Here is a 72089-nt window from a genome sequence, read left to right on the forward strand (position 1 = left end):
GGATAGAATTGAGTAGATATTCAATATCAATTTAATAAAAGTGATAAAATAATTGATTTATCTTTTGGAATATCCATCTATAACGTCAAATAGATGACGTTGATTTGCACTAAATTGTATTGAATACAATATTAGCCGGACACAATTAGTGATTCTCTTTAAAAGTTTAATTCATTTCGTCTATTGATTATAGTAAGATAACGTAGATACTAGAATAAAGCAAATCAAAAGTTAATCTAGTTAATGTAGTAATAACAGATTTTTATTTATACAGTAGTATACAAGGAGTTACTGATAGACATGCCATCTGTTTCTTGTTTCATTGAGAATAATAAATACAGTAAACATGTTTATCACCATTTCGGCAGCTATATTATTCAAAACTTTTATTGCTTAAAGTGCAGAGAATTTTCTAAAATTCTTTGACAAACAAGGAATAATGATTGATTGATTTAGGCTGCATTATTGTACGGTATTATTTATTTGAATCTACTTTACCATAAAATCATTTCATGAATAGGCACGTTACTCAATGGATTTCTCGGATTTAGGCTGTTTCTTAGAAAACATTGCACTATTGATGTGTGAGGTAGCTTTACACTCAGATTCCCACTTAGCCGAGGACGATAAACGGGATTAATAGTATTATTATCCTGTCAGCAGCTATACTAGTCGTTGGGCAATTGATTAGCATCGCGGAAGCTTATTTCTTTTTAATTATCTTCGAAATACATGGAGTCACTGATGAGATAGAGAATGAGGTCGTCAAGTTATAGTTTGGTCAAAAATATCCTTATTAATAAGTAAAAACTATATGTATTTAAGGCTTCGTACTAATTTAAGAGAGAGGTATTGCAGTAATCTAGTTTGGATTTTGCATCAAGATAGAAAATGGGACCAGCGGTATCAATGATAGCAGGTCAGCAGCTATTTACAATGCCTTCAGAATATATAAGATCTTAGCAGGCTGATGAGTATAATATAGCATAATTCAGAAACTAGCTAATTACTAACTAGTTAGACAACAAATTTATTTAGTTCATATTTGAAGATGGTAATTTAGGAGGAGTTACATAATCATCGAGACTCTGGTATTCGTCTATTTATTACCAGTTGCCAGAGATAGCCGCTATCAACAATATATTGAACCCTAGAAGTATATATATATATATTAAAATAAAGCCATCGATTAGAGCAGACACTATGCAAAAAAATGGATGTAATTTTGTAGTTTCCTTCAAATATACGCATTGATTCTTATTTCAGTCAATCAATAATGTCCTATCTATTTCTTGAAAACGTGATTATTGATCGAGATAATACTATTCATCCATGGTTATGGCAATCAAACGAACACAATTTACAATTTTATTAAATTAATCATATTATTAAATCGACATAATTGAGTTCTTATAAAGCACTCTTCGCCAATACTGCACGAAAGGATAGGCTTGCAATTGTAATATATTATAATAAAATGTTAAAATATTTTTTTCCTTCGAAATTTCATTTAGCTGCATCCAAAGCCTATACAACTTCATCATGCTATTCGATCAAGTCATTTAAATTTTTTAATTGGATAAAGATATACACTAATAAATGACTTTACAAATCTTTATTAGAATTAAATATTTTAAGTTTATGAAATAAAATTTCTTTCCTTCATTACTATATATCCGTTGTCTATCTTCTGGATATAAACAGTGGAAAGGAGTCGACAGTCAAAACTTAATGATATTTATATTTGTAGCCAGTATCAATATCTTGGAATCAAATTATTATATTAATCGTAGACTGGATAAACTTGATCAGCAAATAAGATATTATCGTTAAATCTACTATAGAGATACTTACTTGCTTCCATGGCATAAAAAATCATGTACGTATATAAATTCATAAGTCGGTTTAGCATAAAATAGCTTTCAGTCTACATAAATAACTTTGCAATAACGATAATACAATTGGATAATGTATCTAAGAAATTTGATAAGATAATACATATTTTCTCTATCTACATATAAAAATCTCAGCAAATGAATTACTCATGTTGAATTGGGGAGGGGATGGGGTAGGAGTTTTTTAGCTAATTTTAGTAGAACACCGAGGAATCCTTTTAATACTTAGCTACAAGAAATTTTTATAAAGTAAATCGATTGTTGCATAGTTGTTTATGTTTTGTAAATAAAGTTTATATGACTAGATGATGGAAAGTAGTCAATCATTTACTTTAGCTCGTGAAATATCTTGAACGAGAATTTATTCAGCTTTTATCCTGTTATAGCCTTGTCAATATTAATGTTCCCACTGTAGAACTAAAAATACTATTTGGGCAGTGCAATTAAAGATGAGGTAATTAATGTACCTAATGCTATGCATTCACTCAATTTATACTGTAGTTAGTGCACGAGAAGGGAAAAGTAGAGAGGCTTAAATTTTGCGAATGAAGCTGATCTAACTTGTCTTTGCCAATGAATTTCTTTATCATTCTTGGATAGTAAAATCTCACTTGATAGAGTTCTAACAAATAAAGGCACCATAATAATCAAAGCAAATTTATTCTGATCTACAAAAATAAATTCTCTAAATATTGACCAAAATGAGCGAGCTACCCCCGATTTGAAGCTATTTATCGCCTGTCAACACTGCCACTGCAGGGTATGCTATTATTATTGGCTTAATCGCTGAAAAGGAAATAAACTTATCTCAGTGCTGCACTAATAATTGGGTCAATCGCCGATGCTTTAAACTATTCTCGTTGCTATTTATGTATGTAGTTGCGTGTATATCCAATATGATCAAGTTGATTGCTTGGGGCAAGAACCAATGGCGTTCCAATTAAAAGTCAATATGTACTGTACGTGTATAGTAAATAGGCTTGCAGCTATATGCTGTAATGTCTGTGACGTATTTTCTTACCTCTAGGCTATCTCAAGTCTTATTTTGATAAAATAGAATGGGCTTGCAAGATTCATTTTATCATTTGCGTAATAGGAGTAATCTCGTAGAACAGCGGGATAACACAGTAAAGTGCTATAAGAAGATTCGATCAATAAGTAAATTGCTCTAGAGTCACCAATTCCCAGGATGGGCTAAGGAATCTATCATATGGCCTCCGATCATATCCTAATAACATTACCAAAATTGTGATTTTTAACAATGATTCCCTTTACGGCGCGTTTACTAAATAGCCGTATTGCATGTAAAGTACCGAATTAATCGATCCTATTACGAAATCAACCACGAGTACTCGTAATAACTGTTGTAATACCTATGGCTGGCAAAGATTTAGCTATCTGATTTATTTTGAAATGGATAAAAATGATCTTCAAATTCCTTTCATAAATTTCTTATAATTATTGATGTATATATATATAATTTACGCGTTATGTTGATGGCTCATTAAATGGAAATAGGCTAGCTAGCCGTTTGTTCGTCTGATGATAGTGGCTAATTTCCCTAATTTAAAATTTGAATCATTATCTTCCAGTTATGATTTGTGATATGTATTCAGTTGAGAGAGATCAATTAATCTGCAGCGATAAATTTTATGAAGTTATGCTGTTTTTAAAATTAGCATAAATGAGTAGGATATAATACTACAAAAATGCTATCATGGGCATGAAATAGCTTTATCATGGATTCTGTTATCCTAGATAATCAATTTTATAGTGTAAAATACTGTACAATATAGGGGCAACGATATCTACAGATTTTAGCAGTTACTGGTAGATATGAGCAAAAAGATATTTGTATAAATTTATCCCAGTAACTTAATTCTCTATCTAATTAGTTTAAGGTTGAATATGAGAATAGTTTTAAATAAAGAAGAAATCTATGACACCGTACTCAATCAGATAGAGGAGGACACATTGGAGGTGTTGTTCAATTGATTTCGTCAATGTATTTTACTGTATTTGGCCAACAGTATTTATTATTATGTTATCTCGAAACAGAATATTCAGCGATGGTGGTTGTATCAAAGAAGGAAACTTTGACTAAGAATAATAGATATATTGACACTAGATACGATCAGACATTTAAATTGCTTTTATTTCTGCACGATTTGTTTCTAATTGGATCGAATGGGATTTCTATTGATTTAGCTAATTTAATTATCGGTAGCGTATATTGAATTTGGCCTATTTTATAAACAGTATTTTCAAAAACTCTAAATAAAGCAATTACGTCACAGTATTTTAAAAGCTTTTTGCTATTTCTTCCTTAATACTCGTATATATGGTATGACATACTGTATATATATTTGTATATAAAATTTTATCTTCTTATATACAATTATGTAGCATTGTAAGACTGGAGTTAAAATAGATTTTAATACTTTGTAGGTAGCTTATAATTCAACGATTTAATTATTTCAATATTGATGGAAATCGGTCGCCTGCTAGTTGAATATTTTATATGATACATCATAGTAGCAAAGAATCCTTAATTAGCTCATTTATAGTTACAGTGAAATTGTTACCGATATAATTCACTTCTTGTTGCTATTATTGTTCAACTGTGAAGCCGATGCCATTCTGGGGCTTTTCTTTTAATTTCATTCATGAAAACTTAAATGTTAATAAAATTGACATTGCACACGGTAATTTACAGGCAAATAAGAATCGATCAATATTTGCTTAGTTTACCATCTCGAATGACAGAAACGTTATAGTAAGACACTAACTATATAATTTAAAGTTTACTTTCCTCAGATTGCCAATACTATTTAGAAAAAAATTGTAACTTTCCATCTAGAAAAAGTGAAATTGATTCCTCTTGTAGAAGATGTCTACCCTATTTTATCACATCTTATTCATGTAATTCTTTACCAACCTGTCTTATTTGTATCCTTAACCACCCTCAAAATTAATCTACTATAATTTAATATAGTAAAATATCCGTATTACTGTACTCATAGTCCTGTGTAAATTTTTCAAGTGCTACATCCTTATTGTAAAGCATTTTTTATTCCGGTAACGAGTGAATGATCAATCTCTCATTATAGGCCATATTCATGGCGGTCTAGAAATTTCCTATATCTTTTAGCAGGTTTCAGCTAATTACAGGTTTTACTAACAAGCTGATAGTTATGACCAACAAAAATTTATTTTAATATTTTGTAGAAAAACAACGGTAACACTTAGGATCCAGAGTAGACTTGAAGGATCCTTACTTGTATTACAAAGGACATTTCCATTTTAAATTAAAAAAACTCAGAACGATGGTTAACATACAGTCTTACAGAGAGCTATCGACATTAATTATAGAATATCATAGGAATGCCTGATATTGAGTAATAGAAAACTTTGGTAGGGAATATATTCTAATCATCTTCAGTGAATGGTGGCATCAAGCTGCAAAGGCCGTTTAAGTTTCCATCGTGTATAAATCGCTTATGTCACACCGCCAATACTTTTTCTTATCAGTCGTGCCTTCGGGTTATCCCAAATTAGTCCAGAACTCTATTTAAGATTAATCTAGCGTTATGACTACATAGTGTTTTGAATTTTCTGCTACCCTTATTACTGAAGTATTGCGTTAAGACGCTTATTTCCTGAAAATTTGAACTCTTAGGCCCAGAGTTTACTAGAACTGCGGATGTTATACTTGTGCACTCATTTATTATTCTAAGTGCAAGAGATTATGAATATAGCTTGATAAACAACTTTTTCTCTCATCTTCTGGGAATTTCTTGACTCTTTTCAAGTGAGCCAGAACTGCACGTACTATTCTGACATTAGAGGCGTCTCCCAAATTCTTTACGGTTTGGAGCATTCTCGGCTTGCTTTGTTTTTATTAATCTCCTAAACGATTATTTATTTATAACTAGTTCTATGAACATGTACAGTCATAAAAAAAAATAGTAAAATACAATACAACGGCAAATTCAGCTGTCAGCCGGCATCCGGTATCAGAATCGCCATGTAAACTATTATAAATTACTCAAAATCTAGGTGATTATAAATTCATGTTCTTCCATGTCATTCTAACCCTCTCTGTACACAAAACGTGCATTATTAATACCTTATTTTTATTTTATAGGAAAATATGTGGTAAGACGATTGCATCGGTGAAAATTTTCTCCAGCACTTTTACAGATTATTTCAGTACATTAGCGATCTGAGAATCTAAAGAAATTAATGTTAGCAGGAGTAAAATATTTCTAATTTGATTTCCAGGAAACATAGTCTACGGCGACCTTATTACCGTAATTCTTTCCAGTTTGCTATAGCCTAAAGTATTGGCTCGAAAAATGCATAAATATACTTCATTAGTATGTGCATCATTAAAATTTTCATATTGATTTTATAGAAAAAATTAGGCTATAGCAATTATGTTGTGTCTAGCACGTTATCGACCAGTTCCTATCTGAGACTGCATGAAGATAAATTGGTATAATTAATTCAGTGATTGACAGCATTACATGTAGTCGAATATCATGGCTATTTGATTCTAAAATTAAATTAACAAAAAGTCTATTTTACCTCCTCGATGCTACCATCAATTGTAAAATTTTTCTTATAGAATTTTAAAGGAAAACGTATAAGCAATGGTGATTACACCTTCATAATTTTGCCAAGCTCTTTATCCGCTATTCCTGATTTAAGACTACAAAGAAAGATATCATAAGAAGGTAAACTGGTTTGGATTAAAATTGGTGTTGGTTCTTACTTGCGATACTCTTGATAAGATGCACTAACGCTAATGTGATCTTTCTCGCTGGATTTACTAGAAAATAAGGACTAGGATGAATGAATGATGATCATTTCGGTTAGCACTTTCGTTCCAGTAAAAACTCTACATGTATTATTGGATTTTGCTGGATAACCTAAGCTACAGCTATTACCATTACTATGATTTCCTTCTTAGTTCTTTAACCATAAAACTCATACTAGACTCGTTGATTAGTAAAATGGTTGTCGATTACATTTAGAATTTACAAAATACCGCACTAGTTTTCGTGTAAAGGCGCTAGGGAATTTTTAAAAGCTCTTGTTAGGCGTCAAAGTTAGAGGAATGCTCGAAGATCATATCGTGCTTTACATACTCTAATTACTATTCATTTCGTGTTAGCTGCTTGCTCTAATATACCTTAAAGTGTAGCTTGAACTATTTATATTTCAATCTAAGAAAAAGGCTAAGACCACTTATGTTCGTTATGTTAGCGCTCCATTCCATGTTTGTTTCATACTGTGGTAGTTCGGGAAGAAAAATTATAACGCCTAGATAGCAGGGCAATTTATACAGTAAAAAGATAAGAGCTTTACTTTTTCCATTTCTGTCGTATAGGTGGATTGGGAGCAGTTCCATGTTACTTGAGTTCATACATCATCTTTCTAGGCTATGTACAGTATATTACTTACTTTCGAAGCCGACGTTAATCTCTAGTATATGATACAGTATAGAGGATACATAAGGGTAAGGTAAGCAAAAATTGCCATCATCTCCGCTAGTTCGTTCTATGCAAATTACTAGTGAGGGTACATAGAAAGCAGCATCCATGAATAAGCAAGATTTAGATTTAAAGCTAATAAAACTCTTCCTGCTTGATTTATACAGTCAATAATTTTGACCTATTGCCATCATTGAGCATAAATGACAGCTTTTGTAGTGTGCTTTCTCTACTCTAATTCAGACAACAGAAATATTACATCTACGAGGCCTTACAACCACTACCGTACAAAGTATTGGATTTATACATGTAAAGTCCATGACAAAATACATGTATGCCTCCAATGTTCTAGTCTGTCGACAGAACTTATGGAGCCTTACAGCTAAGTTATACGGCTAGCTGTAAACTGTGGATTAACTATTCCGTCATCGGCCTTATGTGAACGTTCATTTCTAGCGCAACAATATGTGAAAATCTTTTCCTCTACGGGTATGAATAATAAATAAGTCCACCATTACGATTGATTGTTGGGCTTGTTATTGCCATGACATTGTCTAAACAGGATATGCGAATACAATGTCAGTCGAATCAACTTGTAGATGAGAGAAGGAATCTTGACGTTGGCAATACAGTAAGACAAGAAATCATTGATCAAGATTGATTGACATACTGCAAATTAATTACTTATTGTCCTTGATTGGTTTGTAAATTATTGTTATCGAAATCGATTGTCTATCAAAAAACAACATCGTTGATTCAATGTTGAGAGTAAACATTATTCAACAGAGTTTTGTTTCTAGTCAGCACGCGTGCCTTTAAAATTCAAAGAGAACCTAGTGGGTATTTGCTGTTCGCAATAAGTGCCTTCAATTGTCCTTGTCGCCAAGATCGGCAAGAGCTATTTGATTCGGCCTAAAATGTTGTATCGGTGGAATCAAATTAATGAATTGATTATTGTGGGTACCGACAGAGAAAACTGTCCATACTCGTGTCTATACTCACTTCAAGTGATTCTTAATTGGACTCATACTGTTTAGATTTCACAATTAGTATCCGTTTCGTAATGCAGTCCCAAACCTTGCTAAGACTAAGAGTTTAAAATTGTCGGAGAAGAAACCTAATTGAGCTTTATAATCGAATATCCGTCAAATTATTCTCGTATAATTTTATAATCCTAATCTTAGCTAGGTTTGGGGCTATATTACCCATGTGTACAGTACAAACTCGTATATTATTGTTAAAATTGTTATAGGTATAACTGTTCTCTATCAGCTCGTATTTAGTAGTGCTTTCAAGAATCAAGGTATCAAGGCATCAATCATATCATGCTTTGCCCATTCGCAGTAAGATGATATTTTTACCGGTGGATTTATGAGCGCACCTAAGGTGTACAGCGACGATCTTTAGCTCACTTTCTTAATTACTTTTGGCATCCAAGTTGAGACGAAGAGGATTTGAATATGCCATTTGGTTAAAAGAGACAATCAGCAAAGGGGTGGGGTAAAAGCGTCAAGTTGAATCATTTATAACTAGAATAATTGTAGCATTTATCATTTACCATCACGACATTAGGTTAAATTACGTTAATTAAATCAAGTCAAATACAGTACTGTCTTGTGTATCCTACTGTTTACGTCGGCAGCCAAAATAGCCGATTACATAACCGATGGAAGTATAATCATTATTATTCAAGGAGACAATGCCACAGGCTAGTCTGGATCCGTTTAATCAACTCCCCTTTAAATAGATTGTCAATTTGTCGACGAGTCTGCAATGTGCTGTACATTAAGCCATATTCAAAGAAACAGTTTGATACTTGTTTAATTTCATCAGCATAATGATTCTGAAACGACTATCATACCCGCATACAACAGTGAGTGCAACTGCAATGGTATATTAATTGTCCAACTGCTGCCACTTGTGCGCTTTTATTTGAGGACGTCATTACTTTCGCATATTAAAACCGTTGATTAAAATCGATTACTCTTTCAGAATCTATAAATTATCTGTAACAACAGCAACAAGGATAAAAAAAAAAATTGAATTATTGCCCTTTACTACTGCCTAGTCTACGTTACGATTGGATCGATACTCTAGGAACGAAGTCTTGACTGATCGTTTATTCGGCTAGCCCAATCCGATTGTGTGGGACGGTCCAATTTTTCAAATTATTTACTGGCTCATTGATATTTCGTCAACATCTTGGTTATAATTAATTCAGTCAATTTCAACTCAGACAGATTCAGCTTTGCTTGTTTCGTGAACTTATCTGGTGTTGACTGTTGGATTTTAGCGCATTTGGGTGTTTATGAGTCAAGGTAAGTTCGTTATTTATTTAACCATCTACGTTGATGAGGATAAAATTTTAAAATTTTCTGACTAAATCCCCGGTTTATCAAGCCTACATCCTCAGTAATAGGCAACTGATCAACTTCATACCATCACCGGCCGTACTGATTACTACTGAACCGGTTAATCTACAATTGATAAAAAAAAAAAAAACAAGGTACTGGACATCTAGTTCGCTATAGAAAATATTGCAGTTACAGTAAATTGTGCCAGGATAAGATGATTTAGAAACGATTCAGCCAGCCATTGACCATTATTATTGGCGAAGCCGTGGCTGGTGATACTTTGCGTGCTGTACTTGTACTTTTTACTAGGCATTTAATAATAGATAGACGGCAAGGAAATCATTCACGAGAATGTCAATATCCGACCGACGTTAGACTCGATACTGGCCGTCGTATGTAGATTGGTATTAATATCGATGATATTGGTAGAGATTGGACTTGATTGAATTCAGTGTAGAGTTTAATTTTGGCACGGCGATTTATCAATGACAGTCCGAGTAAGGTCTCTAGTGAATCGAAAAATGGCTGCGGGCCAAGATGTAAAAGTAGGACATCCTGTGTTCAAATGGACAAATTGTCGTCACTACCGTATCCATGGAAAACTACAATCTAGTATGATACCGTTCGTTATAGTCAGCATGGTTTGGCCATATGCAATAGACAACTACATAATCCGTAGCTATGCTAATTTGTTTACTATCCACGTCCAACTTAACACGCACAGTTGTACACATGTTATCCCTGAGTTTGTTTATTAGCTCTTTAGCTTAATGTCATTGATTAATGCATTAATTAATTAATTTGAGCTACAGCAGCCATTACCGACTTGGTATGTTTAGACAATCAAGGCCGGAATCCAATTTTTTACCGATAGAACGCAGGCAGTGATAAATAGTCGCCGCATGTTGTCTGCCGTGACTCCACAGCGAGAAAAGTAGAGAGATATCCACAGTCAAAATTTCATTTTTTTTTTTTTTATCTTGTCGACATTATACAGTACAGTACTGTACAATCACTGGATAATTTTTTTATAGTTCATTTGAATTCAGTGTTTACTTATAGTATTCCATATTGATTGATTTATTATACAGTCTATGACAGTGGCATCAACAGATAAAAAAACAATTTTTTGCTGTGGCCATCCAGATAAAAAAAGGTATTAAGGGGTTTATTATCTCTCTCTCAGGCAGCATTCCATCTTGAATGTATGTTACTGGTTCGCCATGATAACCACCAGTATAATGAGAATTGGATGCCTGAAGGCTATTTACTCTGACTTTGTTTGTCCATTTCCAGTACGAATATTATATACAGCAATGCAATACCAGGCGGGCAAGAAAGTCGATCACGCAGTTTATTATACAGAGCAATTTTCCATTTTTTCCAGCTTGTATCTCCTATTTGTAGTATCTATTGACAGTGTACAGGTTATCCTACTTAGAAAGCCGAGTAAGCATGGACTCCAATTATCGTTCTTGCTTCAAAAGAAAAACCGACTTGAAGTGAACTAGCATCCTGTCGTCCATTGGGATACCTGGCCGGATGATGGAACGACTTGAGGCAGTTGGAGTCTAGTTACTAGACATGTATTATACGGAGAGGATTGGCCATTGTCATGCCTGATCTACGTCACCAATGAAAGTTGACCACTGTAGTGATTGATGTCCAACAACAACGCACGTACAATAGGTCAAAGTACGAGATAAAAAATCAATGCTTTCAATAGATAGCAAACAATAGACGGCCGACCGCTTTTATGACTTTCTATAGCGGGTGACATTGACATGCACACGCCGTACAGTACTGTATAATGTCCAGTGTCCATTCAGTCAGCTTCACTTTCAACCTATGAGTAAATACCGTATTGCACACTAGCTCAATATTGTTATTGGCTTGTACAACACAACTTCAGATTACATTCAATCCTCTTGGACATAAGTCATTGCGATTGGCTGAAATCGCTCATTAGCTTCATCTTACCACTGAGATTAATTGACTTTATCTAGTGGGAGTAAGATTGACTCACCCCCTACACTTCACCCTCTTTGGGTCATTTCGGTACAGTTAAATATAGAAAGGAAAAAATTGACTGCAGTAGTTGGCTTTCCTATTTCAAAGACGGCAAAATTCTTTGAAATTTTCCTTCATTTCTAATTTCTAGTTTCATTTTTTTTTCCCCCTCTTTCAATCGTCTTCTAATTATTTCATTGAATTCAGGAAGCCAAAGAAAAAGAGTGACAACTGGTGAAAAAAAATTATCTATTGCAGCCGGACGCATTTGGATTTTGATCGAAAAAAATTGTTTTTGCCTTCTCTTTCAAATACTGACCCGTTGGCGATGACGATGGTTGCTATACCTTTGGTTACGTTACCTTTGGCTTCTTTCAATAGCCGAAAGTTATGCATGGCAATAATTTTCATGGCTTTTTTACTGTCTTTGATGAAAAATACTCATGCTAATGACAAAAACCACGACCAGACTTGCCAAGCTATTACAAGATTATTTCTCTATCAATCGGAATTTAAGGAGAATATTCCAAGCCAACCTCGAAAAGGTAAAGAGAGTCAAGCCAATACAACCCCATTCCCACGCCATCGTACAATAAGAATAATAATCACAACGATTATTATTATTATCAATCATCCATTGCATTGACTCTGCTGTTAAAGCTAATTTTCTCCTTCAACCAAGGAATGCGATGCAGTTTACTGTGATAGATACCATAACAAATAGATAGGATCACCATCAATTGCCCAATTGTCATCATTGCAAAATAATGAAGGTTATATGCAGCTTAGCCTATCTCGTGCCACTATGTCAATATATTGAAATCATTCCAGCAGGCCAAATACTCAAAGAAATTGCCAACACACCGATTTGAAAAACCACCATTGGTGTACTTTACTGGAGAGATCATCTCTCCAATTTCAAATTTGACCACATTTTTTGCAACACTTTGTTAACAAGAGCTTGTCGGTTTTCAATCACAAATTCGACACGTACAGTATGCCCCTGGACCTATTCTTTGTTCGATACACGGGCCTAGTCTCTTATGCAATCCATCTGCTAGTAGATCATGTTCTCCCTTACTTTTCACCTCCATAATTTTACTATCGGATGCTAGTATTTTAATGCTACTGTAATAAGGAATAGACAAAGTTGATAATGAACAACGATGAGACTGAAATTGTAACTAATAGTAAATATGATTAATTAATTATACAATATACTGTATCTAATAAGTACAGTACTTTTATATTACATTCGTCTAATCTAGCCAAAAAAACCAATGTAAGTGAAAATTGATAATACTACAATACTGCCGTATGTTACTGATAGAATAACCGCCATGGACATAATATTAACTATGGTTTATCTCTAATAATCTTAGTATTTATAAGATTTCTTTAAGTACCAAAGTTTTTTAATTACTTGTCGGTCACCATAGTCAATATTACACCTTTTTACTTATCATTATCCCTATTCCTTTGATGCAGGAAACGATTTACGAGTCTGTCCGAAAATACAAACATGCTGCACACCATCGATGGAAAACTATCTTGTTAAAATGGCAGATAAAAATTTCAAGGCTTTACTCAATACTACTTCTGATCAGTTTCCACAGCAACTTAAAAAGCAATTAGAAAATTTTATGGGTAAGTAATCATGTAAATAGAGTGTCGATTGTTCGTCATTTATATAGAACTTTGCTCTGTAACGTGCTATGCACCGATAGAGTCGATACGGTCACGACATTGAGTAGCTACAAAAAAAATATAAATCAAGCCAGCGTTCAGTCGGTGATTGCCTATTAAACTACGGTATATTGACATGCTAAAATGAAATCAAGCGGTTTGGTATGTTGTCATTATAATTCACTGAAAACAGGCAGGGTTAACAATTTCTAATCACGTTGATCCCGCCAATTGACTTTGCTTTTATGCTACTGTACGTAGTTTAATCAACTAGTTTAATTAACTAGATCATGATCAATTTACCGTCGCATATTATGTAAAATCTAAAGTCCTTGTAACTTTTTATCATAACGCTGATCAATTTGGTAAGATGATTTTATTTCCTCCCCTTACCATCTCTTAAAATAGAGAGGTTTAGTATTTCCATAGAAGGGTGTCATTTGTCAAAAGTCGTCATGGGTATTATGTCTCGAACGTTTATTCATGTACCAATTGAATTCATATTAAGGATTCGCTTTACGTAATACTGGATTAAATAGATGGAACTATACCTAACTTAATTTACCATTCTTACCGAATAATTATAGCAATTTAGAAAATTCGCCATAATTTATATAATTTAGATCAATGTTGATTCTATAATTTCAATACTCCATATTGCAATGAATTGCATATTTACGACACTAGTCATCTATCAACGTTAATTGTACAATGTATGAGTAGAAAACGACATCGCACTTTACTTTTTTCTTCCTATACAGTGACCACCTACAAAATATAGAATGTTTACTCTTACGATTAATGCTACGTATCCGGTGAAAATTTGAATCGAAATACTGAGATATTCTACTGCAATGATATACGAGCGCGTATATATGGGCCTACAGTGGCAATAATTCATTTATCGTTCAAGTTTCTGTGCAAATTGAAAGTGCAATAGTCATTTCTTACTTTACAAAGTTATTTATTGTGGTGTACGTAGAACATTGGTGGCGGATGTAATTCGAATAGACTTTTTACTCTCTAATCTTATCTACACTATGTACATGCACAGTGTAAGTAAATTGCATTTGTATCCTGAAATCATTATTAATGCTACAGTATTTTCAAATGAATATGGCGTCATATGTTATACGTATATTATACGTACTGACAAAAGAAGTTTAGCACGACTCTGAAAATTGTCGATAATTGTCGGAAGGCGCGCTGTGATGATATAAATCATCACCTTTACCGAGACAGCTGGTGATAATAGATAAAATATTTAACGGAAGCGGTAGGAATGAAGTAGTGATGCCACTGCAGCACTAATTTCTTCAATGTGAAAACTAAGTAAAAAGTAGCTTTGATTATGATATCGATACATAATGTACCATAGGGCCAAACAACAAAGATACCGTAGAAGGTAGACGTGAACAATTATCGTCTAGTCAATGACGGTAATTAATAATTAAAATTGCAATAATGCTTAGGTTTGATGGAAACGATTTGATGTCTGTAGAAACGCCTGTTGGATTGTAAGCTAACAATCGACCTGGTGAAGTTAAAGCCAAACTTGAATCCTAGCTAGTTTTACCCATTTTAACCAGAGTGCTACAGTAACCTTTTTTGTCTGTTTAAAGAAATATTTATTTTATATATATTGGTCATAAAATGTAAACTTATTGTTGACAGTACAATATTCAAACTGTACCCTAGTTACGGTAATTCAGAATTTCAAGTAGATACAGTCAATACGTATTTTAGCTATTGCCTAACTTGATTGCTTGATTTTATACACTTGCAACGTTATGCTGATTCGCTCCAACACGTTTACGTCTGCTGAGTTGAACTACTCATGCCTTCAGACTGCACTAAATTTGTTATTACGGTATTTGTTGTTGTAATCATGTAGTATTAAACCCTTTAGGGGAGGATAACATGGGGTAATAAACTAGTCAACAGTTATTAATTTGTTTTTCTCTTCGTCGAGCTTTTTCAATATTCCTGTTGTTGTTTTAATCAAGAGTTAATGTCACTATTCTCGTCGTTTCCATTGTTTGTAAGTTATTTCAATATTTGAACTAATCAATTCACAGTAGGCCACAATAATAGAGGACAATTTACAAAAAAAGAAATCTGTCTATTACTTTCTAAATAGTGATAAAATAGCATTTATTAAACTATTTGTTAAATGCAATTGTGACATTTCATCATCTTTATAGTCATGAATTCATTCGTCTGGATATTATAGATTTAACTTCATGACCGATTTTTATTTATTTGAAAAATTTTGGCCGTTAATAAATTTTGATACCACTGCTGTATTTGGTCAAGTCAGACTACATAGTTTTGAGTACCGTTCGCATTTTAGTAATCAAGACAACCGCATGCTATTAATTCATTATTGGCAATCACAGATTTATTGCTCAGTCACCACAAACATTTCAATGACCGTAGTTTTATATTTTATTATATATTATATATGTATATATATATTATTATATAAAATGATAGATTGCAACCGAAATTATGCCTCAGCTACAAGATCAAAATGCTAGCCTTTAAAAACAAAACAAAACGACGAAAAAAAGCGTAGCCGTTGATGTTCTGTATGTAAGGTGTCGTCAGACAATCACAATGTAAAAGAGACAATTAGTAGTTTAATTTTCGATATTGTCTGCTGTTAGTCGCGCTAAACTAAAATATTGCATTGCGAATGCAATACCAGGGGTCAAAGATGTAAATACTGCAGGCTGTTAAGGAATTTCTTTCAACGTTTAATTTTCTTTTCGGATGCCTAAGGATATTTACTTACAAGAATAATGAACATAGTGATAATTTACGTTGTACCCATCAGCGATAAGCATGAATTACCGGTGCGATACCTAATAGCGTTTTTATCATTGTATCGTAATAGGTAAGACAAATAATATTAATTAGAACTATCACAGGGGCCACAGATTCCAGTTAATATCAAATGAATGATACAGTACGTACATACGTGTATATTATATCAACGAAATACGTGTCTCTGTAGATAAGTTCTGCCCTACTGTCAATGAGTTCGATGTTAATAAAGACAATGTTGTTTACTCAATTTTATGTCGACAGTTATCCACTTCATACTCAAGCAAATTTTCTAACCTCTTCTGTAACGCCATATTACCAAATTTTTTTGTTTATAGTATTATTGCTTAGTAGCTTACTCAAACAGATTCTTATAGCTACGTTGATCCCTTGACTTAACTGTCAAAAAAACTCAAACACTCTACTAATGTAAACGCATGCATAGAAACGAAAGTTACTAGCCCTTCGTGACTTTTAAGATCAATTATTATGTAATGAAAATTCTGTAAGATTACGTTTGAAAAGAAATTGACTGTATTGCCTCACAGCTAGTAGGCCAGATGTTTGTTTGGTGACGATTTGGTTTTAGTGGGATACAAGAGGTTTGCTTATTGAATTTGTGTTCAAAGTTAATATGATCATCTTGTCGCGAGTTTTACTGCAATATGACTCGAATATTATGACATGATTAATTTACAGTAGTGTAATCGGAGTCCTACCCCCTAAAAATGATTATGATTTAGATTATTTGCATCTAATGAAAAGAGAAAAGACTGATGTAGGAATTTAGTGTCAACTTTCGAGTGATATTTTTAAAACTAAGATGATTACATATTCAGTCATTATGAATTATCGCTTCTCGAATCACAATCATTTGGTGACTGTTAAAAATCTTGATATCAAAATATCATCATAGTTATAATCAAAGTTGATTACTCGCCCATTCTATATAGCAAGGATGTTATTCGCAAGCTGCGGCATAAGAAGATATACTTCAAATTCGATTAGCCAGTTTATATTCATAATTTAAAAACCATTTGTTAGTAAAAAATGTAATCCATTGTTTTACAGCACTAACAACAATTTTTAATTGATCTGCCTGAGCAGTAATGAGAAACTGCGATTTGGTCTATTGGTGCTTGAATTGTTTTTTTTATTTTTGGTTTAATAGTGAGAACGACAATTGTATTAGTCAATCGTGAGAACACGTTTGTAAGCATGTACATTGATACTAGAAATGTGCTTCAACTCTGTGCAATATTTAATCCCTTTCTGAAGTAGTAGATGGACAAGCTTGTAAATACATAAAATAGGAGCCAGAACCTAACAGAAGTGAATGCAGTTACAGACTAAGATTTATAGAAATTTCTACTTAAAATTAACAATAGACATGTAATTTCGGGTTTGGGCGTATTACTGGGAATATAGCATTATTTCAGCAACGTTTCATTTCTGAACTCTAGCAAACGCGTTTCCTGCTGTTACTAAATAATTTCTGCTAGTTGATTGCAAAGCAACTCATTCACGTCCATTCATAGTACTTCGCCGATAATGATTAAAATTACAAGTAATCGCTGGTATTAAAATAGTTGGCGATGCAAGAATTAAAACCCTGAAACTAACTGAATAATACGCTTCTATCAGATGTACACACATACAAACAAATTTCAAAGTGCAAAACAGACGGTTTATTATCTCGTAGAATTTTCTTTAATCTTTCAGATAGGTAATTACTAATGTAATACTTTATGAAATTGTTTAGATTCACTGCAAATTTTCATCAATAAGGCTGAAAATCATACTGTCAAAGTTTTCAACAGTGTTAACCAAAATTTTACCGAAAAAATTGCTCCAATATTTCAACGTCAGCATGGCTGTTTCTTAAATTTTATTAAAATTGGCGGTCAAAGTCGTTATGTCGAAGAAACATTTATACATGAATTTGAAGAATTATTTTATCAATTCTATTATAACTTCTTAAGTCCAGCCAGTCAGAAGAAAAATGGTCAATGCATAAAATTAAGTATGCGATCGATTTCACCCTTTGGTAAAATTCCAGATGTGGTTTCAAGTCAGGCGTCTAAATTAGCCAAACAACTACGATTTATCAATTCCTTGTTATCAGATATTTTTAATATTTTAGATACGGCTATCACAGAACATAAGTTTTCTTCATCATGTTTAAATGCCCTGACTCGAATGAATTTTTGTTCCTCTTGCTCTCTAGTTGCAGAAAGCGTTCGACCATGTCGTGATATGTGCATTAATGTCATGAAAGGCTGTTTAGCTGCTTTAGCTGATATCGGCCCCTTGTTTCAGACATTTATTGATGCAGTCGATGACATGACCAAACATTTCAGTTATATCACTAAGTTGATTACATTATTCGAGTATTACGCCGCCAATATCTCGAATGGGATGCAAATTGCTGTTTCATCGGCTGATTCTATTTTAGATCAAGTAAGTGCAGTACTACTACAGTTGCCTAGCTATAATACCTTACATTAGTGGTTAGTAGCTCAACAAAATATGTCATAGATATTTTAAAACTAGTATGTGAATATTACACCCAATTCTAAATGTTGATCATTACCTTATCTGTTATCTGTGATTCATTAAAGGGTATGAATTTCCGATACATTTTAATTAAAATTCATTACTAATTATAGTGATACTTTCCATGTGCGTCTCCTTAGGCCCCTTATTCCATACAACTCTGCTATACCGATAATGTCATTAATGCATCAGTATTACTTCAGTTGTTATACTTCAATACTAATGAATTTGCCATTAGCAAGTCTTTATTGAAGCTATTAATAATTAATTGATCATTGTCTTGGTTTTAGGTTCGTTTATTATGTGACATTAGGCATCAATCCGATCCGATAGACAATTTAGGTCACATTGATTTTCCGGTTGACGGCAGAGCTATTAGTGGTGATATCGAATTTCATATGGCTAAACTTAAACTATTTCAATCGCTACAAAGTTTGAAAGATAGATTGAAGACTGCGCGGTTCTATTTTACTGATCTTCCTTATAAAATATGTCTTGATACTAATGTGGTTGAAAAGCGAAAACATCAAGCATGCTGGAATGGGAAAGAAGTTGGAAGGTAGATGTCTCTTGAACTGTACATAAATAACGCCTTGTTTCTAATTTAATTTTACTCTAAAGCATTAAAGGACAATTAATATAGCAATAGAGTTATTCGCATGTGGTTTAAATTTCTTTGGTTGATTAATTATAGATTAGACCAGTTTGGGGTTGATATGTGCTTTAAAAATAATATATAATTTTGTACATTCTATTAGATACAAATATCAAATTGTTCATGGTAATGGCACTAACGCGCAATTGAAAAATCCCGAACTGGACGTTGTCATCACCGATAATTACCGTCTCATAGTTAATGTATCAATGCGAATAAATCATTTAATATCTGAAATCATGGATCATTTACCGAATAAAGTGACTCCCCGGCCTATACCTACCAATGGCCACATTCCTGGAAACACTGGGAGTGGTTGCATTGGTAGTGGAAATTACGGCAGTGGACACGTACCAGATGACAATAGTGAGGACGACTGTGATAGAAACAATGCAAATGAAAGTGGTTCGACAATGCGTGATAAGGATGACGAATTAACAACAACAGAAGCTACTTATGGGGCTTCGACTGTTGCTGCAGGTACTATATTTCGTCTCAATATTAATGTTATTATATACGCATGCATGCAAAGGTTAGGTCGTGTATCGTTGTAATTTCAATTTAGGTCGTAATATGTATGTACGTTATTACTTTTAGACGACGATATTACGGGTTCGAGCGGCATGAACATTTTAGTAACCGCAAGTAACCAGCTGTATGTCCAGGATTATCAAACGAAATTACCGATTGAGACAACAACATCAGGAGCCATAATGCCTACATATAATAGATTCAGCCTTTTTGGATCTATACTCATCACTGTTTTGGTTTTTTTGTTATGCAATAGAAGTTGATTTATTTCAATCAACCGAGCTATTCTACAGATTATTGAAAAATATAAAAATTATTATTATCATGTTTATATATATAACCACTGGTGACCAGGATGCTGCATTTGGTTAATCGAACTGGTACCATTGTGAGTATCTCGGTTTGATTGCAAATCCAGATGTCAGAAAAAACAATTTTAAGAGCAAAGCTTGTAAAGTACGTAGTCAAATCATAGTTTTGGAGTTAACATATTCTGTAACATTGCCTTGGCAATCGGTATCTATTTTATATTAACATAATTTTTAATTAATATAACTTGGCAAAATATATTCTTGTTTTATGTTATCAAAGTACTATCGTGCATTTTTATACATTCTGCTTTTGTAAATATTTACTTTCACGTACATAGTCAGATCAACGATCTAGTAAAATTCCATACGGTTAATACGTCGCTGTAACTATAAATTACCAGCTGTAAGCTCTTTCAAGACACAGTCTAAAGTGCTACTGCGTTAGGACATCAAAAAGTGTCTCATCGTATATATTGGTTTCAAGGTTATGAACTGAAGTATTAATAGTTTTATCTACTGCTATGATTTGTGCATGAATTCATACATTTAGTTAAAAAAATTATTAATATGGTACGAAAAGTTATATCGACGGTAGATAAATTTTTATGTACAATTGAAAATGCTTGTGTCATTTGATTAATGGTTGCAACAGAATTTGACGTAAAGTTATGTGTAAAGATTAACGTTAATACTATGAAGCTTATTATTTCTAATTTGTTGTAGAACTAATTTTAGTCAGGACTTATAGATTTATATCGCTACGACTGCGTTAGAAATGCTATATTTTATGAGTAGCACAAAGTTAAGAATTTTAATGATATTGGTAAACTGGATGTGGCTGCCGTTTTGATGTGAAATATTCAAGAAATTATGTCTGGATAATTCATTTATAAACTGAGTTTAACTTTCACCTTGTAAAGTATTTCATTCTTGACGTTGAATTAAAATTCAAATATTATGCAATACTATTAGAAAATTAAAGCTTTGATTGTTCACCAGCATGCTGTTGATATATTAATAGCTATCTATTACAAGCTAGTTATATTAGCCGAATGGTGTAATAAGGGAGCGTTAATTTCAACGGTACCCATTCCAATGCAGATAGCGAAGAGCATTACGGGAGTAAAAAGAAATTAAAGAATGTAGCAATCACACCTAAGTGCCTTTGCTGTTAATTCCCAGAAAGCACGAGTTATTTTACAGCAGTGCGAAAAGAAAGGATTTAGTACGCTTCTATGGCGATCTCAATAATGTCGCCAACCTCACATAAAAAAATAAAGTTGAATTTTCTTTCTAGAGAATTTTAAACCGTGATTGCAAACTATTTATTAAGTTTATTTGTTTAAATTCAATGCATGCGATATACGAACGTTAAAAGGATAGATGGTTATTAGGCAAAGCTGAAGTTATTGAAATTTAGTTACTGTGATAAATCGATCATTGTAGCTGTAAATTTCTTGTAAATAATTTAATTTTGCCTTGAAATTAAATGAAAAAATATAAAAACAAGAATTTAGTACATAAAGAATATCGATTGGATTAAAGATCTAAATAAGAACCATTCAAGGCAATCCGCTATCAATGGAAGCGAATTTTATTTGCTTAATTATCAAATCAAAATAGAAGTTAATAAGCTTCTAACATGTGTCAATATACATTGATAGTAGATTATTTTGATGGGCAAAGTTAGAACAAATCAGATAGTGTGTATGAGGAAAAGAATTATAGAGAAAATTTTCGATTATAGGGCCTCACTCATAGTTATAAATGCAGTATTAGATAACTAACCTATCAAGTAGTAACACACTATACGATTAGTTAAATAATCATAGCTTATGTTAGAATTAATGTCATTTCATGATTTTAGCATATAGTTAATGCCGTGTACCAGAACAGTGATTGTACTAGTTATAATTCTAAGACTTTCATTCTACAATGGCTGAAAATGTAGAAGATAAAATAAAGATGTACAATAAAAATTGATCTTTCTGAATACGAATATAAAATCTGAGCCAACCAGACAAATAGATAGATAATCTCTAAAAGAGATTATCTAGCACCTTTTTAATTTGGTTAGGCTAGCAGAATTTTATTTAGTACAGATCACCTCATTATCCTAAATACGATCGCTAGAATGGATTTGATGATATAATAGAAAGAAAATGATGGATCAAATAATATCATTTTTGATAATATGAAGATTTTTCGATATTGGGCGGTATGACGAATAAATTTACCCTACTGTAAAATCTATATTAAAACGATCATATCCCAAATTTAAGAATGAATGTGCAAGGATATAAGAGTATCCTGTAAGTGTCTAATACAACTTCGATAATTATCATGTGAGTGAGTAGGAGATCAGAAAGATAGAAAAAAATAGGAAATTAAATAAACAATAACCTGATTACATTTTCATGCTTTCATTAATTACGGTGCATTGTAATTTTATTAATAGCACTATTTAAAAGAGGATTAAATAGAGTTACCCTTGTATATGATAATAGCAAACTGTAGACCTTAATCTCATTCAAATTTGCTTAAACTTACTTCTATCAACGATACAACTGTGAATATAATTTAACGGTGATAAAAAAAATTTAAATTCAGTAACCGTAGGCATAAAAATTATTAAAATTATTAGAAAGAGCGAGCTACTCAGTTGATGCTGATACTGTATTAGCTGTTGAGGAAATACGTTACATATATGAAATATATAAGCTGTAATTGCTAAATAGAGAGGACTGGTACTATGATAGAATCTTTCTACTATCTTGCATAGAACAATGTTTATTTCTGTGTAATTTTATTATTAATTCATACTTATTAAGACAGCGAAAAACTTCACTGATAGAATAAAGTCATTATAATAATTAGTAATAGAAATTAATCTATCTAACAAGTAATTCACCTTTTCACGCAATATTCGATGTACCCTGTCATGCATTAATAATCGTCGAATTATTATTTTAAATTAATTTCGAATTTTAACTTACAATCTACGTCATCAGCCCTTTATTTAATAATAACATTGCAGGTCGTAAGATATTCCATTATTGTCTTTTCTGGTAAAAATTCTATAAGCACCCTCATCTCCATTTGTAATGCAATTTCAGATAGCATAAACAAAAAAAAGTTGACACAATGAATAGTGAGTTGAAAGATCATTTCACCTTCAAAATAGGATTTACTATCATCATAAATTTAATCATTATTTTTTCACATTTGCAAGAGGATTACTTCATTAGATAGTGTAATTGCTCAAATACAACAATTAAAGTGGTAGACTATTCTTCTTCACTGACGTAGAAAAAATATCGTTAAGATCGACTGCATGAAAGCTCTTGTATTTAATAATACAGAGCGTCAGCACAACATCAATATACATTTCCAGGACTAATTCGACAATGAGAGAATACCAATAGGAAATTATCGATAGAATTAGAAGTGAAATAATGAAATTGGTTGTTTACGAGATTATTTACTTTTATGTCGCTTCTACGCTTAATCGTGTATGAAATACCTTTAATTAAAGGTGGTTTTATTTGATCCCCTTCTATTATAATGCCGGGATTAGCAACTATATTCTACTCTAGACAATTTCTTAATGCTCTTGCATTATAGGTCACCATGAAGCTGATACCGGATATTAACAACGTTCTCTATAGCAAACTTTCAATTAATTTGATAATAATCAACACTAGACGTGTTGATGTTAAAATTGAGATAAACATTATGAAATGAAAGCTGCCAAGGGCGATTTATAATAACTAGATTAGAATATACATTTATCGTGAAATTTTACAAAGATGTAACGCTGAAAGTTATTCTTCACAATTATTTTATTAATATGGTAATTCATAGACTATGTAATACACGAGATCAGTGATAAAATTAAGCATTTGCGCATTGGAAGGAAATATAATCTATTTTTTGATAGTGCTAAAAAAAATAATCATTAGTCTAGCCTGTAAGCCTTTAATATAGTATAGGCGATTTACACGTTGTTGCAATTCGTTTAAAGTGTTGCTATCTAGCAGTCAGTATGATAATATAATTATATTACTCTTAATTTGTTTCTGGCTGCCCATTATGGTGGCTGCAATAGATTATGTATTATTAAAATAATACAATACCGGTATGCTAGTACCAAAATATTGCAAAGTAGAAACCAATTTAGAATGATATAGTTTTTTCTACTTTTCTTTCATTTTCTGAAAACTTGTGTCTCCTTAAACAGGGCTTAATATATCTTGAAGACGAATGATCGTTGTTACTCAGATTGTAGGATTATAATTTACATAGCTAAGATTAATTTATGTCGTACTACATCATACTGATCATAAATACATAATGTTCCGATAAATATCGCAGTGACTGTTATTAATATTTATTTACAAAGTCATGGGATTCAATAGAGGTATTTTAATGAATGTTTTGAATATATTTGCGTAATGCGTATACATAAAGTACAGACGATCATTTATCTTACAATAGTTATTCAGCTTAATAGTAATTACTCAGTTTAGAAGTTGGCAATTCTTTTTCTGGGTTAGAATATATGCTAACCTTATTTTTATTTCGCGGTTTTTGATAAACAAAGATGAATAGTAAATATTTATAGGTAATTGTCACAACCCTCATTTGTGGCAAAGGAAAGTAAAGAACTCTAGTGTAGTTACTTAAAACTTGGGCTATTTCTCCCAGTACTTTCAGTTTCTATGAGAGAAGTATTTGAGAACTCGATTTCTCGCCTGATCTCCACAGGCAACTGACTAATTATTACACTATTCTTCACGATATGGGCCTTTAAATTTTGATTTGATGTAATGCTCTGATGAAAATTGCATAAACATAGAATCTTTATAGTGTTTTCTACACAGCCATTTTGATTGTTACATTTTCTTATAACGGTTGTTATCGACAGAGCAAGCTTTGCTTGCATCCGCAAGCGATCCTTAGACACATTATCATGATTGGTATAGAATTGACCACAGTACAGTACTAATGGAATTGTACCACACTGTAGATATCTTACAGTACCTTGCTAATCTTAACTTGGTACGTCCATTACCGTACATTAGTTATCATAATGCGCTTTGGATTATTAACTAATCTTAATATAGCATGGTACATTACTATTACCGGGATATATATAATATCGAATGATAATACTATCCGTTAATTCTATTAACAAATTGAGCATAAACGTATATCTGACAGTTTAGCTTACCAACCTTAACATAGCATTAATACTGTATATAGTAACTACCTTATTCGGTAAAGATACTAATACGAAAGTTACTGAAGGAAATTTGAATTGGTATAGAAATGAATGATCTCTAGGGTTTATGTAAATATTATTGAGAAGGTATAAGTGATTGATACACATTAGAAGGTACTATAAGTTCTATTGCTCTCATGCATTTCGTAGTATGACTCTACTGTAGTTCCCCTGTCCCGGTTATTTTTGATTACTATATATCATATAACAAAAAGTGTTTCTAAGGGGATAATGTCAGTTAGTCAGCGATCTGATAGGCGAAAGCGAAGTGAACAACGTGGAAATGCACGATCAGTACGTACATTAAATCAATCTGTTTTAAATATAGTAGTACCCAGCTATTACCGGGATATATATATAATGTCGAACGGTAATACTATCTGTTAATTATTAACAAATGGGTACATTATCGTAAACCGTCAGCAAAGCGACGGGAGTTTGGACTAGTCTTATCTATTCAGAAGCATTCATTAAACAACAGTTATTTAATTAGTAACGGCGTACCGTGACAGTAATAGTAAAAGAATTTTATACAATTAGTTAAGTAAAATGTGTAAATTATCTTCTGCGGCCCTCTTATTAAAGTAGACATTATTAACACCGACTCGGAAAATGACTTTAAAAGTTTTCTGCAATTACTTTGGTAATGTACATTTGCGGCCAATCTTGTTGTGATGTTTCGGAAGATTGTGGATTCGTCATGATCACAGTAAATTACCAGAGTTAATTTAGTAGAGGAATAGAGTTTATTGGAATTAGTGCAAAGGAAAAACCGTATGAGATTACAGCGTGTATAACGACGTGACTAGTCGAATAGCTATAGTAATGTAGCATAGGTAAAGCGTGCAAGCTTACCGTGTAACTAGCAGAACTAACTAACGAGATAGGTGAAAGAAGATAGCTTTTATAATGTATGAAGCACAGCAGGAGGAAATCATAAATGACTAATAAGAATATGTTACTTCTATGTTAAGACAGGGCTACGATATAATTCAGCTAGATTCAAAGCGATTTCCACAGAGTATTTTGTTAAATATAAATTATACATATTTAGAGTTATGCTACAATCTAGTGGAAATTGACTTTTACTAAAAATAGACTATACCGTATTTAGAAGTAAACACTACACTTGTAGTAACAACTAACTTATTAATTTTGTTAGCATATATTCCAGATAATTTTCTAGACCGGTAGTAAAATCGTTTTATTCAAAAGTCACACTACTTTTTGACAAGTTTATTAACCTAACGTTAAGTACTTTCTTTGAGTTGCTTTTACAAAACACTAAACCAATCCGTTGTTATATCTAGTAAAATACGGTACTGCTACTATCTCGTCCGAGAACTAGCATTCTAAAAGGTTTACAATCTGTAACTGCACTATACTGTAATTTACGAAGTAGCTTTATACGGTAACGCTGAAAGACGATCAACAAGAATATTTATATAAACTCTGTCTATTGAGGTGATGTAGTGCTGTAATACTACACCTAACTATTTTCAAATAACTTAAGCATGAAGAATTAATCTATAAATGAATAGAATGATCTTTGATCTTTGCTCTAAATTATTATGCGACTAATGAGATCAAAATCAATGCTTTAATACACCCAATTCTTTCGTAACTTAGAAGTAAATTAATTTATAGCCCGAATATATATATATATATACTCTTTTACTTTATTTTCAATTTGAAGTTTACGTTATTTTAAACTATCAGCTGGAAATAAATGATCAACCGGTAAATTCACACATGATCTCCAATTACAACAATACCTAATTAAATAAAGTAATTCATCAGATCTTAATAATAATTCTTGCTTGATTGGTAGTATTTGTTAACTTAAACGATCATAAACACAACTTTCATCTATCTATTATAATCTAGGGCTTCAATTATCTTAATCACTCTTCTATATCAATCTGTTTGTACTTAAATTGTCTGTGACGAAAGTAAAATTGTGGTGAAATCTTGATTTGTTACAAGATAGGTACAAAAGGTGAGGAAATAAGCAACACCTGCTTCTCGATGAATAATATTGAATTGAGAGTATAGAAATAGAAGCTATGCATACCACTTATTAACGTACGGTCCAGCTTATGAATTATTCTGATCATTAATATCAGGGTGGAACTAAGATTGTTTTCCTTTTTAGTTCAATAATGATAACGTTAGCTTTATTGACAGTAACAAAAGATTTGATATCAATGGAAGTAGATGAAATTCCGAAATACATATTGCCGACAAAATGACATATTACTAATAATGGAGTATCTCGCTATCTAAGATTACTACATTTAGCAAATTAAAAGATAGGTTTGTTGTCTATTACTAGAATAGATAATAGGGTAGCAATGATGTATGATCAATGTCTGGAAGCTGCAGTTGCGAGACAAATAAATATGCTTATTGCTAACAGAAATGGCTAACTATATCTGCCAGCTTGTTAGAATTATCATAGTGCTCAACGGTATCTGTTTATCAATAAGAAATACTAAAGTCTGATTTGCCTTCACTGTATAAGCACACCATCATGTTTAGCAATGAATTACTTGATAATAATTTTTAATTTTTTTTGCAATTATTATTACTGGAATATCATTCTCTATAAAAATTGTTTTACATCATCTATTAAAAAATAAACTATGCATAATGCAATAATGGATTACATTAGTAAATGGTGGGCTATCATCATGGCAAAAAGAAACTCATCAAGAAATAATCTTTACTTTGAGGTCAAGTGAACTAATTAGTAATTATTATAGAAAATTTATGCAGCTCAGTTCATAAAGTTGGATAATAAATCAAAATACGGAGTTTAGCTATACATGCTTACTGGTATTTATAATTACGGTACTCTGCATGAAGTGGCATACAGGCAAAATGAGTTATTTCCTTTGATACTCTGTATTTTAAATATAGATTCATTTAGCGATACTTAACAGAATGCTGTATGTCTACTTAAGACTTTTCTAATCTTCAGCAATAATGTGAATTGAGGCGAGAGAATGAACCTACTTTCGTAAAAATTATTTCATAGGTAATCGTCTCAAATAATATCGAATTGTAATTGTTTTTATCTATTGTAGCAATAAAGTCTGCGATATTCATTTTCAGAAAAACAAAAAGTTAATATGGATTTACATTTTAACTGTTGAAGATGAATGCGCATAGTTCATTCTGAGAAGGTTAACATCTCATCCTATAGAAATTTGTAGGTCTGGCTGGTTATAATATCTGCTTTGATTCTCAGAATTTCTAGTGTACTGAGACATGAGTTAAACTAGATTATTTAATTCAAGATCATTATCATAGATAATGATACATTGACCGATAAATTTTGAATGCCAAAATTAAAGTAAAGGGTAATTAGCTAAGACCTTTGGTCACAGCTGTATGTTCTTATTATTTGTTATTGATTCGAATCAAATCACTTATATTCATCTATCCAAAGAAATTTATTAGAAAATTTTTTTGGCAGTAATGCCTGAAACAAATCATGATGAATTAGATGTATTCTTTATGACCAGTATCGTGCCGAAAGTGATCATTTAAACGCTTCTTCTTTCTGTGATTGGTACGCTATTTTGGTAAGAACCTTCCACATATCCAACGATGATCCATATTGAAATATTTCTGCGATGTTTTCTTAATAAATAATTATTTCTTCTGTTCTCTGATTCCAATAACCGTGAACTGTATCGCTTCCATCCTCAAATAACCTTCTAATAACTAATATACACTTTAAAACTCATCAACGTTTATTGTATTTTAAGAATTTATGCTTCATTGACTGGAAATTCTACAAATTACCGCCGGATGACTTTCCACCTTTATGTTAAAATACTTTTCATAAGGTAATCAAGTTCTTAATGTAGTATTTGACCTATAAAAGATCGTCGAATGAAATGAATAACTTCTTTATAGCAATAGGCTGCATTTCAATATAAAGATAAATACTATTAGAAATTATAATATGACCATTTTGTTTAATGAAGTAAATCTAATACGATTATCGCTGAAACCAACAATTTAATAGATATTACGTAAAACTATTATATAAATAAGAAAATACTTTGCAAATAATCCTGAAAAAAAATAGTGCTTATGTATTCTATTGTTAGTTAACATGGAATATAATCGTTCCCCTAATTTCCTGACATGAGAATTTCAGAGCGGAAGTTCGATTACTCATAATGACCAGATTTGATCCGTCTGTATTCTTCTCGTCTGCCTCTTAAGTTGCCTAAATATAGCATTGCAAGCATGATCTAAAATATATGAATTAGACGGACTAGAGATGATTTCTATATGCTTCTGCAGATGTATCGTTTGCAAATGAAAACTTTTAGCGCACAAGTTTGATAATTCATAACACTACGATCTATAGATGTAATTATCTCATACTTAATTCAACATCTTTAATATTATTATGGCTAGGTTAATTAAAAATTCGAAAAGTTGAGATATGACTAGTTACTCTGATAGTCTAGAAATTCATAGTCTATAAATTGGAACAGTACGGAAGTGAAATTAATTATTACAAAAAGATCGCACTGCTTGCGTACATAACTCGTTGTCTGTTTATTCTCACTGATATTGCTATGACGAAGATGCTTTAAAATGTAAAATTAAGCCTTCGTGTAATTATTTGACTTAAAGACTTTTAGTATATAAGATTGGAGTAGTATAGTTCGTTAATGACTATTATTTACCAAACGAAAAGACCGTGCTGCAAGCGTTTTCATCTCACTTATCAATTTAAGTCCGTTACTATTGCCTTGAAGTGAAGTGATAATTACACATTCGGTCATTTCGATAGGTTTCTGCTTGTGTATGAGTTGTATATTGTATAAATATCAACGTAGTTAGTGGGTCTGTAATTGAATTTTGGCATTACTTAATTTTAGGAAGTTATAGCTATCCAGTTCTTCTTGAATTTATTACTTGAGTCGTATTACAGCTGTCTAAATACCATGGCTACAACAATTATTGTAAACTATTAACATTGCCATGAAAATATAGCTTGAATAAGCTGCATCATTGCACATTATAATCTAATAAATTTGGCCAAAAAAATTAAAGTTCCTTATTTATGAGGTGAATTAGCTAGCAAAGCTTAAGCGAACATTACTCTTCATCTCCTTGTTCATTTATTGCTTTCAATCTGATTACCTTACAAATTCATAAAATATGATTTCTGTCAAGTTTCGAATCATTATTTTAATTCCGCATGCAGTGATTTAAAGTTAAAAGATAAGTAAAGAGATTGTAAGCGTTGAATAATATAGTATCTAAGCAGATAATTCATATTTTGGATTTTATCAAAATTAATACTTTCATACTCGAATCTAGCTTATTATTATAGAGTTTAACATAAACATAATCCTAAAATTTACATTTAACCCAATTTACTTAAAGTTATTTCTATTTTTATTGCTGTCAGGTTTAGCAATATCTTATGCCTACAATAGTCTGATTAATAGACATCTTAATGCGAAGATGGAAGAGATGGGAGAAATATTCGGGTTAAAATTTAATTCTGGTAATTTTAAATGCTACTCTTTACTTTATATGGACAATACTTAAATGTCTATTCCGTAGATGCTGTGTTTGTTTGCCTATTCTTTCATCACTCAGTTCGCTTCATAGTCAATGATGTCATCTCAGCAGTTCGATGTTAGCATTTAGATTTTTTAAATGATAAACTTTTCCATTATCTTACACTATTAATCTATTGATGAATTGATGTATAATAAAAAGAAATTAATTTGAGGATTTCTAGCATTTTTCTCTCCTACCTATCAATCAAAAGAATTTATGTGTGCTTCATCCTAAACTTCTGTACTTTGATTGGTTTATTTTAATGTTTATGACAGCGTTCAATTCTTTCTGTTGTTCTTTCATAACACAACTTGATCGTTCCATGAAAGTATACCAAATCTGATCATTATCTAAGTCATAATAGATTGTTTGTAGATTTTATTGGAAAAATAATATTTTTATGAGTAGACCTTTGTTGAAGTGTTGATCATAGGTTGTTTATTTACTATATAATTGGCTGTATTAAGCATAATTTATGTTTCGACATAACCAATTTATTAATCAATTTAAAAACTTTTAACGGCACGATTTAACTTCAGGGAGAAATCGGCAAAAACAATCCTTACGAATTGAATCTTTTTGGTAAGCGAATTTTTTTATTGTCCATTGCGGTAAGCAGAGTTATAGTATGCACCCCTTATACTTCAATTATGCTGCTATGTATGATATGTCTAGATGAAAGATAAATATCGTTTTGGCCATTTAATTAATTTTTAAACACTTGATGTAAACTGTTCTCATCCGGTACTGTAAGATTAATATCTACTAGATCGTATAGGTCATAAATTTCTGCTATAGCAGGCTGCTATTTAATCACTTTACTCCTGTAGCGAGAGAAGATAGGGATGAAATATAATTACTGACGATCTTAATGGACAAATTTTAGTTAAGTATTCGCTTAAATTAAGTGACAGATATGAAATAGCAACATCACTGCAAGTGCTATCGAAAAGTATTAACTATATTGAGAACGAAAACTATTATGAATTTTAAATCTTTGCAAAATTTCTAAGCCATAATGTTTCCTTTAAGAAAAGCATGAATGACCGCATGTTCTCTAACTATAGTTGCAATCGTACGAATTATCTGTTTAAACATGTCCGGTTGAATTTTTTGACGAAAGAATAGAAGATCGATATATATTTGTTATGCAATAGGAAATAACGGTCAGCATATAGGATACTACGGATATGATTTGGCTTGCATAACCTTACATGGTTATAATTCGCAGTATATGCGTATTTAGACCTCGATATTCAAAATGTAAACGTATGCAAGTAGCTTACTACCGATCATTTAATCCAATAATGAAAGCGTTATATGCTATAAAAATTGGTATATAAAGGTTTGAAATTAAAACCAACAGTCAATATCGATGAATTAGCTAAGATATCGTAAACTATAGGTACGTGTTCATAATTAAAATACATTTACGAGCATTTACAATATTGACAGCTGATTTCTACGATACGATATTCGATATTTCATCGAAGACAGAATTGAATCAAGGCAACAATATCAGGAAGGAAATTATGATTGCTTCGTGAGAAAGAGATCTACGCGTATGTATCCCTATTTACATATTGCAAGAATACACGTCAATTTATTCACCATTATATATGCACAGAAAAGAGTTCATAAAAGATTAGTTTCTACTGTCACTGTACCTATAACTCACCGGATATTAATACTTCTTGAGTCTAAGGTTGTTAGTAAACATTAGAATTATGAAACTACCCATTTCTCAAGCAAATGTACATACTGTAAATCAGCTGCGATTGACGGAAGTTCCCTGTGTTACTTTTGTGGACGTTACATACATACATAGTATAAATATATATATAGAGCCTGATTCCCATACTAAAATGTAACTACTGTTATACGCAAATACCTGAGACACATTGTATAGTCATGATGATGGCATTAGTGACTATGATTATCAAGAACAAAAACTTCATCAATGCTTGTGAACTATAGAGAATACATTATTTATAAATGCAATTTAAAAAAATGGCACATTCGATTTTACATTAGCATAGTATCATTACTATCATTGAATGATATGTCACGTAATCTTTTATATCTTATGTGTAGATGAGATTTTAAAAAATTATACTCTCCTTTTCAGTTAGTATCGGTGCTAGTTTCAATACTGGGATTGACCGATATATTTAATAGTCTTGTATAATCGATATGTAGATGAGTTTTAAAAATTATACTCTCCTTTGAATTTACTATAGCTGCTAGCTTTAGTTAGATTGGATTAACTTGTGGGATGAAAAGTAATGAAAGATTTCACTTTACTTAGATCATACATATATTGCAATAGATTGCTACTACCACAGAGGTAATATCAGTTTAAAAATCAACGAGTCAGATAGTATAGACAGATATACTATGGGAGCAAAGGTGGGTCAAAGTGTTGCTCATTCTACTGTTAGATTGTTATTTAGTTGATGTCTATGATATTATTATAAGGTAGATGTTACTAGAATTAATATGAAGATATTATCTACTGATGGAATTTATTGTGTAGCATTCTATATTTATCTGGCGAGTATCCTCTGTTTTCTATATTTTTTCAATGAGGAAACTCGCTAATTAATCGTTTTAATGGTTATCAATATAAGAAAATAATGGCTATTCGGAAGTTACAAATTATTAGTATTCTAACTTGAGTTAAAAGAAAATCATACATTTTAAATAAGAGAGATAGAGATAACAATAAATTGGGATGTTAAATTCAGCTTAGCAACTAATGGTAAACAAAATAATACAGTATCACGGGCGTCACTCGGTGACACTCTCATCAATAAGTTTATCTTCAAATTTAATTATTTCATTAAGGTATATCTAGAGTTGAATAGTTTAATCGCTTACTTAAATTAAATTAATTGATTAATTTGGTCTAGTACTGTGACCCATTTGAGAAAAACCTTTATTTATAGCGCAAGTATGGAAATCAGCTGATTTGCGTTAAGTTGTGAGTTCTTGTGAGTTCATTGACTAAAGTTATTCTGTAGATTACTTACTGTACAACTAGTTATTAAAAGCTTTTTTAGAAGGTAAGTTCTTAGGTTTTATTGTGGTAGCAGTACATTTTAACTAGATCTTTCAACAAATTAAGGTAATAATTTGTGATAGAAAACACTGCAAAAGTAGATGCTTTATATGACATAAGTAAACTTGTCAGGAAGTAATCCGATAATGCTAGCAATCATTCAGATGGAATATCGAAACAATATGTGGAAGATACGCGTATGTCTATATATACTGTAGCAGATATGCAAGGATAAATACCGTATGAACTTTAAAATAGTTAATCTTAACGTTTTTTATGATATCTGCAGCTAATTTACTGCCACTTTTTCTAAAATCGGAAAAGACAGTAAATGATTGCCCTATATTCTAAGTTAATAACATTTTTATTATTGGTCTTGATCTGAAATTATATGTATTATAAAAATATAAATGTAATATTTTTGCCTGAAAATGGTGCAGCTTATGCAAAACAGCGCTAATGTATTTTGATGATTTGCATTTATTAACATACTTTTATTAAAAGGGGATGAAGGGAAATAACGGGATTGATCGAATAAAGGTATTGGATATTAAGATTAGACCGAATTCTTTATTTTGATAGAGCTAGGGCTAAAATTTACAACTAATCAGGGTAAATATATAAATTTCGTATTATATATGATAAGACGGTAGGGATTTCCGTTCTACATACCTCTTAGTATACATATTACCATGCATATTACAGATTTATCCCACAGATCTGCAGGGAAATCACTATGCAGTATTTACTAGGGAGTTAGGATTACCCTGTTTTCTAGTTGTAGTCTAATAGTTTAAAGTGACAGAGGTACTAGGAAATCGATCATATCGCGAGGACATGTTACACCAGACGCTTTCAAAAATATTCTGATTAGATTTTTATATCAACATATACGTTTCTTAGGCTTCTCTATGACTCTAAAAGAATCAAAAAACCATTAATTAATTCATATTAGTAAATGTATTGAGTGTTTGAAACGAGTTTTGCTGAATATAAAATTCTCAATAAGAGCTTATATGATATTTCCATAGTTTTATAAAACGATCAATAGTTAGATATATTTAAACGCAAATGAAATAGACTTTATTTGAAAGTGTACGGAGATGGAAAATGTTAACTTTGGATTTACAAGACCTTTTAACATAAAATATGACCTCATTCCAACCCATTAAAGCCAGAACTTTCCCTGATTTATAAAGGAATATCAAATTAATTTTATGAAACTTTAGATTGTAATGGGGTTCGTGGCTAGATGAATGTTTCAGAAAGTCTTTAATAGGAAAAATTACTTTAAGATTTTATCATAGCCTAATACTACTAAAACTGTATAAGAAACTTAACTATTTTTCTATATTTTGAGGTATTGTGTCTGTAAATGCCCCAATGAGGGCATATTTGTTCTGAATCATGATTACTTAAAGCAATGGAGTTATTAAAGTAGTCTCATAGCACCTTCTATACTACTATCTAGTCTCAAATATAAATCTGATATAAGTCTGATGTTAGTCTGCATAATTAGTTTATTATAGACATGATTTTGACGACGATATATAAATATATAACTTTCTACCAAAGTACAGACAGTATCTGCAACTATCTGTTTGCTAAATCTTATAATTTATCATCTACCTCAGATAAAATTATGTAATGCAGCTGTTTGTTGCCTTTATGCGATCTTGAATGTCATAATGCTGCCAGCGGCCATCGTTAACGTCATCATGCTTTTAAATGCCGTTATGAACGTCTTTTATTTAAATAATTATGAAATTAATCAATCATTTTAAAAATTGAGTCATTTACCGTCTATTGCTGATTATATTAATTGTTGAATAAAGAAGCAATAGAATGAGATTCCAGAAAATTCTCTGCAAATAAATCGATCAGTAAGTCATAGTTTAAAATTAGTGTGAAATGAACCCCGGAAAATTTATTGGTAGCCATAATTATTCCCCCAAAATTACATCCTTTAAAATTTATTTTTATTATAGTGTCATTATTGGGTTTAAAATTGATTATAGTCTCTAGAAATTGTTAACGTAGCGATTATCTTTCAGCAAGGTCTTATATATTTAGTAGTTTAATGTTCAGTTACAATATTATGTAGTCTTCAAAACTTGCTAGTATGGTAAATGACTCACGCGTTTTATTTTTATGCATATAATATACGGTAGCTTATTGAAAATAATGTTTCTAACACGTCAAATTTCTTCAATAAGAAATAGTAGCATTTACTATAATGCTCAGATATGTTCTATTGAATATCAATTCCTCCAATTAATGTAGTATTATTTATTAAACAGTACATTACTCTTTATAATGATCAAATCAAACTCAACACAATATGCTTCCTTTTCATATTTGTTGTAGCTATTGACTCCATCTTAATGAAAGATAATATATATGTTATACATATATATAATCTAGAGTAACTAATTTATCACAATCACACACTTAAACAGCTTTTACTGAATCTTACAATTATAAAATATCGATATTCTCAAAGGAATGAATAAAAAATTTTACCAAAGCAGCGAATAAATGAAAAATTGCCATTTATGCCACATGTGGTATGCAATATGAATACTAACCACTTTCAAGAACATTAGAAGTTTATTCTATTACAATGAAATAATTCATCAATGAAATAGTAAATGGAATTATGCATTCGCATTCACCTGTTAATACAATAACAGGATATGTGAGGAAAATACTTGTCAGAATATTAATAGCAAATACGTAATCAAAGATACTGTAGGGTCTTATTTAGACGTATGTTATTTAGATATATAGCTATACTATTGAACTATTTTCTGGAAGGAACTGAAATTCTCGAAAGACGAAATAGTATTGTAAATTGCGGATGTAGATTATTATTTAAAACTCTATTAATAAATAATCAAAATCAAGCAGGATTATAAAATAATAAAAACAACAAAAAGGCTTCATTTGTATTGAAGAGATCTTTATGATATTATGTGGCATAAAAATTTTAGTCCTGTTTACGTTGTTGAATATCTTACTATGCACAGTAAACACCTTTTGAGTGGGTAATCTAAATGGGCTACAGCAAATTATGATTTAACATTTTCTTTTGTTGTATCTTGAGAATTTTATAATTGAGCACCAGTATAGTATTTCAATCATTATACATATGCACCTCGAAGACAATGAAGTAATTTTAAAAGTTATAATTTCTTTAGAATAACAAATTAAATCACGTTCCAAATAACTATTTGTTTAACTCTAGACAGTTTCGGATAGAAAGCTATTACTTAAAATTATAGTTGGTAGTGACGTAGGATCTTCATAACTAAAAACAATTATTTTCCAATTATCATCTGCTTCATCAAATTAGAATACATATGCAATCTTCAACGAAAAACGTCTGTAAATTTGGCTACCGAGTAACAGGAGCAAGTGTTAATGAAAGGTAAGATCATTTTTGATCACTGTAAAATTTTAAGCAGAACCATGATAGTAAACTTTTATTTTTATCATAAGGCTTATGGATTAGCTCATAAATCTAGATGATCTTTCATGTTTTGAATATATCGACACTCTATATCACTAATTTGTAAGCTTATCTGTTTTTTGATATAAAACCAGTATTTCTTAAATTTAAACAAGTGACAAAATTGTTGACAACGTTGATCGAAGCTTATCAGTCAACTTGCTCTATTCCATTAATTTAATAGTCCTGGTCCATAATTTTTTCAAAAATTCTTATAATATTACCAGTATTTTATAACTGGAAGAATGCCGAAACAGTTTTATACTGATTGGTAAATTTCTAGCAAATTATCTATCTTCTTTATCTTAATATTATTGGTGTACTACCAATCAAACGTTTAGATCTTGGTATTTTAACACTTCATTAGATATCAAGATAGCTCCTTAATTAATATTGAACGTTTAGCTTATGGTAATGATTATGGTACTTTCAAAACTTGTTAAGTCCTGTACCATAATTGCTCTGTCAAATTAATTTGCTGGGCCGGGTTCTAGTCTAAATGCACTTGTTTCGTTTAGATGATTTCAAAATTTCAACAAAAAATTACTACATTAATACGCATTCAAATATTGCAAAGCAGGCCGCAATCGATTACGGCATCAACATATAAATAAATTAATCGGTTGTTAGCTTCAGTAAATATGCGAGTAAAATTACTAACGCTATGCAGTCGTCATTTTATTTGAAATTTGTCGGTGGGAAGCATTAATTAACATCTGCAAATTGACACTACCGTACTTAGAATGTAAAGCCATAGTATGTTGGATTCAGCAATTTTCATACATTGAGTGTTTGGAAACCAAGGCATAAAAGTCAAGCGAAATTAAATCTAATGGAAACTTTTATATCGTACTTAAATTAGCGAAATTGTTTGCGAGTTACCATTAGAATGTTTCTATACATATTTGTATAAACAAATTGATGAAAATTTCTGAGAAAGAATTGGTTAAGAGTCGGTAGATAATTATATAGCTGAATTACTAGCATAAAGTGTATATCGCCAATATACAATCATCATAAGCAAAGTCATTTTAAGTGCTTAAAATAAGAGAATAATAAACGACAATTTACTCCAGCTTTAGTCTGGTACTAATTAAAATAAATTTAAGCACCCGTAGGTGCAAAATTTTTCAGTTTTATAGTCAAACCTTCTATTAAAAATTCATAAGTACAGTTTCCTGCATTATTAAGACTTTTATGAAGCATTAATAATGATTTATGAATACTATTGACATAACTACTTTGTGATTCGACCTTCAAAGTCAAAAGCGGTTAGATCAAAACTAAATTTTTATCAAGTGGAAGCTATAACTATTTCGCCCACTCAATCATTTTGATATTATAACAATATTTATCGAAATTTATTAACAAACATCGCCATTAATGCATGAATTAAATGTCTGATTTGCCTCCTAGCCATCGAATATTATAATTAAGCCAAGATAGGCAAAGATTTAATTCAACTTTAATCAGTACCGCATTAAATCGATCGGTATTCTTATCTGAACATGTTCAATTGTTCAGCTTTTGATCTGAAATAAGCGTTAGAAAATGAATCCGCTGACTACGAGCTATTACGATTTTTCGGTCTATGTTATCGTTACTAAAGAAATTTCTGAAATTATTGAACTTACAGCTATCTTATCATCGAATAATTGAAATTAAATTTAATTAAACAGATCTATACCATGAACGAAGGGTTTGCTGCTTGTCTATAATATTAATATATGCACGACTAATTAAGATATTGCTGATCATATTTTAGGTATGACTTGAATACCGTTAGTAAATAATCCTATGGATGATTTTGTTTATCCCTCAAATATTGTTATTAACATTAGGAGTTCAAATATTCAAAGATCTTGCGATAAGAATTGATTGAAAAGGGTTAAATTGTTTTATAGCTAACCATATACTGTAAGAGTCGTAAGCCTTGTCGATTATTAAATTTAGTCTACCCTTTACTTTCTAGCAGTAACATAATTCATATGATCTGCATTTTTGCACAGCTGATAATAGAGTTATATTGCAGAATTCATAACTGCAGCTGCGGCAGTTCTTACGTTGACTTATTAATTTCATAATTTAGCCCGATGAATAAAATTAATCTACCGTTCACTACTTCAAAGTTATATAGAAATCATAATCTAAATTGCTTATTCAGCAATAATAAATATTAAATTTTGACAAATTCGGTGAATTTGAAAAGAACAGTTACACCATAAATTTAGATATTGAATGGCTTAGTAGTTAGTTTAACAAATCAAAATTGAACTACGCCTTACTTCAATTTACCGATCTTTTCTTAGATAAAGTCCCCGATGATTTACGAATACGCTAATCATAGTTCAGGGAAAATTTATTTAAAACTTGTATTTTATTTTTCTGATGACAGTTTAATATTCCTATCTAGGGCGAAGACTGGTAGTTAATATGTCAAAATGAAACCGGATAATATTTGTTTTGATCTACTTAGTAAGAATGACTTGTACTGCTTGCTTTCAAACGATTATAACTTTTAAGATATGCTTTCGCTACTTTGTATTTGATAAAAAATTTCGTCAATATATGCGCGAAACGAGTGCATTTAGCAGTTACCATAACTTCATTATGTCACTAGCTAAAATACCTATCTACAACCGCATCGACTGTTCGAGAATTAGCTTTACATAAATATGCGTGTGCTATTGTAGATATTTTAAAACAGTATTATAGCTAGAGTAGTTCATTATCAGAAGATGTCGTCATTACTTAAGCAAACTGAATTCTCAATTAGGAACTTGTTTATGATCATATTAGAAAACGAGTCTTAGTTCGCGTCTGGGTTAATAAATTGACCAGGAAACATGAAGTGACTTTGATATTGAATAGATTGACTTCAAGTTGCATACGTTAGTTCTGTTGCTTGTATTTTTCTAAAATGAAGAAAATTTTTAGATACCTTAAGTCGGGAAAGCAAGCAGATGATATAGTTATACTTTACGTTTCTATGCTTTTATATTGCGACTAAAGAGGTCCAAATTTTAACTCCTTTCCTGCTAGGACAATCTTTAACATACATTAGGATATCAAGAAGGTTTAATAGGGTTACTAAAGTAATTGAGATAGCTAAAACAAAGCTGTATGATCGAAAAGTAATTGATGATCAGGAGGATGAGGTAAATTAACTCAGAATTACAAGCACAGATATTACAGTTTCGTTGGTTATACGTATATAGTGCCTTTCCGAAGCGAAATAGCGAACAATTGGGCTAATAAATTTAAGTAGAATGATATAATCAGGCTAATTCTTAGCTTAAAAGTGATTAATAATTCCATCTATACTTTACTTTAGGCCATAAATTTTCATAACGGTTAAAAATGAGAAGAGAAATTAACTCATGAGAGCCAACACATGCAAATTTCTATATTTAATGCGGTTTATTAGATATTTGCCTTCATTAATATCAGTAAATTCAGCTTGTACTTAAAATCAGATTATAGAACGATAAACTCTTAAAAATTTCTTCGTGTACATCTATGCTTAGAAATTTTTCTTAGACTATCTTTAACTAATTCTTCAATAGCTACTATATCACTAACCATATGAGGTTAAAATCGCCTGTTAAAAAAATTAGAATACCAACATACTACTCTCGATTACTTCGGTTTGTATACTGAAATACTCGCATTTTAATATTAAATGAAGCTTTCTACATGATATATGATTTATGAATTGATATTGATATTGAACTATTTCAAGCTTAAGCTTATTAAATCATTCTGTTTCAAGATAAGGTCTTGACTTTTAATTATTATAGGTTAGTCAGTGTCTTTGAATTTCTGATATCATTATAAATTTTAGCAAAACTATGAATTTAATGAAAATTTACGTTGCAAGTAGAAAGACTCAAATCTTACGTGAATGAATGATAAATATAATAATTGATATTCCAGTTTACAACAATTACAAAGTCTCAAAAATTGCATGATATTAAATTTTCTAACCAGGGTAGCTGAATAAGACAGAATTTCTAATCGATTCTTTTAGCTCTTAATTATTAGTGACCTTTAACGATTATCAATACCTTAAAGCTAAGTTTCAAGGGTGATGTGTTGTATTTTTTATCTGATACCCTGATAATTAACTCTTACTCTTGCTTTTGAAATGCAAGTTATTGGGAGCTGTAATTTCTATGGAACGTTAAAAAGTTTTTCTTTACGTGAATACGTCACTGCGGGAATATGAACACTTCCAGAGCACATTACTGAAAATTAACACTATGAATAGCGAATAAAGCTTCATACAGGCATTATTAATAGTTGATATTATAAATTGAACGATAGGTAAAAAGACAATAGGAATTTATTTCATTATCAATAATTTATTCTTATGAAAAAGAGTACAGATTTATATTAATCTCAGAGAAATATCTTAAGCTTGTTGTTTTTCATTGTCCTTTCAATCATATTAAATGATGTATTGACCATATGCGTATATTAACCAGAGAGCCACAATGTTTTGCTTTTCTATTTACTGGCTTAGTTACTTTATCTGACAGAATCATAACCGTACTTTAATTAATAGATTAGCAATAATGACTTTGAGTTGCTCCTCAAATGGCTTTCTGTGTATTAAAATAATAGCTACATTATATATATGGCTAGCGTTACTACAAGCCTTTGCTTCTAGTGATTAGTCTACTTCCCTGGTAGAATGATTTGTTGTCTTACAAGATTAGCAGTAAAAGCCACGCATTAATTCTTTCTGGCTTCTCAATGAAGTAGAATTAAATATAAACTGTACGCAGGCAAGAGTACCTTAATGTTTTCTCATTCACCGCTTAATTTACTCGTATCTGATAGAATGGTGCATAATATATGAATTTCGAATATTTAAAAGCAAATACATTGGGCTGCTTCTTCTTGGCCTTTCAGTACAATAGATTGGCATAGGTACCATGAATGCATGAATAGGAGTGGTGTATAATATGTATAAGATACCTCTTCTAATTATCTGTTTCTACAGTAATATAATATACTATACTTATAAGCATAAACAAAATGCCTAAGTAATTATGTTGCTGTAAACTACTAATGTTCATGGACTGTCTCAATCCATTCTTCAATGCATAAAAAGCCGAACTACATAACTATTCTCTAGCGATAGAAACGTACATTATTTTTGATTATAAATTTTAATGGACCAATTGCGGTTAGCAAGAAGCCCAAAGCGCATAAATCTCTTTGTTCTAGACTAAGCGTATAAACCCTATTCTTTAACAATTTCAGTTTTATCTAGTTAGGTTTAGACTATTTATATCCGACACGTGTTTGCTATTTTGGATAAAGGAAATAAATTGATAGTTTGGTAAAGAATAAAATTCTTAAGAATTGATCGCGACAATGTCTAGACGTCTTGGCATCACCTAATTTATTCTTGGTCATTACGACTTATTACAGCTTTAACTCTATAAAGCTGTATTAGAGGTGGTCATATTGGCTACTATCGTAGTATAAGGTGGAACAGTGACCATCAACAGGTTCAATACTTAAGGCACTGTCTACCTTAAGTGATACTTCTATTTATTCCATTTCTAGATAACGTATGATGCAGTAGATTGTTATAATATGTATATGTTACATACACGTAATAATATATTAGAAAGAATTTTAAAATTAAGGTCAATCTACGTCCAGCCAAATTGCTTAAAATTGATTACTGATAGAAATAATACTTTAGGGTGTATAATTGTATTTTTTACTCAAGGATTAATAAAGGATCCCAAAAACTATCACACACTCATCAATTATAGTTTTATTTGATGTAAAAGTGATATTTTTAACTAGCTATAGAAAGTAAAATATACGTCACGCTATTTGTTTTGGATATGCTGTCTTGCTGGGCCCTTTTAATAGTGCCATTAATTATTAAGCAAAACAAAACTTGCTACAAATATTTTTAAGCGGAATTTATCCCTAATTGTTTCATTAAATCCTGTAGTCTAGTCACGGTTATTGCTAGATGCCTCGAGGCGTCTACTAATAAATGGATGATGGTTGTCATAGCAACTTTGCATTATGTTGTGTTGATCTGATTTGAATAAATTGATACTTTCCTACCCGTATTATTATCCTTCTATGAACAGTACACGAAGGAATTTTGATACTTAAATTGCTTTATGCGTCTGTTGCACACTAAGACTAAATGCTATTAGCCTTAATCATTGTTTCATCATAATTAAAAAATTGTTGCATTCTAAATCCACACCTGTTGGAAAAGTTCAATAGAAAAACACTCCTCCCAAACTCTTTTTTGTCATTATGAATCTCTACAACCATATAGGACTTGCCAAAACTTGGAATGGCAATAGAATAATAGAATGGAGATGGGAATGCTAAAGCAACTGAATACTTTGGTCAAGTAAAAAATTCCAATCATAACCATATTATTGATAGTGGTAGGAGGAAGGTTCATTCCAATCATTATCTTGACATGAATAGCTTCATTTGCAAGAACAGTGGCCCAAATTGCTGCCTAGCGCAATTATTAATTATAGAGTATTAAAAGTTTGTCTATAAATAATGAAATGCTCGTTACTGAGGTTGTCCTTGCGTTAAGAAAACATCATTAATAATGCGTACTTTGAACTCGATTAAATATGGAACGCTTTGAGGGGTGGATTGATGCTGTCACCGATGGTTACCACATAAAGATATTTTTAACTGCTATTGTTAATAAATTATTGTAGTCATTTAAGATATTTAATTACGTAACTAGTAATTGACAAATACCAAAGATGTACTTACGCCTGTCAGTTTTCACTGCAATGAAAGCTAATTTACGGTGATAAAAATCATTGAAAGCCCTATAGTAAAACTGCAGAAAAAATTTAATATGTATTTTCCAATGTACTCGCAACCTTCATAACGAAAGATGATCAAAGGATGAGTTTACTATGGAAACTAGTTTAAACTGCATTATTAATTCCCCACTTTGTAATGCTTAGAATGCTTTCGCCTTGTTATTGATTTTCATATTTTAAACTGGATCGATGTAGGCTGGGAGGAAATGTCTTAGGCTATTAACAAGCATAACTAAATGCCATACATGGCATAATGATAGAACAACTTGACTTGCAATGTTAAAAATATGGAGCCATTAGAGCTGATTTTTATTGGATAAAAGTAAATATGCCCGTTTAAAGGACGGAACTTTGACATAAAACATTTATATAACGTACCCTCATCGACATATAAAGTTTGTTATTTAATAAACTGTTGCAATTTTACGGTCTATGGTATTTAGTGATATAGAGCTTATCCGTTTGCATTTCACGCCGGCGCTACAATAGATTAAATCGACTTTCTATTCAGTCATATTACTACCTAGAGATGACTGGAGTCATAAAGAGATTATTTTATAGCTATTTCTGACTTTATACTTAAGGTTTACCGATATTTTTGGCAGTGCCTTCTTTAATCTCGAAACCATAGATAAATTTATTGAAGTGACTGCTACTAGATACGAGAGATGAATGTATACTTATTAACAAGATAGCATCGGCATGAAAAGTATTTTTTTTAGGTAATAGTGAATGTCTTCATTCACTACATAACAAAATTACTAGAAGTTAATGCTCTAGACAAATTTATTGCCATTTATACGGATTTGATGGAACATTTTATGTCATAGCTTTGATATAAAAGTTAAAGTTGTACGCTTTTCTTTTTAATCTATTCAAACCTTTTATTCAATTATTTCAACACTATTACGCAAGTTATATGTACTATCGACGCTAATTTATAATCTTGAATAACAAAATATTTTAGTACTAAAGAGAATGCGATTTATTGACTTTGCAATATTGTTGATTTGCTATTAAATCTCATTCTCTAGCATGGACAATAACAGTTGATTAAGTTCAATAGATGAATTTACCTTCTATAATCCAGATGTTTCCCTAATAACAATGGTCGAAAGATATTGCTACCATGTATCTTATTACTGTTTCCATTGATCGCGAATTGATTTTGATTTAGTTAGTAATTTAATGCTATTTGCAATTGTACACGTACATCAAAAGCGTTACTATTTAGTAATATATTAATATTTTTATAAAAGCAAATATAGTTGAAATATCCTCGTTACTCATGTGATCGTTTGATAATAAATTTCTGTATTATTGATCCTAAATCAATGCGTTAATACCGTGAATGTAATATTCTTGAGTCACTTTATTCCTTTGTGAGCTAGTTATACTTAGAGGTTTAGCAAATCAAGATTGGTTTATACGGGTATAGCAACTTAATCATTTGCCTTTAAGGGTTGCAACTTTGCATTATTTGACTAGGAAACTACCTCAAATGTTATAACACGAACTTAAAACGAATTTACATATTCATTATTACATTAATGATATCCTGAAGAAAAATATTTACTTTTTTATGAAATTAATTTTGAATGCTATATTGGCCAAACACCTACTATAATTTATGATTGAATGTACGCGTACATTTGATAGTAAGGCTGTAAACAGACATGCCTAACTTGCACATCATCTTCCTACTCTAACGACATGATCAAATTTAATCAACAGTGAAAAATTCTTAACTTTTCTCCTAACCAGTTTATATCTTTATATGCTATTTTGCTACAAATCAGGACACCGTTATAGAAAGAATATTACAATTCATATGAGGCTACATATACAATTCTAACTTTAAGCTATTTTACAAGAAAGATGGGTGTAGCTATTAACACTAACGGTTGGAATTACATTATCTATGCGTATTTTAATGACTTATTAGGAGCTGTTTTACCGAAAATAACCGGACATTGCTATCACTACAAGTAGCTACTATTCCAAACTGCAACTAAATGTATTCTGATTTTAGTTTTAATCCGCAAGAATTTAGGATTCTCCAATTCTACTCCTCATATTATGATTCATACGAGCACAACGATACTTCGACTGTCGTTCTACTTTCAATTCTAGCTTTAGTAAAAATTAAAGTCTAATAGCTCAGTTTTACCCTGTTATGAAATGCAGTATGTGTTCGGTAAACACGGCGATACGTTATACTCTGAATATATCCGCAGTTGCTTTATAACTGTTTCACCTGAAGTTGGAATGATATTTAAACTTAGAAAAAAATAAAATTTTGGGCTTCAACCACTTTAATACAGTACCGGTATGGGTTTAAGACTGGCCATCTGGCTAAAAATCGGACTAGAAATGTCAGACTATGCTATTTCGTAATCTATTAACAGATGGAACCGTTAATAAATCAAATAAAATCATAACAGCCAGCGAGATTGTGCATCAAAAGCAAACATTAAAAATTCAGGTTCATTTATTAACTTTGTATATATTTTGATTCGTTGTCGGCCCTAATTATTTTTATGTATTATGAATTCAATATTGTTTGAATCAATATCAAGAGAAAAGTTATAGAACTTTGCGATACTACCGTGTACAGCACATCAAATGTAACATCCAATACATCCGCTGTTACTGTATAAATATTTTGCTGAAGAACAAGAGCGCGGGCTGCTATTTAAACTTTTCAATATTGCAATTAATTCAATTTACTGTTTCATTCAAATTAGTTATACTTGTATTTGCTGGCTTCGAGACTGCACAAATTGTTAGAAATTAAAGCTCTTTGGCTCAATTTTGTGATATAGAGATATTAATTAACAGCATCAATTGATCAAATTGACTGGGATCAAATGCTATCGAGATGGCATTATAAAAAGTAAATATATCCCTTTCTTTCATATATCTATAGCATTAATGCTCTTGCCAGAATCAATTTTAGTTGGAATCATGCCAAGATCATCAATTAAAGTATGACTGGAATGTGTTTCATCAAATTTTCACTTCATAGTCTCACCCTTACTGCCTTCCAATCTTGTCTCTTGATTAAAGTATAAAGTAGCTCAACAGTTGCATTTTGCTCACTGTTTTACAGTTTTCGATCTACAAAACTCCTACCTCCGACTTTTACTCGGCAAGAAGACTGCTTAAGTCGATAGATTGCTAACAAAGTGTAAATGAGCAAACTTGATGCAAAAATAAGAAACTGAAATCATACCAGCATCGAATCTTGTCATCTTGCTTGAATCTATTTTCACTTTTTTTACTCTCTTCGTTTCATGAGATTTGAGCAATATTTAATAACATAGTTTTTAAATTTTTTTTCGGTTAGCTAGATCAGATGATATCGTTGTAAGCCGTTAAATATCTTAAATCAATTTTTTGGCTTGCCAATTTCATAGCGTGATCGAAATAAATTTTGAGACCGAAGAGTAGAGTCATGGCCATTTTCATACCTTAAAGCTTAATTGCATTACTTAGTAGCAATGCAATTCATAACTTGTTATCCTGAGATTAAAAAAGAATATTGAGAATCGAATGATAGAAATCAAGTTAATTAAGAGAAATACTATGGAGCATTGAGCAAAAAATTATACTTAACACGTTAATATTGATTGAATTACAGCACCTAACTTGATCATATAGAATGAAGGTCTAAGCCGTTCTTCTTCTTTATAGTATGACAATGTTAAGAATATTATAGAATAATGGGATAAATTTTATAACAACGTAAACGGTATATTTCAGATATTGACAATTATTGGTATTGTTTCAAGTTTGGCTGTTTTTCTTTCTAACTAGTCGCCGGAAGCTTACACTATAGAAAGTAAATTATAATTACTGCCATAGTTTAATCAGAGATGATGAACAATTATAACTATATGAATTGCAATTTATTCGAATCTGATCCTAACGGCAGAAGATAGGAATCAGAGCATCGTATTTGGAATATTTTGCTGTCGGTAGATTATGAACATTGGCCGTAACATACATGGATACAGATTAACTATATCAAGATAGTCGTAGTATTAGTATGAAATAGAATAGAGGTTAAAGCTGAGTAATCTTATAGATGATAAACTACGTTGTATTATAAAACATCTTTTACTGAAATCAGCAGATTGAAAAAGAGAATTAAAATAAGTACCGCTTACTATTGTTAGATTATATTTATTTGCTGGAAATAGAATTAACATCCATATAGCATGACTAAATGGTAAAGTTCTACTGCAACACAATATGGCAAGGATGAAAAACATAACTGTTTCCTTGTTGTAATCATTAGCAACTGCCTAAAGACTAGGGGACTAATACATACAGTAGGTAAATATTTATTAACTAGAGCTAGATAAACTTTAGATATAGAACGCCGTTTAATCATAAGTGAGCAGTAATAATAAACTGTCCGTTTTACTGAAATCAGAATTTTACGGCAGTAAGTAGAAACGTTAAATTGTTATTGGATAGAATTTTCAAACATGAATTGAATTATTTTCACAACTGCTACTAATTAAGTAAAGTTACTCTCAATATTACGACGATAGGCAGTAGTGATAGCTACGAGCATTTTCCTATGCGAAAGCAGTGTATTATAGGCTATAAATTAGAAGTTTATCATTTAAAACATTCTTATATGTAATATAATTAACTATAGGCTAGCCATAAGATTAAAGGTAATTGTGACTATTCAATTGTGAGAATAATTGGTAATAAAAAATTAAACTCCATTTTAAAGAAGAAGAAACTTATTATTAAAAAGAGGGACAGGAACATCATTTTAAGATGATTTGATGCCTATAGATTGGAAACTATTTTTGAAAATATGTATGTAGTGATTGTTATAATAAGATAACCACCAGATGAAAAATAATGATTACGATTTTATAATTGAATGGATAATCGGAAATAATAAGTGATATGGTGAATTTTATTGGAATATAGATTTTATAACGGGTTCAGAAATAGTTACGTCATATTTAAATAGTGTTTACATATTATGAACGAATAGAGTTGCTCCTCAACCTTAACTTATAGCTAAAGAGTTACTTTCTGCTTCATATTAGCCAAGGAGATCGAATTTGTTCTTATACTGTATAGCCAATGTACTGCTCATCAGAGCTCCAAATTAATTCGTTGCTGACATTTAATAAATAAATCCCAATTGCCTATTTTCAAACTTCCTGATTGAATGTGCATGTATTTTAGCTAGTTAATAATTGTTGTTACTATCAGCTGCTATATAATATGACTACAATCGTTTCAGAATACTAAAGGCAACCCGTTGTGAAAGATAGGATCATCATAACATCTTGTTTACAGCCAATACTCATTAAAAAAATCGGATGATGTATGTGGGTGTATCCATTGCTAATTCTATCACTTTGTTTTCGTTCGCAAAACGATTAAATTAAATTATTCTAAGCATGTAATGAGGCCATAAGGCAAGACTACATTCCTCTCATCGCCATTATGATTATGTGTCTATCATTACAAAACCCGGATAAATTGTTGAAACAGTTCTCCAGTTTGGTAGGGAGCAATGACTAATTTAGAGTGACAAGTTTATCTTAAGAACAAATAATTTTAGACGTAATGAAAATAGAATAATAACAATTGCTTGTCTAGATGCACCATTAGCATTGTGTTGATATATCTTTTGCGTGTCCGGTAGCTCTTTCTTACTTGTTATAGTTTAATTAATATCTTTATGTATTAGTAATAGTCTTTATAAGCACCATTTTATGTGCGCCATCACTTTGACATTAAATCGTTAATAATTTTTATTATTCTATCATACAAAACTCAAGCTTGTCGTTTTAGTCCATTTCAAGATAATCTAAAGTTCATTTTAATCGATATCTCAAGTTAAATCTATACAATTATTGAATTTATTGTCTATACCATTTCGCGGTAAATAATAAATATTTTGAAAGAGTTTAATTCGATCACCGTTAAGTTCGATCTAACTCGTAAACGAGATCCTGAAAGCGACTGTCACGACTGTAAGGTAAACTTAAATTCTCCTTTATTTTCACGTTACCAACGAGTAACAACACATAAAAAATTGTCAACGAGCAACTTAATGACTTATTCAAATTTAACATAAGCCGAAATCTCCCTTTTTGCTCTATCATATCTCCTTTTTTATACCATTATAGTTTATCCATTAATACTCTATACCACGACAACAGCAAATATGTTTTAAAACATAATCTCAAGACAGTAATTATCCCTAAAATGGTGAACATAACCAGTAATAATCCCTAATATGGAAATCAGTTGAACATAACAGCGAACTTGAATGTAAGAAAGGTCACGCATTGCTAAATTCCGTATTTGATTTTTTATGGGCCACTATTATTGCGCTAACAGTTTGAAAAAAGATATATCGGATGAGATATTAAAGTTTACTTTAGTACATAAAATATATTCTGAAAGTTTTCTTAAACCTAAGAAAGGTCAGGCATCGCTACCTTCTATGAGCGATTTCTTCATGTCATTGCTACTGTACTAAAATTTAAAGCAAATTAAGCGGCAATCAAATCGATTTTACTATAACTAAGCTCTACAAATGAATATTTTAAGCAGGATAATGGGGTTAACTTCTAGTCAGTTCATAATCAATTTACCGAAACTGTTTGTTTGATTGATTCATTTTTCTTTATCATGCTCGTCAAATTGAACGAAATAAACTATTAGTTAATGTCTTTGACCTTTTATTATATCTTATACTGCTGTATATAGCTATAATTGAGAAGATTTAAGTTAATGCGATGAAATCAATCCAATCAAATTCTAGAATACTTAGTAAGTCATCTAGTATAATACTATTTCTAGAGGTCTAAGAATAATAAAGAGTAATTAATAAACAACCATTATTTTAAAAAAAGATATTCGTTATACCCGATCATGATCAATATCTATATATGAATCTTAGTCCGGATACTTGCATTTATAAATTATATTAATCAGTCTACCAGGTAAGCTTGATAGATACTTCACTATTGAGGAGACTCTGAAAACAAAATATTTAGTAAACCAGCCAGAAATACGCTGATTTCCATCTTATGAAGCTGGTTTATCCCTAAAATAAAATATAGCGCAGAAAAGCTTCAAAATTGTATCGAAAATTCCGGACGGCTGAGTTTATTTACTTTCGTTGTAAAGTCTATTCTTGATGCTATTCAGAATATCCTATGTTCGAAAGAAAACCTCTATCCTAGGACATGTAGCAAATGTTCAGCAGTGATCTAAAGGAAATCGGATAGTAGCATTTATTGTTTAAAAATAATAGGTGTGCATAAATACATATCCGTATTGCAAAGTGATTAGTTACAAGATTACGAAGCTTCTTTAAATGAAGAAGAAATCACGCAAGCAACAAAACATTGCGTGACTGTAATATGAATATATAAAAATGAAAAAAAAGAAATAATCGATTTAACTAGAGAATTTTTAATTATGATTGGCTCTACCATTAATGAATGATATATTAATCATAATTTAGAATACGCTGAGACAAAAATTACGTATTCGTTAGCCTATCTAGACTACTCTATCATAGCGGGTATCACGTTAATTTGGTGTTACTTCCTAAAATACAAGTACATGCTTATATATCAGTTCACAAGGTGCTCCGCATAGGATGTAGTACAATTTTTTACCATATTTACAATGTACAAGAATAGAACGATTAATATTGGTCAACACGGGAAAACTTCCATTTTATTATTATAAGGTGTATTGGGAGAAAAATAATGACACTTTGTTGCAGCTTAAGCTAACAAGATTAGAAAATGCCATTATTGAAGTATTTATCTATATGCGCAAGTTGTGTATCACAATGAATAAAGCAAGTTTATTCTATAAAGTCGGCATTATGCAAACTTTTAACACTACGACGACACTTACTCAAAGTAATATCATGATCTGACTTTATTTAATGAGCATCATTGCCCTCAATAGCAGTCAGGAACGTTATGAATTATTTTTAACATCAGAGTAGTAAAGTAGATCTTATTAATGCGGGGAACTTTTGCGAGATCAAGAAGACAAAGTAAACGTCATTTCGTGACTAATACTTACGCATTTCCCGTAAAAAGCAAATCGAATCGGAAACTTTCATAATGACGCTGTAACAAGCTCTGTAGATCGTTTCCTAATAGAAAACAAAGTAGAATGTAACATTGATCACATTTATATTTAGTAATAAAATTTAACATTTTGTTTTTTAGAGTTAGCTATAAATAGAAAGCGGCCAGTTCAGGCTCTATATATCATCTGTAGGGATACATATAATTAGTAAAACATATAGAGTACAAAGAGATTATAGTCGTTAATATTTAACAAATGAACATGACCACATATTCAGGATAGTTTATACAGTTTAGGCAGCTATTTCGAAGTAAAGATTTAATAACGATTTTTTCAATTACTGAGACCTAATTTAGCTTCCTACAATGCAAACAATATAAATGTTATATGTATAATGTATAAATGTGTTCTCAATAAATTATTTCTTATTTTGCAATAGAAAAGATTTCTAGCGAATAGAAGAAGCTGCCCAACAAATACTACGCATATTTATTAAGCTTACATGGTCTTTATATCTAATAATAACACTTCATCTGTTATTGAACAGTTCAATCGCCAAATTGGACATTACAGTAAGATCGATACTTGTTCTGTTTATGGATGATCGTTGACATTCTAAAATCAGTAAATCCCTCCATGATGATATTAATAAATTGATAGTAATTTTTCAATTGTATCATTTTTTAAGATCTACTACCGAACAAGTAGTCTTGTCCCACTACATAATTTGGATTAATCTAATCATCTGACGGTAAGTACCTTTAGATTATATGATCAAAATACTAAAAAAGATTATTGATGTAAAAGATTAAATAGAAAAATAAATAATTTTATTATACCTGTATAGTACAAAAATTGACCATCGTAAATGCGACTAGAGCTAGACGGACATAAATTTATTTTTTCGTTCATCTGCTTATTCATTAATTTTGAATTTATCAATTATGGCAACCGAATATTTATTAGTTTAGCTTTTATTTTGCTTTTAAATTGATATTGCACTGAAGGGAATATTTAACTGTTTGAACGATAAATGTTATTGCTTTAAATGCTTGCCTTCCATTTTGATTAAATTATATTACTTTTACAGCATATGATAGCTTACTTTACAAATCTCGTATTATAAGAATTTAGTAACTGACCTGATTTAGTTTAGCTCTTCTTTCAATGCTGCTAACATAACCTTATATCGGGTATACTGTGATTATCGTCAGACTTTGTTGTAAAGATATTTCATCATAGCCTCAGAGAATAGCCACTAATATAGCTCTTTAATTAGAGCTACGAGTAACAGTTACTGTGGTTACTTACTTAAATTTTTCTAGACAAAATCTAATGATTTACTTTATTGGAAAATCGTTTACATTCTATTAAATCTTTTTCTATGCCGATCATTATAATACTTCGATTAAATGGCTATAATGCTATACAAATGATCAAAAATTGAATGAATAATTCGTCTTTTTTCTCTTAACCGTAAAATAATTCATTTTCTGATTCATCCTAATCTACTCGAATATTACATTCGGGTAATTGTCTATCAATTATTTGTTACAGTCCGAATCTGATACGGTCGCGACCTTGTGCAAACAAAAATATTATAAAGCAGTTCCTGTGTAGTACTGAAATTATTATATGAATCATTATTTTCGTTTTCCAAACCTAAATGTAGTATCATTTTAATTCATAGCAGATTTAAATTTAATAATAGCAAACCCTTGCGTGATCAATTTATGTCCTAAATAATAGAAATATCATACGTACACAAACAGGAAACCTTTCAAATATGCATTAGATGTGATTAAATTGGATGTAATGAACAATTCAATCATCACTATCATATCTACAAATTTAAAAACATCAATAACTTAATTATTTTCGATCAACAAAGTCATTTGCAATTTGCAATTTAATCTATACGTACAATAGTAATGATAATGGCAATATTCCCTTTTTCTATTTAAATCGAAGTCAAATAACAGAATAAGTCTCTTATAGTATTAGTCAATATATTTTTGTTCCTGCTATCACCAGATTTCCCTATTTTTATAACGGGGCATCATATTACAGTATACGCTTAAAGTTGCATAAAAAGGGGAGCAGAATCTAATGGCGATTAAATAACTTATTGCAATGCTTTACCTCCAATTAAAGTTAATTTGTGATTCATTTCTTCATCTTACAAGATAATATCGGTAGCTATTTCATTCTTAATGTTTTCAGTCATTTCAGTTAAATTTAGCAAATAGGACGAAATGAAAAATATATCGTATTGTGCGCTTATTGCCTATATTGATTAGATTATTCTGCTTGGAAAATGTGCTATAGATAGTTAGATTTTACTTTATGTGGAGAAATTAAAATGAATTCTAATTACTTTTTTAAATGCTAGATAGCTTTTCCTTCAAAAATGATTAATAAGGAATCTTTAAATCGAGCTTTATAAGCTGGCAGTTATTAGCGGGTGCTCGACAACAATTTAGACTATACTAATACTTAGGCTACTAAATGATTTTATTCTTATTCAAGCATAAATTAAATAGATTTATGTCATTGAATTCAATTTTGTCTCATTTTTTAGCATATTAATTATATTATAATTGGCTAGAGTTAGCTTAGTTAATTAGCATAGAATAATAAACTGTTTACGTTAACTAGAATAGCATTGGTATTATCATCAATTGAACAATATTTAGAAATATTTCCAGTAAATTTTAAAAAATGATATCCAATCTCTTAAAATTTTCTATTATTCTTTCTATTTGTGCAATTTTTATCATGTCGCTACAAATCGTATTTTTTGTTGTTATTGCGTGATCATTACATATTCCTTTCGTCAACAAAACCAAAAAGAGCTAGTGCTAAAGTGAATAACTGAATGTCAATTTCTTTATTGTTGATATAGAAAATCATTTTATTCCAAGTTCAGAATAATATCATTAATTTTTAATCCCGAAAGAACTTGATTTTGACCTAATATCAACTTGCGTAGCAAGTTTACCTTTACGATTTCTTTGCCACAGAATTTAAGTAGAAATAATTCATCATTTATGAACATAGTTTCATACCAGTCTAATCTATTATGAGCAAAAAAATAGCTACTGTGATTTTTAATTGAAAGCAACATAGATACACATTTATAGTCAGCTAATACCTTACCTAATGGATAGAAAGGTATCATACAATAAATATTCCAATGTAGACTACCCTCTATTTAAAACATAGCAAAAATTTGTTCTATATGATTAGAATATATAGTCAGATTACGGTAATTACAATGAATTACTGATTTTAATTTTGCTTTTATGACAAGAATTTTAATGGATATAACAGTGATATAATGAATAGTATATAGAATGTATATGTTAAGTTCAATCCTGGAAATGTCCAATTGCTTGGCATTGTCCTAATGGAATTTTCAGTCATCACTTTCCATTATATCGACTCGCTTTGGATGCATAATGATGCTTTATAGCTGTTGTATTAAAGTAATCTTAAGATTCATGAGAATAATTTACTAGGCTAGCCCTAAATGTCATGTAATTAATTCATTTCTTGCATTCTTAACGCTATAAGGGTCTAAAGTTCGATAAGACTACAATAGTGATCAAGTGAAATAACCATCATGATTTGTAGGTCAATGAAATTGAATAATAGCAATCATAAATGCCAACGTTAAAGAAAATGTTGGAATCCAAAGTAATTTTCTGAAATCAGCATCAATAAAAGCGATTTGGCTTAGATGTCATCGCTATAGGACATTCTACGTCTAAATTTTAATAGATTAACATGAGTCGTGTAGGTGTTGGGCACGTGCTGAATGACTGATGGAATAAGTGAAAATATTTTTATTTTATTCAATTATTTTTCAAAGAAATTGATCGCCAATTTCATTATTGTCTTGGTTGTCATACTGATGGCAATTGACCGTCTGAACTTTTTTGACAGAATAAATTGAGCGTTTTAATTTCTGTCTTCAAAATTTGTTTTGATATCAGGATAATTGAGTAGCAATTGATAGAAAGGCTACCCTCGATTACGTTTTCCTTATTTCTTTCCTAAATGGTCCGTATATTGAGTATTTAATTCGATCTTCTATGTTTTTATTTTGATATCAGGATAATTGAGTAGTAGTCAATCGAAATGTTACCTTCAAACCATGGTATCCTTATTTTCCCCTTAAATATTCTGTGAACTTACAATAATCGAATTGTCTCCATAAGTGATATTTCTAGTAGCAGTTACGCTATTATAAACTATTACACTGATATAAAAGTACTAGCTCTAAGCCATTTCAGTGCCCCACTTTAGGATGGAGATATGCGATATTAACCAATGTTGATCTTAGCATTAACCCAAAATCCTACTTTAGGTGTGGTAAATATAATCAACTGATCGCTGAAGGTTGTCTTTCATAATTTATATAACTAATCTTTACTGACTTCACTTTTGGTAAAGAATTGTACGAATATTATTTGTCGATCAATATTTATAGGAGTAATTTTTAAAGTTGTTTTTGGCTTATAAATGAATATAGTACCGGATTGTCCTCATTGCAACTCGATCGATTAATAAATATTGACCAATAATATGTACTGGAGATTATTTTTATATCGAAGTGACCTTTACATTTAATTTCAAAGTCTTATCATTTTCATGTATATCTCATCCTTATCCTTCAATTCCTTTAAGTCTTACTGCTCCATCTTCAATTAAATGCAATTCAGAAGATTTTATTATCTCAATAGAAATTGTATTTATCTTCCATATATATGATTATTTTCAATTTGTTTCTTTTCTCCTCAAATAGATCAAGCCATGATTAAATATGGTTTAATTGATGGTATCTGATGAGATTTATTTGAAAGATAACTATCTTTTTGTTGATCTTTAACTTGGTTATTTTTAGATGGGATAGTATTACGAAATGATAGTTCATTTTTATTGGCATTAAGGCTTGGAAATGATTGCTTTCAGTCTGAATTTGCATCTTGTCAAATCTTTCGAGCTATGATTAATTGAGTGATAGCAGACAATACAATTAAGGAATCATTTAGCATTTAAACATCCGTTGGATAATTCAATTTTCTGTCCCTCACTTTTTATTGTACAGGAAAATCCTTTCGTTCCACGTAATTCATATGCAAGTCATTAAGCAGCAATAAGTGAATCATTAACGGATGAATTTTAGCATGACCCTTTGATATGTAATTCATCATTTAGCTTATATGAAGTTCTCTATCTCACTATAAGATTCTTCCATGACCATAGTCTATATCATTTCCATATCAATCGTATGCCCGCCACTGAATTAAGTACATTACCTCATTTTATATTCATGTTGACTCCATTGAGTTTAGCTGAGATTAATGGATCGTTCATGGATGATATTTTAGAAGGATAATCTGATATTTCAATATTCATTCTTAATTATAGCAATCTCTATCCTTCTGATTGCATTGCTACAACTTACATCTTTTTCGAATGCTACGGATGTTATTGAAATAAATAGATTAGCTCGATCTATATTTATATCTACACAATCTGAAGAGCTATCATTCATGACCCCTAACTAATAGTATTTCTTGATTGCTATGCAAAGTCTATGTCATTGTTACGTCAAGTCAGGCATGCGATAGAAATGAACGGATCATCCCTGCGTTGCATCTCGATCTACTCCAACCTATTGAGCTATAATTGCTGCCTAGTTGATCGATCCTCTTTCAGGAGTATCATGTGAGATCTCAAGATTTATTTTGAATATTTTCGTTCTCCATCATTGTCTATGATTGTATTGCAAGAGTCAGCATTATTTCCTCTGCAATAGCATGCATAGGATTGGATTGTTTGAGTCTGCGTTAGCTCAATTGGTTCTCATGTCAAGCCGATTGAATGATCAAGCCTTTGATCATTCTCCCTTGTTGTATAGAATGAACTGGTTTTGGCTGGTGGCCTTGTCGACTGGATGTTTATTCTATATTAGCTACATTGATGATTGTCATCAACAATAGACGGACGATAATGATTTCAAGTCAATTGATCCACTAGTCGACCAACGATGAAGAAAATTTGCAATTGAATAGCTTAAAAAATAACCAATTGAACAATAAAAATAAACTAACTGGTTTAAATGCAACTTGATAAGCACCAATAACGGGATAAGATAAAAAAAGAAGGAACAAAGGGATTGATGATTAATTAATATCTTATTTGATTGTATTGTACAACAATACCGTTATCTATTATTATCTAAGCAGGAACGTCATGCGTTGTCTTCCCACGTTCAACTCTAGGCTGGTTGATTGACAACATTAGGTCGCCGTCAATAGCAATTGTTCTATTCTAATCTATACAATCGTCCTATTTCTACTGACGACAACTATTGCAAGCTAGGGTAATTATCAAGGCCGATGGTAAAGATTAATAATTGAATTTTGCTCGATGGTAACAATCCCAGCCTGACCAACTGTTTTTTTTCCCTTGGATGAGTTTTTTCCCTCCTCCCCTTCTCGATCATCGTCGCTAGCCCTTATGACTAGCGGTGACAATAAGAAATTCTTAGGCAATATACCTATGACAAATCAGACTAGCGACTCCAACTCGTTATTATTCCAATCTTCCTGCTTGATCTAATGTAAGCCACTATTCAATCTTGTAGCTTGGCAGTATTTGATCTTTTTTTTATGCTATCGTCATCAATTTCCAGATAGAGAAATTCGATCATCAAGGTGATGATTTAATCATGTTGATCAGTATTCGATCGTCGTATCTAATATTATCTTAATCACTTTGGAAAGAAGTTTTTTTGATCTAATTTTTTTTTGATCCTGGGCTTTATTTTCGCTCCTCTTTTTAGTGACTGTAATTAGCATACTTACAGTTGTTATGATCATCGTGGCAATAGGATTGAGTAAAAACTTCTATTCTTTCCGACTTTTTTTTAGACCTTATTGAAATTTTTTTCTCAACTTTGCGCGTTTGATCGGTTGATTTTTTAATTAGCGCCCAACTATTGACTTGTAACATTAATTCTACTGTCTGTGACTCATCATTTACATCGCTTTTATCTAGCAAGAATTGGGTTATCTATTCTATTGCTTTACTTTATTCCATCAATAGCATTAGGCAAAATAACTGGATACAAGGTAATGTCTACAGCAATTAGAATTTCCACAACCAACCGCGGATATTTTTTATTTTATTAATGTATCGGCTGATAGTATTATTTATAACTGTTAATCTTGTCCTTTTTCTACACCTTCATCTTAATTAATAAGGTTGAAAAAAGAAAATATTATTTCGTTGAATAACGGCTTCAATTGACAACGTTTGATGGCTTTTTCTCGACCTTTGGCCACTGATTGATCCAATACAGACAACGGCGTAGAAAAAATTGGCACTTTTTTCCTGTAACGCTTGTTGTATTACTGGCCTTCATCAATTCATCTTCATAGTAAACCGGAGTGACAAAAAAAAGTATTTGATCGCTTACAATTTCCTCTCAAGTTCCTTTTGCTCCCTTTTAACCTAATTGGCTGTGAAGCAATCCTGAAGATTGAAATAATATTCAATCATCAATTTAGACAGAGCCATCGGATATTGACTTTATTCTTAATCAACTTGCTCCAGTGCGTTATACCCTTGAGCAGCAAGCGAACAACGTCATAATCTATTTCAAGATAGCTAACGTGGACACAAGATTCATCCTATCCTACGTCGATACAAGCAGATTCCCTTAGCAAAAATTATTGATATTAGTTCAATAAAAGGGACTAAAAATATTTTATTTTCTATTCCTTGCCCATCTTAATCAGTTAGTCATACCTTGTATTAGCGTTTTAAGCGTTGATTAAAATCCGTTTTGAATTGGATTCTATTTATCGCTATCAAACAAGGTAATCCATTTGGTCGGTTAAGAAATTGGTTTTTATTACACTAAATCGCAATAATACGTTTAAGAATTAAATTGATTTGTTCATCAGCGACAAAATCTTATTTTTCGTCATCGCTAATCATCGAAATTTCAAGTTAGTTCCACGTATTGCTCCTTTTGGTCGGTAATTGCACCACCACACTAGAAAATTTGCTTCCTATTGCAACCAGTCTGCTGCTAGTGATTGAAACTAAATTCGCATAACTTTACCTGGAAATAGTTCTTCTCGAATTATTTTTGATCACTTTTTAATATCCATTGCTTGGATTAATAATTTGCAGTCTTGAGACTTACGCAGTATTTCAATATGGCAATGAATCAACATCGATTGCTCTGTCTGTGTCTGCTTCTGTCTTGCTCTATGTATTTTATGGTCGCTACTGTGGAGGCTCGTGATCAGCAATGCTACAATGTTGCTAATCATTTTAGAAGTAAACAATTACCGATTAATTCACATTCGTTGAATCCTATACCAGGTAAGTTATTTTATGTCGTTATAGCCTGTCGGTTTCATACTTTTAACTCTACGATTTCATTTTTCCGTTATTGTTGATTGCGTATAGTCTTAGACGGCTAATATTGCACGCAGATCTAGATACGAAATGGTCTTAACTTTATTTCGTTATTCGTCTACCGTCTAAACTTTACTTTTTCATCATACCTTAAGACAAATCTTAATTTTTTCGTTTAACTTGATAATTTGGCTCGTACGGTCGGGATTAATACTATACATTTAATCATTTTCTGGAAGGAGATAAATTGAAACGAGGTAGAATCGAAAATCAATATCCATGCAGTCCGAGGGATAATTCGTGGAGATTGCTTACTCTCTCTAGATTAACATTAGCAGTACTTTATCGACTCACATTTACATTTCTGCCAAATACATCAAAATCATGAAGGGTTATTTACTTTACTGGGCAGATAGAATATATTTATTAACCATATTCTCATGAGCTTAGTTCCATGCAATAATTTTTAATGATGCATTGCAGATTCATCTAGTTCTGGAAAATGCTCGATCAATTTCATTTCTGCTGTAATCTTATTTTCCAGACATAATGTACTTCCCGTTCTAATAACTAATAGATCATATATTAAATCATCATCTGGGTGATGGTATTTCTAGCATAAATTGCTGATTAGGAAATAGATTGCGCACATAAAATGGTAGAATATTCTTTCAGTTTTTACCCTTTTGTCTGGAAAATGATTTTCCAGACGGGGCGATTAATTCGTGAAATAACGAAATACTTAGTCTTTCCGCACCTCTACTGTTAATCTATCCAAGATTACATCTTGTTACAAATTGGCTATAATATCGAGAAAATTAGTCTATGAAAGGATAACAGTAAATTTTTTCCTACCCGATTCCGTATTATTTGATTTGAAAAGCATAGGATATGTAAAATAACAAATCTCCTATCCTTGCATCACTAGATAATACTGTAATAGCCTCGAATATATGATATTTCTACTATACAATGTAGATTGAAGCATCATAATCACAGAAGATTATTTTAGGGCTAGAAAATTTCACGGATATGCTTAATAGTGTATATTAATTTAGCATAATGGAATAGCAGTACTTTAGAAATTTATTATCGGGTTGAAACTCTCAATTTTCTGAAACGTTATGTGATTATACACGCTATTTGGATAAGTAAATATAGATGATTTTATTTGAATATATCTATATTATGAAAGTCTAGGCAATAAATTCAAAGTTTACGTCTGGAATAGACAAGAATAAATTTATTCAGTAGTTCCCTTATGTCAGCCATAAGGCTTTCCAATTTTGATGTATCATTTAGTATAAACATTTGACTTGTAAGTGTTGCTTAAGTTGAAAGCAATAATATGGATAATTCTCGCGGTCTATTAAGAATGACAAAAAGGAATATCAAGGGGTTGCGGCAATTTCATAAATTCTTATATTAAAAAGAAACCCAGTATAACATAATAGACAGTTTTAAGTCGATATCTCTTCTATTTTACGTCTCAGTAACTGATCATTAAGTTTGACTAAAATGGTTTACTTATTTACAATTAAAATTTATTTATAGAGTTAAAGCTGAATGTTAAAAAATTATCGCTAGACTATTTGTTGTTCAAATAGTAGTAGACGTTAGATTGTAAATAATCGTAGCTAGACAAAATTATTTATTCGAAAGTTCAAAGATTCACGAATAGAAACAATAGTTTTAGTGTCTTGATCCAGTTCCAGTTTATTCTGTGGCTTTATAATAAACCAAGAAGCAGTTGCTTGAAATTATATCACTAAATGCAAGAAATCAAACCCATATTTACTTTAATAAAAAACTTCTATCTTGGGTATGATCTCATCCAATGTTTATTAATATTTATTACTGATATTATTTCAACATCACATATCTTACTCATCCTAGACTCATTTCAGTTCTCATTAAGTAGAATTTACTTTCGAAAGTCAATATATCTATAAAATGAAAGCAATTGGAATATAATTTAGTTCTATAATATGATAAACGTTTCGATCAGCTAATTATTCTCTGGGCCCATGATAGTATTTCTAGATAAATTGATATAGGAATAATGTTCGGAAAAAGCTATGATTCCGAAAGGAAATGGTTGACTACTAATTACGATGTAGATATGGATTCCATTTTCATACTGTAGTTCCTGTTATTAGCAATAAATCGATAAATACAGACAATTAGTTGTAGCTACTTTTCATTTAGTAGTATTTTTTTATTTTGATACCAGTTCATATCTTTTGATAATGGTCTATCATACTAGACAACCACTTAGAACAACAAGTCAAACTGTTCATTTCTTTCCATGATTTTTTCCAATGTTAAATAATAAATAGCGTAAAAGACTAAATTACAGTGTTCAGACAATGTATGATTTTATTGTCTAGATGTTTAATAATGAAAGAAAATGCGTCATATCATTTCTAACACTCTTATTTTTTCGCGACTTGACGGAAATATAGGAACTTCATTACAACATTGTACCTGTAAATGGACATGTTGTACGCGACAATCGGAGAAACTCCTTCATGATCGAGTATTAACTGAATTAGCCTCAATCGGACCCAATGAAACTAATATTATGAATCATGATTTATCTACATTTATCACTGAATTTCAAGGTAAGTTAATATTTGATCAATGGATACAAGAATAGAATAGATTTAATAATTTCAATTTAGCGATGTTTATACTTCGGACGAACTATCAATCGAGGCAAAACTGAGCCAATAACAATTGAATCTATTTTCAATGTGATTTACCGTTGAAAATCTTTCTAACCAAATTATACGAGTTCAAATTGCTACTAAATGAAAATTGAGTCATAGAATTGCAGTAAATTTCAGAACTTGATGAACGTTTGATATCTAAAGCGCACACGTATAGCCAGACTAGAAGAAGTGACAACTGGACAACGTACATCTACGATATTGATCAGTGACATATAATACATATCAATATTCATCAACTGTAATTTTGGAAATATCGTTAGCAATTAGATATTGATGGTGTCGGCAATATTGATCTTTAATTGAAATTTCGCCACTATTATTTTTCATCAGTTTCAATCGACTTTATCGTTAAAATTTGTTAGTTGCAATCCAATTTTAGCATCCAAATGTGTATAAAAATTTATCACAGCATCTGTGAATTTGTAGCGCTACTTCACTATAAGTGTTTAACAATTAATTAACAATGCATGATAGCGAATGCCAAACTGGAGCACATATACATTTGTTGTCTTAACTTAGATTATTATGGACTTATAAGTCATTTGAGCTGACAGTAACAGAGCTAAACGGATGATAAATACGTGATCTTATCGTTATTAGTCAATATCTAATTACATTTCCTATAGGATATGAATTCTTGCTTAAAATCTTTAACTTCCTTCCGATGTTGAAATACATGTATCCATAAATGGATTATCTTGCCGTATATCTCCCTAGATCTTGACTTTTGCTACACTTCAATAACTATCATTTTCGCTGATTTTAAGATTAGCAACTAGCCAGACTTAGTTCTTAATCAAATTACAGATCAACATATGCAAGGATTACATGTGATAGAAAGGTGTATTTTCATTTGGCTTCCAGTGTTTTACGGCAATTGTTTACTTTTCAATTATGAATCTAGAGTATCATTTTAACGGCACCTACTATCTAGATAGAAGTCTTCCAAGCATATTAGTCGACTCATAGAATTTTCCCTTTGCCTCAACTATGAATCTGGCACATAATAGCACATAGTTGGGCATTTTAGAAGCGACGATCAGGCTAAATTTGCTTTTCAAATTTATGATAGATTTCTTTATTAGTCAGTAGGTATCGAATTAAGTTTAATATATCATACCAAAACGAGGGCAACAATATTTACCGACCCTATAAATTTAGTTTTCTGGTTTGATCTCATAAAAATTAAACACATTTTTTAGTCAATTACTATCCAGTATGGACTCTGATATTGAAATTCTATTTTCTCTTGTAATATTCCAGATCTTATGATGACATTAAATGTAACATGGCTAAGTGTCGGCTAAGGGGATTCAAATTAATTTATATATTCCATATTTTAATATCATCCAATATAGCCTAATTCATTATTAATCTCAACCTGCTGACTTAAATACAGACTAAGCATTTGATGCTGTATCAAAATTCTATGCTTTCTATTTGGTCTACTACGGATTATATCATCAATTTTAATCCAGTATGGCATAGGCAGTAGTGTAAAATTTTTAGCTCTGTTTAGTAGTCACAATTATTAATTTACTACGATCCTTTATAGATTTAAGACTACGGTTTATTTGGCTACATTTAAAAGAAATTACTAAACGGTTGCAATAGTAGAAAATTACTTTTTTATTAGTTTATTTTGGGAAAATTCATTTTTACCTCTTTAACATTTATTCCTCGAAATTAATACTGTACTATTTTAATATTGAAATATTAGCTTTGGAAATTTGTTTTTATTACTTCATGGATAACTCAAGTTTCTTTATTTGCCTAAATTCCTGACTCGATTAAATTCAAATTGAGAAAGTAAATACATTGCAGTCCGTGTCTCTATCTTTTTTAATTTATTTTATAAAAGCCTCATAATAGCAGTTCCCATACAGCTAGATTTCGAAATAGGAGTTGTACCGTCATGTATTCATGCCACAAGAATTAAATTTATTCTGTTCTGTTTGATATTTGCTACTACTGTCTCGTATATTTATAATTATTACTCTTTAATATTATAGCCACAGCCATCATTAGCCAATACGATCAGAGCTGTTGCATAAAATAATGTCTACGGCTTGAATTATTGATTTGTTAATTTTTTCTTTTTGATCACGTTATTGTATCCTATTATTATTTATCCCATTTACTTTCTACTGTATTTATCCATTGCTCATTCAAGTTAGTGAATGAAAAAAATTATTCGATATCTTAGAAATTTAATTAAAAGTAATAATCAATCTATTGTTAATCTCGCATATAGCAGTTACTATTATTTGACAAAATTTTAATATTAATGATGAAAGATGATAATTAAAGGGCTATCAAAAATAGATTTGGCAACTCTTATTTATCTACATATAGAATTATATATCGATATGAGGATAGTCAGTAGATGCACTGTATAATTTTCAATATTATAGTATTACACAGTGTCTGCAAAACTGATGTAGCCATCAACGAGTTACGTTTTAATTAAATTTCTTGATGAGTCAAAAGCCATGTGAGTAAAAAGTGTCTAACTCTCGATTATCTCTCGCAATATTAGCATTCTTATCGATTGCTAGTACTTATTAAAACGTGACCATAGGGACTGTTATTGACACTTTATGTCTAGATATAAAAGCTATCAGACTAATGATGATTCATTCAAACGTTACTGAAGTTTATTACTAATGGAACAATACGTATTGATAGCGTGCTGATTTGTTGAATTCTATATTCTAGGGCATATTTCTAAGAATATCGACGATGCTGAAAAATTCATGAACTATGTTTATGGTGTTGCTTACCCTGATGTTTATCCAATGAACAAGGATATTTTTACTCAATTTTATTCCTCTTTACGCCATTTTATGAATGGAAATTTAAATAATTTGGAAAATCCGCTGAAAGAGCTCTATACTGAATTAGTTGTTCGAGGTTTTAGTTATAAAAGTATCAAATTCGATTTTAATCCTAAAGTACGAAATTGTGTTAAGCAACTGATTACAACTAATGCTAAGATGCCTGGTTATCCTGATAAAGTTATCGAGAAAACAAAACGAGTTATGGACAAGACACGTGGCGTTTTGGCTTTATTAATTCAGTTACGGAAACAAATTCCAGCATTAAGTCAAATGAAGGCCGGCCAAAGTTGCGATCGGGCTGTGGTCAATATGCATGTTTGCTCTATTTGTGCAGCGTTTAGTGTTCCACCCTGCAATAAATATTGCCAGCATGTATTAGCAGATTGTTATTATGACCAAGTCTACATTACTAAGATTTTCCATGATCTATCCATCAATTTAAAGCTATTAATTGAGCAAATATCAAGCCATTACAATATGAAAGAAGCGTTAGGAGAATTAACGAAAGATATTTCAATATTTGTTTCGGCATTTGATGCTTCACCTTCATCGATTACTGATCCGGTAAGATGAATAGCCTTCGAAAAAGACTACGTTGAAAGGTTTAGTCATATTAGTAGAATGTAATTCTTCACGTACATTATTAGCCAATATTATAATCTGCTTAGTCATTATTAGTGCTGAAATTGCTAATTACCGTACTCTATTGTTTTATTTCATTGCTATAAACTAAATTTTAAAAATAAATTCACATACTAATAGCTGCTCTATTTTAAATTAATAAAGTGTATGAATTTTCATTTTGCTAGATTACTAAGAACTGCAAGAGTCTACAGAATAAGCGGGAGAGACGATCAGCTGATAATGATTTTGTCGTTGATGGCATATCAAAAGATCAAGTTCACTTACGTAGTAAAAAAGCGGCCAATAACATGTTAGCATCAGCCGGAATTAAGAATAATCGAAATGGTAGGTGGTATATTAGTTATGATATTGCTTAAAAAACTGCTGATCGATTGATTGAGACTGTTATTTAGTTTTACTTACACTCTCGTCTTAAATTTAGATAAGGCTTACGAGAAATTCTTACAAAATTTATCCAACGTATTGGAATCAGGTCAGTTCTCATGGGAGAAAGTCATCGATCGAGCATGCTTATCTCATTTTTCAGCTAAAACAACAACGCAATGTTGGAATGGAACTGGTGTTGGAAGGTAACTATGAAGATTAAATTGAATTATATTTCATGTGATAATATTGGTCTTGTAGGTATCCAGTATTCTTGCAGTACCGGTATCCAATTCTTCTCTAATTACGATATATTTCATGCTTTTATACTTATTTAACATTGGGATTGTGATATTATAATTGACTGATACTAAATTCGGTTCCATCTGAATAGTAGATACAACTAGGAACGATTTTAAATTTTTCGTATCTTAGTATCGAAGTTACTAATGGAAAAATAATAAATTTAGTATCAGTTATTAATGAAAGCTAAATACTCAACACTATTTTGACTAGCTATGTTCTCTTTGATATAAGATAGTCATTAACCAACGATTTTGAAAGCTTGCTTCGATTAAAATTAACACAGATACAACGATGTTGATATGTAGTTATGCCTAGTAGTTATTTAAACGTTATGTGTTGCTATGTATCAATATTATCTAGACACTAAATAGAAGTTTTCCTCCTTTCAATAGTTTCTCTGTTTCGCCGACTTTTGTCTGGAATAATCAAATATCTGTCGAATCAACCTATATCGCTGATAGACTAATTAAACTTATGGATACAACCATTAAAGGTATTCAAAATAAGCCTGTGGAATATCCACAATTAGAAATTTATAAGACCCCAGCATCAAGCGGTTTCAGCGGCAGCGGAAACCCTACTGATAACGACGATACGAGTGAGGACGATGATGATGGAAATGATGGAAATGTTAGTGGCAACACGTCAGGTGGGTTCTCTGGATCTAGCGCTAATCCTGAGGTTAAAGGCAATACTGGCGGTACAGAAGCATCTACAACTGATAATACACCAACAATCATATTTAAGCCATTAACAGTAGCTACGCGATATATTGAAACAACAACACCACCGAAAACAGAGCTAACAACAACAGCAAACAAGCCTTCAACATCGGCGACTACTGAAGCTAAAACAACACAAAGTACTACGAAAACTACTACGAAAACTGTTACAACAAAATCAATAACATCTTCCGATACTACAAGGAAAGGAACGGTTGGAAATCAAAATTTACAAGAGGATCCAACGACAACGAGTAGTGCTAAGGCTCATCGAAGTTACTCTACCGCATCGATATTACTCATTAGCGGTTTAGCTTATGCTTTACTCCATACAAACGTATTATCATCGTTATGATAATATTAGCCAAGCGAAATTCAATCACAACTTCAAGGTTAATTCATACTTTTTATAATCATCGAGTAAAATTAATCAAGAATTAGTCTTGACTTCAAATGAATCAATAGATGCAACTGGAATGGTATTAAAATATCACGTAGTGCTTGATAAGTTAAATAGAAAAAAATAAACCATAGAGAAATTAAGCATGTTATGCTTAATTAATCTATTACCTGTATCTCTCTCTAACCCACATACACTATATATATTTACCTTTCTTTAAATATATATGATGCATATATATGACTATTTACATATCTAACATTATGTGAGTTTCCCACTCCTTTAAAATCTTCACCATTCTTTATTCTGCAGCGATAATTCAATCCACTACAAAAAATATTGATCCAACAATTACATGAAAATATCATGTCAATTTACTAATAGATATCAAAATTTGATCATTATTTTAGTTATAAATGGTATTATTGTCGATAAATGATCAGTATTATTGGCAATCGATGTATAATATAGTTTACATCTACGTTATTGAACTAATAAGACATAAACGATCGAATTGTTGCAATTCAGCTGATATTGATTATTTCTAGATTTACACTTAGCAATAATGTGGCAAAAATATCGTTTTGATACCAACCCATCTATTTAATCAATAAGTAATATTTTAAACGCGATATTATATCAATCAGCTGGGTAAAAAGGACGAGAGTATAATTTGAAAGGATCCATTTGGTAAATTTAACTCCATCCTTGATAACATTATCGGTACGATAATTTGGCAATCATTTTTTTTGTGATCTGGTTTATGCAAATATACGTAAAGTGGTACGTAAGCAATTTTATCGTGATCGTATTTAATTTTGAAACTTAATATCTGTATTCAAAATCGTTAACTTGAGCACTTATATATGTATATTGGTGTTTATAATCGCGATTTCTATATAAAAATATAGGCATTATTACATATACTGTATAAATATGGATTTTATTCCAACCTTATATGAAAAAATAATTGTCAATTTTTGTTATCATAGTGGTAGAGTAAAATTTTCCACAGATAACTGAATTGCATAATTTACGTAGTTATTTCAGTAACTGAGTAGTCCATTAACAAATGTAATATAATGTTAATGTTGTTGTTGGCGTAATAGTTGTTTCCAAAGTTGTCTTCAATTTACTTGATTCATTCGGTAAATATATATGTCATTTAATATACCACAAAATATTAAATTGAGACAGCTGTGATTATGATTTTAAATAACTGCTGCAGTATACAGACTAATTTTCACTATTTTAACCATGTAAAAATCGCTATACCTTAAATTATGGTCTGGGTTTGTCAAGGGATCAAGGGAAGATTATATCAATATTTGGTAATTCAAGAATGATTACTAGTACAAATCCTTCTAATTAACATAATTTAACTTGCTCATTTTATGTATCTATTCTTAACTATTTGAACCGTCAAAAGGAAATTAATCAATATTAATCACAAATTATAATTAAAATGTTCTTCAAATATCATTTAATCATTATTTCAGTGTAATACCTATGCTTCCTGCTATGCTATGGACAGAATCAGTCATTAAACAATTTGGACTTCGATCAAATAAAGTAATTTTCACTAATTCCTTAATGCATTCCCTCGTATTTACTTCGATTGCGAATTCTCTCAAGGCTTATTCGGTTAATTCGCTCAATTTTAATTATGTTATGATTCTTCCTCGTTATGATGGCATGCAACAGTTTTGAAAATCTTTAATTTTTAATGGTAATTAGTCTTTGAAATGTATTCAACTATTTCTGCAGCCATTTTATTCACAATATGATCTTCAAGTAATATTAGCTGAAACATTAACACAAGGTGATAAAAAAGCTTGATAGATTTAAATCTGGATAAGTAGTATCGATTGCATGCAATCTTTTGGGCAAATAGTAAATCCTTAGCTGTAAAGATCAGGTCAAGAGACTAAGCTCATATAAAAACATTTTATGATATATAATTTACAAGCTTTTCACGCATCTGCAGATATACAACAGCATAAAATTGTGATACAAATTGTATAATGTAAAAAGTTTAACTAACTATGGAAGTCAGTATACAGTTTTAAGATATATTACTTCGATATGCCACTCAACTCGTCACTTCGTTACATAACTGGACTATCGCCATTTCGCCGTAACGTTTGCCGCATAATAATATGTAGAGAAATAAAACATATCTTGCAAGGTTGATAGAAAAGATGATTAGTCGATGTTGTTTCGAAACAATTTAAAAAATATAAAAATAATCAACAAGAATCGATATCTGTTTTCTGTTTCAGTTTGTTAATACCCAGATTCGATTTTTGAGTCTTTTAATTTAACTGAAACAAAACAAGACAACTATTTAATAAGGATTATCTTATTATAAATTACTTTTGTCGATTAACTAATAATTTCCTTAACGCAAAATCTATATTGACAACCAGCTTCTGATAAAAATTGATTGCGCTTCTTAAAAATAAAATTGATCAAAATATGTCAAAAGATATAGTATCAGGTCATTTTTCTGCAATTTCAATGTCCATCATATATAAATTATATTATTAATCATATGGCGTTATTATAACGTCGTATTTCAATAATATTGTTCTATTTGTAGATTACGTTTTAGAGTGGAAAAATAGTGATCGGGATAAAATTCATTAGTATTAATATGACTGTAAATCAAATTTAAACTTTAGTTACAGTCATGTATTTAATCTACTTTTCAAAAGCATCAATGGCAAATATATTTGCCAATACAGCATACGCAAAAGAGATGATTTACTGTACATTAACGCTATTAATGAAAAACTTGATGAAAGCACATTAGTAGCATTGCACTGAGATAAAAATTGATGTAATATACAAAATGATATTCCCTGCGTTTGCAATGTAGCTGACCAAGG

The 72089-nt window shown here is 31.0% G+C and overlaps 3 protein-coding genes across 3 annotated transcripts; all 3 read left to right on the top strand.

Annotated features, from left to right (window-relative positions):
- Positions 1 to 12085: 12085 nt before the first annotated feature.
- On the top strand, positions 12086 to 13967 carry TRIADDRAFT_61969 (uncharacterized protein; the record flags this gene model as incomplete). The annotated part of the gene is made up of 3 exons (XM_002117891.1): positions 12086 to 12302; positions 13246 to 13404; positions 13852 to 13967. 3 exons carry the CDS (start codon positions 12086 to 12088, stop codon positions 13965 to 13967), a joined length of 492 nt encoding a protein of 163 aa, XP_002117927.1.
- A 3949-nt stretch (positions 13968 to 17916) lies between these two features.
- Positions 17917 to 20277, top strand: TRIADDRAFT_61970 (uncharacterized protein; the record flags this gene model as incomplete). Its single annotated transcript, XM_002117892.1, has 5 exons — positions 17917 to 17998; positions 18035 to 18732; positions 19119 to 19387; positions 19587 to 19963; positions 20081 to 20277. 5 exons carry the CDS (start codon positions 17917 to 17919, stop codon positions 20275 to 20277), a joined length of 1623 nt encoding a protein of 540 aa, XP_002117928.1.
- A 40705-nt stretch (positions 20278 to 60982) lies between these two features.
- Positions 60983 to 69153, top strand: TRIADDRAFT_61971 (uncharacterized protein; the record flags this gene model as incomplete). Its single annotated transcript, XM_002117893.1, has 6 exons — positions 60983 to 61151; positions 63653 to 63811; positions 66641 to 67326; positions 67572 to 67731; positions 67829 to 67976; positions 68469 to 69153. 6 exons carry the CDS (start codon positions 60983 to 60985, stop codon positions 69151 to 69153), a joined length of 2007 nt encoding a protein of 668 aa, XP_002117929.1.
- Positions 69154 to 72089: the final 2936 nt, after the last annotated feature.

The sequence above is a fragment of the Trichoplax adhaerens genome, genomic scaffold, assembly GCF_000150275.1.
Source record: "Trichoplax adhaerens TRIADscaffold_32 genomic scaffold, whole genome shotgun sequence".
Classification (NCBI taxonomy): domain Eukaryota; kingdom Metazoa; phylum Placozoa; class Uniplacotomia; order Trichoplacea; family Trichoplacidae; genus Trichoplax; species Trichoplax adhaerens.